Raw genomic sequence first — 60,759 nt, 5'->3', positions numbered from 1 at the left:
GATGAGCAGGGTGGAGAATGATGGAATCAACTAGGTTGGGAAAGACCTTTAAGATCAAGCCCAGCAATTACCATAGGACTGCCAAAGCCATCACTAAACAGTGTCACTGAGGGCCTTGTCTGCATGGATTCTGAACACTATCAGGGACAGTGATTCCACCACTTCCCTGGGCAGCCTGTTCCAATGCCTGATCACCCTCTCTGGGAAGAAATTTTTCCTAATATCCAATCTAAACCTCCCCTGGCGCAGCTTGAGGCTATTAACTCTTGTCCTATTGCTTGTTATTTGGGTGAAGAGATCAGCCAGCTCCTGGCTCCATCCTCCTTTCAGGTACTTGCAGACAGCAATAACGTTCCCTCTGAGCCTCCTCCAGACTGAACAACCCCAGTTCCCTCAGCCTCAGAAGACCTGTGCTCCAGGCCCTTCATCAGCTTTGTTGCTCACAGAAGGGAGATGTCTCACAGGGAGCTGTGACTAGACAGGGTAAGCACAAGTGGGCACCACGACAGGGAGACCATTGTGTAGCCCAGGGGCTTTTGAGGGAGATAGTTACTCTAAGCAAGGGTGCACAAAGGAGGCAGATGATAGTCTGCTGGGGTCTGCTGGAATGTGAGTGCACTCGCCTCCACCACCCAAACCCAGCAGCTTGGGTGGGGATAATGCTCATCTTGGAGGGGAGGCAGCTTTGGTGGGAGATGGGAGAGGCAGGCTGCCAGGGAACAAGCACGTGTCTGTGCACAGGCAAATATCAAACAAGTAAATCCATTTTTGAAAGGGGTCTGATCTGGAACATCTGAGAATGGCTGTTCAAGTAATGCCAGTGAGAGCTGCCCTGTCAATCTCAAGGGCAGGCAGATTTAGGTCAGCCCTCAACACACATGAGGATACGGTCCATATTTATAGACTAATTCCTTCTCAGCTAACTGCCCAGGCTGCTGAGCAGCAGGTGAAGGCCCATGTCATTAAGTCCCTTGTCATGAGCAACTCTTTCCTTGGTAACATCCAAACATCCCAAAAGACCTAAAATTCGAGATATGTTGTATTTTCTCCTTTTGAGATGACTTTCAGCATTGTTACAGTAAGCAGTCACACCTATCATCAGCCTCTGCACTACACAGGTCTTAAATAGGCTTTCCAAAACTAGTAATTATTTTTTTTTAGCACTAAGCTTTTGGTTAAAAGCTCTTAGGGTAATTTGTATGTTGTGCACTAGGGTCAAGCACCACTCTTGGTTTTGCTATTCCAATAAAATGGGCACTACAGACATTTTTTGTGGCTATTTCCCATTACCTACTAGGCAACTCTTAATGATACAGCATTAAGTCCAATTGACATGAGGCATATGGCAGGTTCCCTGCTGGTGTTTATTGCTCAGGCCTTTACTGTTTTCTCCCCCGTTGTTCTACTGGATTAACAAGGGTTGCTCTTAAAAACGCCAGCTTGTACCCAGCAAAACCAGCCTTTATGTTTTATGGTAATCATGGAAAATACACAGCTAAAAGCAAGGGGTGAAGTGAAAAGCTGGGAGTACGGAAAACACAAGATAGAGGAAATAACCTGAAAGTGCAAGGAAAATATTTTACTGGATTTCCCAAAGCACGTACGTGTCATCCATAACTTTACACAAAGAAGAGAAATAGTAAAAAAATACTTTGTATTATTTTAAAAACTCTAAATGAAATACCTGACAATATGTATGTATATATACATATCGGTACATCTCTACGAAACACTCCTCCTCATCTGGTTCTCAGAGAGCGAGCACAGAATGTCCGTCAGCGTAAGTAATTGTTTTCCATTTCTAATTTCCAGGCCGGAGAGTAAGAAACAGTAGAAATAAGGTTGACTTTTGAAAACACCATGAATCCATGCTCAAGGGAACAGTTAGGCCAGTCCTACCTATCCCTGCATCTACTGAGTCTCCATGATTGGCTGTGCAACCTGTGGTCAAATAATAACAATTACAAAGGCTGTTTTCAAACAACACATCTTAGGAAGAGCAGCTAGCTACAAAAAGACAATGTTTAGGAACAGTATTTGTAAAAGCCACAGTGCTCTCCTCTCTGGAGCAATCATTATAAAGCAGAGTATCATCTACCCGTACTTGGAAATGCTCCGCGCTGCAGCTGTGAGCACTGTGCCAAGCAGCAGAAAGCTGTATCTTCCCAGCTCTGACAGCTGCCAAGCCACAGACTTCTCAGTTTCTTTTGTGGAGGGCCATGCCCTTAGCAATGGCATTTCCAAGTGAGCACTTACTCGGCAGTGCACTCTTCAAGTGACTTCTGTGCAGAGCATGAGCCCCTGCACAGCGCCCAGAGCCTCCACTGCTGTCGGCGCTCAGGTACAGCTCTTCACTATGTTTTATGTCATCATGCTGTGATGTCAAACAGACCATTTATTCTGCAGCTATTTCTCATCCCTGAGCTTCAAAGCACTCTCACCCTTGTTTCCGACCAGATTTTTAATGAGCAATGCTACCCCAGAGACCTGAGCCATCTTTGCAGGAACTGACAGCACCTGGAACTTGGAATCACCATCTCTGTAACAGCCTAGTCAGTGAAGGTCTCCATATCCATGACACATGATCATGGCTTCCCAAAGCTGTAATGTGCCAAGCAAAGCCAAGGCAGGAAACAAAATCCTTGCAACCCTTGAGCTTACTCATAAAGATGGCTTCATTTAATTTTTTAGAAGTAATTATTTTTGGACCAGTGGTTTTTGAGCAGCTACTGCGGGGAAGACTGCAATGGCACAAAGCATGTTTGGTGCCAAGCAAACTGCTGCTGTGTGAACTCCTGAGCAGCTGACACAAGACTCAAGTCCTTTCTCTCGAGTTGTTGCAAGCAGGTTTCCATACAACTGCACTGTGTACAAAAAGATGGGAACTTCTTTCCTTTACTCACTCAGGAAGACCAGTAGCCATCCTTTAGGCCAACAGCCTACAGTCTGTCTGCATCAACACACTCATACTGAAGCCCACCATTTCCTCACAGTATTGATTTACTCAGACCACCAGAACACCACCTGTGACCATTTGCCCCCAGATTTACTGGTTATGCAAAAGCAAGTTTAGCTTTTGACTGCATCATAAACCACAGGCCAACATTTATGTGGGAATACCCTAACTTCAATTCCCAAGATCCGTTTCTTAACGAACAGTAAATATTAAGGCCTCAGTCAGCCAGTGGACTGGCAGTTACCACTCGAAGATCTCACCTCTCAGTACTACTGTATGGCCTGTTATGTCAGCCACAGCCAACCATCAGCCTCTGAGCCATCCAGCTGTTCTTTCTGCAGAAGGTCTCTGGGAATTAGTGCAATTGCAGCAGCAATCCTTTGCAGAGCAGCTCCTCTCTTTGCAAACGATGCTGGGAAGTGTGCAGGAGCACAGCACTGGCATCGCCCAAAAGCAGCATGTAATGTCCCAAAAGTCCCTTCCGAAAAGTCTACAGGCCCTTGCGTAGTCCCTGCGGGATGCTCCAGTGATCCAAGGATCTTGCTAGCTCCGCAGTTTGCAAAACTCAGTTCACCGTCTCACAGTGCTTCTCCTGAAAGCCTTCTGATGCTAGTTTGATTGTCTTTATTCTGTATAATATTGAATGGCCATGTGTCTGCAAGCATTCAGTGGCTTTTCCACTGGATATAAACCATAGAGTTAAGAGCCCCAGGCCCAGAACACAACAATGCAAACTGGAAGCTAAAGTTGAGAAAGGATTCTCAAACATGTAACGAGAGAGCTGGGGGAAGACGAGGGCAGAGAAGCTAGATAAATGCAAGTACTGTGGATATAACTGATATCATGCAGGTGTAAAACAGAAACCCATAAAAGTAATGGAGTAATGATAAGGCATGGTGTTACCAAAGAAAAATATATAATCAGGGCCTACATGTGAAAGATCTACATACAACAGTCCTAAATCCTGGTACAGATAAAGAAGCGCTAAGATTAATCGGGATGAAGGTTTTACACAGACTGCTCTCCAATGTCTATTTTCTTCATAAGCCATTTAAACAGAACTCTAGCACTGGGAAAATCCCCTGCCATAAGAACTCATTTCTGCACTCTTAAGAGTTAGCACACAGCATACATATGACCATAGCACTGCTTTGGACATTGACCATGACCCAGCATATGAATCCGTACCATAGGCAGTTAAAAATTACACGTGATTCATCCACCATCCCAAATTAAGTGTAGTATCCCCCTAGTCCACCTGAAAAATGGAAGAGGACTGACTCATGAGGGCAAGCCATGAGATAAAAATCAAGTTAATTAGTCTACGAGAAGTCAGAAGGTGATTTCTGAGAAACATCACTGAAGACATGCATCTTTGTGGCATTCCCTCTCTGGTAACAGGGCTTATCTGCTTCACATTAACTGTTCAGAGCTTGGCTCAGACGCATCTCGGGTGCAGGACGGAATCCCTGTGTGTATAAGGTTCAAGGGCAATATGTCAGAGATGCTGCCGGAGGTAGGCTGCTGCTTCCAAAAGCAAAACTGCTCTTAAAGTAAACCAAACCCCGTGACAATGACATCACAAAGAAAACACCCCAGCTGAACAATAAAACCCCAGTTGGTAACAGAGTAAGTCAAAAAATGGTACCTAATTGCTCCTGAACATCTTTTCCCCAAGATCACCAAAAGCAGCATTTTAAATATTGTCCTGTTTTCAAAACCTTTGTCTTATCACAGTTAGAGAGTCAGAAAAAAAATGAAAATAACTGGCCAGTGAAAGCTGAATTCCAATTCTTACTTTTTCACATGCATTTCTACCCTTTTAGAGTTTCCAGAATTTCCTAGAACACTGTCCACTCTTGATTCTGCTCCCAATTTATATCCTGTTTGCCAGGGAAGATGCTGACCGGGTCTGTATTTGTAAAATCTTTTACTAACATTAATGAGTTTAAACTCAGTGTGATTTTAGCGCCATTCTTCCCAGAGGTTTTCCTTCTCCACAGCTCGTGTATCAAAGGTACGGAACAACAAGACCCGTAATACTGAAGAATAAAAGCAACCAAAATACTGCAGAAGGTTAATGTCTCTACAACACACAGACTTGATCTGTGCATTCTGCCATCCTGAACTCTGTACTCACCAGGTCTATATAACTTAACACAAACACAGAGGAAAAGAAATAATCACAGCAAAGACTGTAACCTGAAAAATCACAGTGCAGAAGGCTCTGGAGGCCACATACAGGTCTTAAATCCCTGCTGGGCTGGACTAATCCAGCCGGAGAACTCAATGTAAAGGAAAGTGATTTCAGCATTGCACATTTATTTACGTTTTATGTAACATATTATGAGGTGCATTACACGTTTATTTGTGACCTGTGCTAGAAAATGCAGAAAAAAAAGATGCCCATTTAGGTTAATTATCACAAGGAGAGAGAGGAGTATGTTATTTGTCTCTCCTGTATATCAAGGCTAACAAGTAGCTTCCACTCTTGGTGACAGTTCCCTCATCTTGATGCATGTAGCCAAGGATAAATCAAGCTAAAAGGAAATGCCACAATATTCCTGAAAAAAGAAAATCAATGTGTGCTATAGGAGAGAAGCTATACATCTTAGAAAGGTAAATTTCCTAAACTGGAAGAACCAATATACTGAAGTCTCAACTGATATGAAACTGCTGCAGAAAGAGTATGTTCCACGGCAATGACACTTGAAATCGATCCCTGTGTAAATAAAAACACCCAGATAAAGAACATACATCAATAACACTCCTGCAAAAAATGCAGTGACCTCACCACCAACCCCAGATGTCAGCTGTGCGGATTTGTGAGTAACGTGTCTTTTTGAAGTCCTGTTTCACTAGGCATGGTAAAAAACTGTCCATGAACAAGAACACAGCTTCCATATTTCCTATTTACAGAACTTAGCACCAAAAAGGTCAGACACAGAGAAGAAATGTCTGAGTGGAGAGAAATTTTGCAATACTCCTTGAGAAAGACAATGTCTATGAGATTGCTCAGCTGTAACAGACACTGTTGAGGAACTTGCCTCCAAAACTCTGACTGCACCAGATGCTGCTGCATCACAGTACGTGGTGGAGAACAGCTCTTGAGAATTCTTTGGAGAACCATGGCTTTTCAAATGAAATTCAAGACTATGATTTAAATAGAGAATCCAAGAAACTCTCAAAGCAGAGTGCAAAGTGACAACATGATACAGTCAGCACTTTGGCATTCAGCAAAACATAAAATGTGCAAGTCAACTTCTAGATAGTCCTTTTCTTCAACATAGCAGCACATTGTAAGTCTAGCTTAGGAACAAGAGAAGGATGTATAACCACAGGATTGAGACAATCTCCTACAAACCAGTATTGGACGCACGTGACAAAAAAGGAGGAGATGGAGAAATATTTATCACTGAAGGTCATGGATTTCATCAGTTCCTCAAACTGACCCAAAGCCACACAGTCACTTCTGGTTTTACTGAGGTAAATATAGCTTTTTAGTCAGATTTTTATGCTGCTCCAAGTTCATTGCCAAGTAGCTGGTACAGTTGTGCACTGTTAGCATACTACTAGCAATGCTGCATACTCACCATGTTAGTGTCTCTCCACAACAGATTTGTAGACAAATTGCCTAAAGGGTATTTGAATATTCTTCTCAAGCAGCATCTGGAATGTATGTACTGCAATGGGGCTATAACAGACAGACTTCTAAGTACAAATGAGGAAGTTTATACCCAAGTTTATGTTAGGGCAGCATTACAGCAGATTCTTTCTGTCTCCTGGGAGAAGGGAAAGGAGATACCAATCATTATATTCCTAACAAAGGAATATGTAGGTTGTAAACACCTTGAAAATGGTATTCACATTCCTCCTTAGCTATGAAGTATCTACTGCAAAATGTGCAGTAATCATATAATACCTTGCGCAAACCTGTTTAAACCATTCCCATTAGAGCTTGAAGTACATTTCTTTGTGAGAGCTCTCAGTAGCATCTCTGATCAAGCTGAAGTTCTGAGATTTCTTAGCCAGAGTGAAGTTAGTGGGTTATTCTATCAGAAGTATCTTTAGTGCTTTGGTTTGGGTATTATGTTTCTTCATTCCAAGAGGAAAAGGCAAGACGTTCAATAAGAAACCCTGGAAGGCTTCAGAAGAATTATTTCTTGCTATAATATATTTAAAGACTCTACAATCCAAAAGCAGCTACTATCACCTTAAATCCCATTTTCCATTAGACATCAGCAGTTGTCAAGCTTTTTAGCAGGATATAAAAAGACTGTTTAATGTTGATGCCCCTCCTTAAGGCAGAAGATCTGGACTGGCATTTATGCAGCACGTAACTTCAATGCGGCACAAAACCTTGACTGTGGGCTGCAAGTGATACACTACACAGTAATGCAACGCTAATCCATGGAAAATTTTTCCACAGAAAAGTGGTCACACTTTCTTTCACAAAGTAGAAGTTAGAGGTTTAAAACTGTACCAGGCAACATGAAACTGCAAGAGAAAAAATAATTACAGTGGAAACAATGTCAAGCTTTTGTTTTTTTCCAGTACGATCCTAAGTGAAATCAAAACTTTAGTGCTCTATGGTTGTCATTACCTGAAAAATCTTGATTTCTGTGCCACTGTAATTGAAGACCACAATGAAATCTGCTATTGGACAAGTTAATCTGTCCACACCTTCTTCAAAGAAAAGAATTTGGCAACTTCAGCTCAAAGGAAATGGAAAATCAACACCTCAAAGAATAGCAGTGAATACTCATTGTTTACACAAGAGTTCTGAGCATCCACAAATGAACAGTTGAAACAGTGTAGGTGTCTGCTGGTAAAGCTGTGTTTTCTGTGATTCAAACAATAATACAATATTCTCCAAAAACAGAAGCTACATGTTCAAAGGCCAGTACATGGATCAGCAAGAGTGGTCAAAGGAAAGTTTTACTATCTGCATCAGACATACAAAAACAGACTAAAAAGGTAACTTTAAATGTTGCTTAAAATACCTTGGTGTTCACATACAGTGTTGTGCCAAATTGAAACCACTGTCTGTATTACCTACCTGTCACAACAAACATTTAGTTTTTTTACGTTTTAAGGCCATTTACACGCTGAAGCAGTGAAGAACTGCAGCTCTGTTCCCTTTCTGCGCTAATCCACAGAGAAATAAAATGTACTTTTAAATCACCCTTAACAGACATTTTCAAGATGAACTGCTTTCTAAATCTGCCTGCTCAACTGTACTTTTGACTTGCAGACAAAAATGCAAGGAGCACTGAAATTGTAATTTCTCTCCAAAGACAGCAACATGACAGGAATTGCTGAAGTGATAATAACATTGCGGTCTTCAAGTACTCCCCTGAGAGTACTAACTGTTCAAACACAGCAATTTCATATGTCATTGGCCACAGCAGACAGTTCAGATGCCATCCAAACAAAAAGCATCAGGGATCTCTTGCGTAAAGCTGGACACCCATTCATACATCTGTATCTTCACTAGTTAAGGAAACAAACTTTTTCTTTGAACACACGTACAAGGGAAGCAGTATGGAGAAATAGTTGAATGACAGACATGCCAGAGCATAAGGCCTAGGGAAAGGCCTCCCTCCCAGAGAGATTCCAAGAGTTCCACAAGTCAGAAAAATATTAGGAAAAGAAGAACCCAACCTGTGTTATTTCCACCCAGGCAGCTTTAAGGTTTTGCATATTCAAACTTTAAATCCTACAATTCAAAAGAGAACAGAGTCTCCTGACTAGAAACCTTACACAGAATGGAAAAAATAAGCAACTTCAAAATACTCTTGTCTATTCATTTTCAGTAACCTGCTGTACTCTTTTGGTAACAGTACTTGCGCTTACCTGGTTTACACAAAACCATGAATGAAAGAGCACACTCTGCTTCCAAACAGTATTAATCAGCTAGAAAGTGAAAATCTACTTGAATGAAGTATGGTCATTACCAATTTTCCAACCTACATGCATGAGGAAGAGTTAAGGCTCCAGGCTGCAGATCCAATACCATGCAAATCTGGAAGTGGTAGAAGAAGACATTGCAATTACTGGGACACTCCACAGGTAAGAAAAAACCCAGCTTCAGTGTGGAGAGAGTAACCTTGAGCAGAAATCGAAAGAGGCAGTCTGCATTCCTTTAGTTGGTTGGCGGATTCTGACTCACATCTGTAGTAACAGATGAGCAGAAGAGGGGAAAAAAAAACCCAAACCCCAACTTTGATTCAAGTTTTATGAGAGAATAAAGATGATTGCCCTAGAGACTCAAAATAGAGAATTGTGCCATTCATATTTTAAACTCTAGGAAATTTCTATTCTTTCTCCTCTAATTTCTACTATGAGAGGCATAATAAAAAGAAACCATCAGTATTTGGCTTCCTGAGGATTCAGACCATGTGAATGTTCCACAGGCAATTAAAACTTTCAGTACTGCTTCCCCTTTCCATCCCACGTATATGGAGTTAACAATACTCCAAGGGAGTTTGTTCCTGGGTTTCAGTTCAGTCAGCTCACATTTAGCTCACAGCTAGCTAGCTGTATGCTGGCAGAGAAATTAGGACCTTCATAGCAAAAAGCACAATTTGCCTCCAACCCAGATCAACATTTTCTTCAAGTCCTGAGGTATGGCCAGTACCATGTGGCCTTCCAAAATTTTGTGGCAACAATATTAACAACCAAAGACCACAACCTGCTAAAGGAAGTTGTGTTCAAAGGGCATGAAAAGATTCATCACAAAAGCTGCGTTAAATAAACGGTCAAAGAGTATTTTTTCGTCTGGGAACAACAAACCTGTATAGGTGGCAACAAGCTGCCGCACAGGCTGAATTACTTCATTCCTTTGAAAAAGATTCTCAGGGTGTTCCGATGATGTTGAAATCTCAAACTGAGAAAACCTGATTTTGGTTGGTGAGGTCATGTTGTTCTCTCTCATTTAAAACCACACTGATGACAGTATTCTTCCGCAGAAAGCATACTTTATAGTGTGATTTGCGAACCACGGTTCTTCATCAGTTTTAAAAACTCATCTGGATTAGATGTGGCCTTTCTTGGGATGGGTTACGATATTAGATTCAGAGTAATCTTACAACTGTACTTCTCCAATCTCTTAGAAAGAGTTAGCACAACTGCATGCATGGTGACAAATCGATCATTATCTGAGGGTGCTGGATGCATATTTTCCTGTTTAGCCTTCAATGAAAAGTGCATGTTCTTTCTGTTAAGCGCTGTGAAATACTCTACTGTCAATATCACTGGGCAGATGACGAGTAAGAACTAAATCAGAATCAAAACTTACTGGATTCTGTAGCAAAGGATTTTCCAGACAAGTAAAACTACTAATCACCAACCTGACTACAAACCAAGCACAGGGTTACCTAGCTATTCTCGGTCTTGTCAGCAGCAGTGATGAATTTTTCCTTTTTGCTCCATTTCTTCACTCACTGAAGGACTAGAGGATGTAGAATCTGTTATAGGTTGTAGTTTTGGCATAAGTTATTTTCTTTGAGAGGCACTTCCCATCAAGCAGATGAAGACTCACCTGCTAAACATTGAAACCAATCGAAACAAATAGCAAAGATTATGGCATGGTGTTTTTGTGCTACAGAAATGGAAACAAGTTCTGAACTTCAGTGAGCCAGGAAAACAACAACAGAATGCAAGCCCTTCGGCCTGTTCTGATCAAACAGCCAGCTACAGTATGGTTCTGTAACAGAAATTTTGCCCCAGACTTGAAGATTTATGCATTTTCAGTCTGTTCTCATCAGAGTAAAGCATAACTTCACGTGTATTCTCTGTTCATCTCTCTCTAATTCTACACGCACCACAGAACAAGCAGTGTGAACCCTGCGGGTACTGTTTGCTAAAATAACTTTCAAAAATTGTTAAAACCAGTAAACTATATGATTAGTTCTGTCACACATTTTCTATTTGCATGCTCCAGAAATATCATTTAGCCTGGAAAGGAAAATATTAGAAAAAGATCCGATTCTGTTGTATATCAAAAATACACAAAAAAACATTATTGGTTCTTAGAAGTCAAGAAACAGCATCAACTCATAACAATGACATGCCACAAGAACTCCAGCTTTGTTACAGACAACTGAGGATAGACTGAAACCCATTTTACACGTACCTGAGAGAGTAACTTCTCCAAAGTGAAGCTTGCCTGATTTCCACAGCAATACACAATACTGACTTTTTTGTTAACTAAGTGTCCTTTTGTCAACAATTCTCAGCCAGAATTCATTAAACATTTAAAAAGAAAGCATATATGCTACGTAATGTACTGTGTGTACAGTGAAAATGCATATTTATTACCTTCCATTTTTAAAACGCTGCATTCAGGGAGCTTGATTTCTTGTATTTAACACACTCAGGGCATAACACAAGAGCAGCTACTCCCCTCGTTTACTGAAAAGCTTTCAATCATGCACCAGACAAGGCTAAGAAACATCCAATAAATCAAAACATCAGAATGGCAAACAAAATCATCTGTTAGCACCATAGCTCTCCTCTAACAGCATGAACTACCACCACGCCAGAACGAACTGATTTACCAACCTAAACGCAAAACACAGTATAATCACTCAGCAGGGCAACAAGGAATAACAGAAGGAAATTCAGGACTTCATTTTCTTCCCTCATAAAGATCACGAGAAAAAATTCAAGTATGTTTGGATTTAAACACCTTGCCTGATTACAGCATTGTTTACACAGAGCATTTGCTTCAAAACCTGAGAGGACAAAAAGTTTTCATCAGAAAACCTGATGCTGTGCAGAAGTGATATACCAGCATCTATGAAGAGTCTGTACCACTATTAATAGCATAGACTGCTATTCATTTATCTTTTTTAGCTAAAGACATTTATTAAAGGAATAGAAAGGTATAACTTCTGGTCTTTGTTGCTTCTTTTAATGATGTTTCTCTATGAGACAGTAGACTCATGAATGGAATGAAATACCCTGATAGGGATCAATGCTGACTAAAAGACACAGTAAGATCAAAATGCATTTTCTAGACTGCCCTCCAGAAAACTCACTAGTACCTGTTTTTAAGTTGAGCATTAAATAAATGTTTCTCATACATTACTACCTTGAGTATTTCAGAGCCGTCCAATATAATTTATACTCATGTAGCAACGGAAATTTGATGTAATTGAGAAACTGGTATCCAAAAAATAATGATCATTCCAGCTCTCCAAGAAGAACAAGAAGGGTACGGATCCTAAAGGCCAGCAAAACCTGGGCCTTAACGGAGCTGTCTATGAGAAGGAAGAGCAGGTGATAAACCCAGAAGACCATGCACATTCCAGAACATGAGCAGAGCACTTCTTCCACGTGAGGACGATTCTGAGCACTGTCAACATGTGCACACAGACCACATGTAAAATGTCAAACAAAAGCCATGCTATATGGTCCACCAAGAACATCAAGTTTATAGTGAAATTTATTGTTCTGCTTCCTAATACAATAAGCTACAAGGTACATACAGTATAAAACGAGAACAGCCACAAAGCAAAGGTGATAAACATTCTGTGATGGTACAGTGAAGGTAATGTCTGTCTAACCCTTCCATTTTATTCCACAAACAGCAGCTAAAACTACTGGCCCTCCCCCTCCCTCCCCTCCAAAAATATTAAAAAGTAAACTGTCTCTCTCACTTAGGAGCAGTGGGATGCGCTGTTTTTTTTGAGGGCACTGGTTATCTGCCAATATCTCAAGAAAAACTGATGAAATTAAAGTAACGAAGACAAACTGTGAAGGTGGGAGTGACATGACCCATGCAAGATGCTCATGACACCTTGGTTCACCTCTCCTCAGAGCAAATGGCCTGTAAAGAAAGCAAAATTTTGTTACACCAAGTGGAACAGCAATGAATGTGGTCAGTGTTAAGATACAGCAAGGCAAATCTGAACTAGACAGGACAGGACTTGACTTAGGCACACAGCTAAACTACTCTTCTAATGAAAACATAATCTTCCTGCTATTAAGGTTTGGAGATTGATAGCTGACAATCCTTTTATGTTTAGGCGCTGTACAAGAGGGTGCAGATTGACATGGCCACAGCTGACATCTACTATAATCAATAATCTTGTCTGGGAGAACTCTAACAATGACATGAACTACAACCTCAGCTCTTAAAAAAACCCCTAAAACCCACCAAGGCTATGAACAAGCAAGAAGACTGAATACTTACCTTAAAGGCACAAAATTCATTTAACCATTTTTTCATATATACTTGGTGCGGTTGAGTGCTCTCTCAGCAAGATGACCGCTTTCATCTGTTATCTTCTCCCAATCTGTTTGTCCAACAACAAAACCAATGGCTCTTTTCCTGTCTGCATCTTTTTTTTCTTCTAGATCTGCCCACCGCACCTATGAAGAACAGACTATCAGTAGGACAATCTCTTAAGAAATCCTGAGACAAGACTAGGTTTTCCACTGCAGATAAGAGTACAAGAATTCTAATTTGTACTCATTTTCCTTCAAACAGTTAAGTATTGTTTTCCAGTGGGTAAAGGTGGAAACTACACCAGTAACATTATTGTTAATTGAGTATCCCAGGTGTTCCATGGAGTAGAAGAAAGGTACAGTGAATTAGTCTTTTTGATTTCAATACTATAATTCTGAGAGCTGAAGTGTAATTATTACAATTATTTCTTTGTTCAAAGCAATGCTTTCTGCAAGGAAGAATGACTGAAGATTCATTTAGCATTTGCATCTTCTGTACAACCTGTCTTTCAATTGCACAATGGAAACATCTAGAAGACAACCATAAAACTACGGAAGAACAGTGTTAAAAGAGCAACTCGGCAATGAATGAGGGACAGCTTTCTTCTCTATCTCCTACGATACATTTCTTTACACTAAACTTCTTTCTTTACACTAAACTCCTTCATTCATATGTTATTTCTCATTTTTTTAGAGCCGCAGCCATCTCCTCTGTGGCTCTTCATGATAATGCAGATCACTTGCATGCATTCTGTTCAAACACATGCGGCCACTCCTTCACCCACAAAGCCATGCACCAATGGGAGGGAATGCAACAAGGAGAAGCAGTGAGGAAGGTACGTATGATGAAGGGCTAAGGTGCAGACACTCAACTGGAACACACTGTTGCAGGACAAGAAAAAACAGTAAGTGCAGGAGATCTTCCTTGACATCCTGATTAGTCCCATGCCAATTTGTTACTTGTTATTTGTTACAGCCTTACCACCTTTCTGCCAGCACTCTCCTATTCTACAGCCTACCTGGATTTCTCCAGGCATTCCTGCTGATAAGCAATGTCTGCTTTCCTCCACCATTACTTCCTCTGCCTTAGCACCTCCGTTTTTCCCATGTGCACTGTCCAGTACTACCTATGTTTTCTATTACACATTACAGGACAATAAAAAAGCCCAAACATGGGCAGCGAACTTGAATTACTTCTAGTGGCAAAATGCTGCTCTATTTTAGAGGAAAAAAAATAAATAAAAAAAAATGTACTACCTTTTCCTATTATGTCTCTTTCATCTTCCTCTGTTTTTCCTTTTTTTTTTCACAATGATATTTGAAGACGTAATATTTTGTGTTCAGAACAGAAGTACATATAAAGTGGTTGAAGCCAACTTCTAACACGCCATCTCCCAAGCTTTGTGAAGGAGGTAACATCTACAAGACTTAATTACTTTAAAACCTACATAGCTGATACTTTCTTCAGTTGAAGAGCAACATACTGTGCCTACTTATTACAAAACACACAAAAACTTAATAAAAATCATCATTTTGTCTTAGAATCTGCTCTGTATATTACACCTTCATCACAAAACGTACAGCATATGAAGGACTCTACAGGTTGCTCTGAAGCAAAGTGTGTCATCTTCCCTAGCAAGAAATGGGATGTGATTCCATTCCCTCTCCATCTCAAATTATTTACAACTCCTCACTTCCTTGTAGTTAATCTGTTTACCTCTGGAAGACCTTACTCTCAAGAATATTCTCTTACAGAATCTAAGGCAGCAGCAAAACGAAAAGTGACTCAGTGAAACTGCCATATTGATATATCCTGAATGACCTGATAAAAACCCTTTTCCACAAAGACTGCTAAGTGATCATATACAGACAGTAAGTAATTTGAAATTTTATTACCCTTTTCTTTCCAGGTTCAGAAGCACGTGTATCATAGTCATCCGGAAGCTGTAGATAATCTTCCATTCTGCTGGCAATTGCTTCCCAATCACGTTTCCTTTTAGTGCCAGTCCGCAAACCATCCAGCTTGTCTGAGAACAAACACAGAGCCTCAGAGTTAAAGGAGATTTTTTTCTATTATTCACACAAACAAGACGAAAGTGGAACACTTTTCAAAAGAATGAGCAGCAGAACTTGTATATCCAGCTTGTCTTGACAGGTGGAATGATGAGAGTTGAAATAAACTAGAGAAGACTCAACACCATTTTCAAGTTTTATTGATATTTCACATTAAATGTGCGGCAGTAACACTCAGTCTCATTATTTGCATGAGAGAGAAAAGCTTGCTTCTGGATGTTCACACTGTACGGAGTCTGTCCTTACAGGTACAACATAGCCACCGATAGCTAGGAACCATAGATCCACCTTTCTGTATTTGAACACAATACTAAAGCTGTAGCAGTTTTCCCAAATTTGGGGTTTAATACTGTGTCAAACATGGCATACATGCAGTATCAGGGAACAAGTGACGATCATATGATTTAATGCTGTAACAAGTTTTTGAGATACTGGCTTTGCTAAACAAAAACCTCCTTGGAAACCTTGATTCTCCCCCCTCCCCTCTTTCTTATTCTCTCCACACAATGAAAAACACACTCAAAAAAAAAAAAATCATCCAGGACTGGAAAAAATAATCTTAGAATCTTTTGTTTCCTGGTGTAAGAGGTCAGTCATGAATAGCTGAGCAGTACATTTGTCCAACAGTCATCATTGTCTTCCTTTTCTCATTGAACCGATAAGGCATGAGGAGAAACAATTCCATTCCTAGGTTCTAAAATTTTGTTCCTCTTTGGACACTTATTTTCAGTGAAAAAACAACACCTTCTTGAAATTACGCGGCAAACTGCTTTTGGAAAGGAGATGAAGTATTCACTGTAAGATTACAAACAACAAAGCATGAAAATGAAAAACGGCTTTACAAGTCAGAGAAAATCCTAGGATTTCTGTCGATGTACCATTTTATAAGTCAACAATTTGAGTATATGTAGAAAGAATACTAAGCTTGGCAGTTACGTTCTGTAAACCATTACCACTGATGACAATTAACATTGCTCCAGAAGTCACTGATGTAATAATATTCCCCCACAAAAGGCCTCAGGAATAAAGCAAAGCAGTGTATTTTCTGAACAGAAGAGGATGCTCAAAGGTATGCATCTAAAAAAGCTCAATTCAGAGATGCGTTTTTCTACTTAATATGTGGGAAAAAAGAGTAACAACCTTGCCTGTGAGGCAACGACGATGTAGACATGCTAGCATAATTTAAATACCATAAACTAAGGAAGTAATTTCTCCCTCACACAACTCTAAAATTTTAAGACTCCACCCTTTGCCCCTTTTTCCTGTAACAGATACAGATTTTTTTTCTAAGAAGACATTTTAAACCGCTTCTGCCTTTTAAAAAACCCCAACATTTAAGAAAACTGTGCAGAATATTTGTATCTGTGATATGATATCTCATTACATGATTCAATTAAAGGCTTTCTGCTCTAAGCAAATCTGCCAAGTTTGAAGCTCAATCACTCAGAAAGACGGCACTCCTAGAAGATAAACTGATCATACAATATTCCTCTGTGACTCCAGCTTGTAATGTACATGCACTATTCCTCAGTATTACCCTCAGATCAATCGGCATAGATCACTCGGAGCATAAGGGTTTCCAGAAAAAGTAACATTGAAAAGATAGGCAACAAATGCATTGAGGAGCATTAACGAACACAGAGACCTGAAACTTCAGGAGCTCTCCATTGGCAAGTATCTGTACAACAGGGCAACATGCTATGATGCGTTCCCATCATCAAGAACTGCGCAACTCTCAAACGTCAATTCAGGAGTTCAGGAGGTATTCAGAGTACGATGTTCCCCTCTGCCCCTTTTTGTCACTGCTACACAGAACTTATTTTAAAATGTGATCTCCTTCCATGTTTAAAGATTGCCTTTCCAGAGGCATCTGCTTCCACCCATACTATTGTGGTTCAAGGTTTGTATGCCTTGCAGTAGACACACTACAGAAACATCAAAAGCCTACTACAAAGCATTATTTCAGAATAGTCTTTTCTGAAAATGAGACAAGGAAGGTGTCATTTTGTAACAATGGTGCTCATGAATATTTATGGCAGATAATTATTTAGTGTTAAGCCACCAAACATCATTTTACCATTTCAATTTTAAAACCAATGAAGCATCAGCGTTTCTGAAAACCAGCAGAATTTAACAACTCACCTTTGGAATTTTAATAATAAAGAATGTAACTGACTTAACGAGCTCCTTCAAAAACGAGAGGAATCAATCAGCTAAATTTTTTGCTCTTCTTGCACAAAAGTCACCAAGTTTTATGTGAAACATTATTTGCATTCCAGAGCAAATTTTACAATGGTATCAGAACTTGATCTATGCCACAGCTCATTTCTCCTATTCTGAAAGTTTGTAGAACTTGTCACTAAGCTGCACCTTGAAACAGAGTATTAGGCTAAGCACTTGGAATATAGTCAAATTTTTAAAATGCGAGTCCATTTCTGTAAATTTAAATACAAGAACTGATGTGCACTATGCCCTGAGACAGACCAGTGATTTACAGACCAGGTTTAGAATAAAAACATGTCTGTGCAGCCACAACACATAAGGAAACGATATACCACACACACACTCGGAGGAATGCATCACCCCTGCCAAAGAAAATCTGAACTAAAGCAAGAGCTCCGGGGTGTACAGTATGGTGACTACCGTAAGTCAGCATTGCAGCTGAAGAACTGAAAATTTGCAGACCTTTTCTGAAGCTTATTACAATCAGTAAGATCTTATTGTGCTTTCCTGTAACAACATCTACACAGAAAGAAAATAAAAAGGCAAAACAAGACTTAGAGTTGTTTTTGGATTCTGCACTTGTATCATCTCTGCAAATCTGTGCTCTCTGGAACTAAAGCAATAGACTTAATGGCAAGGCCAGTTCCCAAGAAATAACTCGACTCTGGAATAACAAATGCATACCACAGTTTACATGCCTTTCAGGAAATAATTGTAATTGGTCATCTACAACAAAGCCTTATTGTGAATTAAATATAATAATTCTTACTCACAAACTGCAAGTGCTTATAATGCATACCTTGAGCTAAAAGTTGCCTGCCCTTGCAGAGCAATTTTTTGAAGAAACAGCATTCATTACACAGGAACACACCTGGCTCTTTTAAAATGCATCTTCTGTCAGAATTTACTTTTAATCTATAGTTCTATATATTTATAAAAATTAATCTAGAGGGTAACTATAAAAATAAAATTGTGAACGACAGATTTAATAAAAAGACCTTATCAGGGCCTGTATCTGTGTCTTGGCAGCATGCTCACATCCAGTTGGTTAATGGATTTTGATTGTCAAAGGATTATTGCAACAGCCTTGCAAGTAACTTACTTTAGCAAAAATTCACTCTGCTGCTTGCTCCCCATTTTACATTTAAGTGGAAACCACATAAAAATCCTGCCTTTTATTATTATATGTGGTTTTCATATGGAAAAAAACGCAACACAGTTCTTTACTTATTAGCAGTATTTCATCATGAGAGAGGTAAATTTCGAAAGCTATCTGTAAATTTCTGCTGCAGTCACAGTCTCCCCATTGTTAGAAACTACACATAAAACTTAAAATCTTTTTAGAACACATCTGAATTCCTGTTATATTTGTACAGTGGATGGGATGACTTAAGGTTTACCATATGCAGTGCAACACATCTGTTCCTACTACTCAGTATTTAAAGGAGTCTATGTTATTTGGAATACAACACAATGTATCAGAGCAGTTTTCCAGTATTGTGATTTCATACAAAATTGGAGGGATGAGGGGTGTGTGAGGGGGAATCATTATAAACTTAAGAAATAATCTTAAGATATTAAAACAATCAACACTTAAAACAAGAATGCAGAGCAATCCTGAATTAATTCCTAGCTGTTTGATATACTGAATCATTGAGTACAAGGTTCCTCCAGTTGTAATGCAGGTGCCACAATGTCAATGTATCCCACAAATATTTAAATGACTTAAAAGAGAGCACAGCAGCAGAAGAGATGGTGCAATTACGCAGCTAACAGTAAAAGATGAAAGGCTGCTGTATGCAAGCCAGAACTTCTGATGATATTTCTATGGTGCAGTTATGATTTTGGTTATTGAAAGTAGTGATAGGCAGTGCTGTACCACACATGCAGAAACAAACCTCAAAATGTTAAGGCATGCTGCATCCTATTCAGATGTTTGTTACTTCTCATAGACAAGACAGAAAATAACAGTTTTAATCAGATTTAATTTTAATTGGGAAAATCTTCACTTGGAATCATTACTGTTCAGAGAAACAAACAAACAAACAAAACCCCAAACCTAACCTGATCATACTGACTAGAAACCCTTTTCCTTGTGTACACCTTCCACCACAGCCACGGTTCATGCACTTCTGCCTGAAAGCCACTTTCGACTTTGACAGAATCCTATAATAGCATAAGTGTTTAACACAACCAGCAACACTAATCAGAGCGAAAACTGCAGCAAAAATAGTGCCCTTGTGCTCCTGGGAAGTCCATTTTGCATCCTCCTAAGAAGAATTCTAGTACCTGGAACTGAAAAGCGTAACAAAGTTTAACTTTTCAATACCAAGACCTAATCATTCAGAACCAACTTCAAAGCACTAGTTTGTCCTCACACCCATCAATTTTGCAGAGTGAGAAACATCTTCAATACATGTCTTCAAGAGTAAAAAGTTGCTGACGACATTTAGGCTTGAAAAAAGGGATGCAGTATGGACAGGAATGCAGTGCAATGTAAGTTGACTTTGTATTTCATAATACAGAAGAGATGAACAAAGAATAGAAATACTACTTTTTTAAGACAAAGTACTTTCCTTGAAAAATGGAAGAACATTGAGTATATAAACCAGCAATGGTTAGAAAGTCATAATTCCTTTTCCTCTGGCAGAAGACAAATCCCTTTTCTGTATAGATGCTTTTTCATTTTCAAACGCATATATGAGATCAACACATTTATTTGTCTTTGATAAGGAGGCACAATAAAAAACAAAAATTCAGGTTTTGCAAACATCATCAGATACCAACTAGAAGAAACAGGAAAAAAATAAATACCCACCTAGCTTTGCCTCAGAAGTGTCCATCTCCCATTTGCTTTTCGGAATGTAACCCTAAATCATACACAGAGAGAAGCTCGGAGGATTAGAGAGAGACACACATGCACATCACTTTTGAACTGGAAACAGCATTATAATGGGACCTTAAGGTATTTCTTTCTGTAAGGCACAATTCTTGTTATCAGATGAAGGAAACAAATTACTCAGTATTTCAGAACTTCTGCATCCACTTCCCATTCAATGATTTTAGCAGCCCTTGCAAATCATTGAAAAAGTGCTGCCCTCTGCAAACAGAGAACTCTGGAATGAGTCTAACAGACACCAATGGCGCTGGGTGCACAGTTACTATATGATATTATCCCAGGTGGCAAAGTTACTGCAACACAACTTATCACGCATAAAGAATATTCAAAGCTCTACAAACGCAAATGAAAAGTTACCATGGTCACCAGTATTTAAGAATATATTCCCAGATCCACTACACACAAGCTTCACTGAATCCTTTTGAAGGGACATGCTGAATTCCTGTATCAGTGGTTAGCCCACAACTACACAATATATATTTTTTTAATTAGTTTAAATAAGAGTATCTGCTGAAACACTAAGATTTAATTATTATTTTCTATTTCAAAATAACCCTCTTAGTTCAGTGATTCTTTTAAAACACTTTTCCCCTACAAATAATGTCATCATGGTCTTTAGGCAGTTTATTCCTTGTCGATTAGCATAACGATATTAAACTTGGCAAAAAGGTATTTATTTAAGACAGGTTCTTGTTACGTTCCAATTTTATATCCTTGGACAAGTAAATCCTTACTGAGCAACCCCGTATAACTCATTTTAGCTGTTCAAATTTGGTATAAAAGAATGTTTCTCTACAATCACATAAAAAGCTCAGTGTAATGAAATGAAATTCTTGTCAGAATTTCATTATTTTGAGAATGTTTTATAATAGAGGGTAAAAAACTACTCTAGAAAATTTCAACAAGAAAACAAACAATCCACAGACCAGCTTTATTACACTAACTTCTTTTCTGCTCTATTTATTTGCCTCCACTGTGGTAAATAAACACGTGTGCTTGTTAATCCTAAATCAGAGTGTACTGTTCCAGACAGCCTCACTGCTTGAGATTATGTTCAGCATTACTTTTACAAAATCCTTGAAAGACCTTTTTTCTATCAAGCATATATCAGTGATTCGAGATTATCAATCTCTGTATTTTATTGGTTTTAATCAAGTTTGTAATTAATACAAAGATGGTTTGTGCTGTAATATTTCCTTGTAATAAATAAAAAACCTTCATGTATATATGTATATCTATACATTTAAACCAAGTTGCCCATTAAAATTTGCCCAGAAATTTTACACCACAGCTAGAAGCCTGTATTGAAGAAAGTTATGTGTGATACACTGGTGAGAACACTAAGTTAAATGCATCAATAATTCATACCATCAAGCACAGAAAAGCAAGAACTGTCTGAATGCTAGAAGCAACACCATGGGAGTTGATAATAGCAAGAAGAGTGACTTTGATGGTGTGAAATGGCCTACTGTGTGCTGAATCTGTAAAATTCTGGTCCTCAGATAGGATAAGAAAAAATTCAGACTTCATCCTTTGGTACAAGACTCCAATAAACAGGAAGTAACCAAAAATGCCTGAGATGAGCAAAGTCCTTTTTGTTGATTGAAATTTACTATTCCTCAGGAATGGCAGTTTAGAAAGCAGCTGAAATACCTGGTTGTGAGAACCAAGGTTTGACACATTCAACTCATCATGCATTGACCAGCTGCAGCTCCAGGACATACCAAGAATCCTTTGGAAGCCTTCCATAGCCTTTTAGATACATACCTAAAAACCATCAGCCTTCAGGGCAATTCTCTAACCATCATTTATCCAAGAAACCTAATCCCTCATCTTGGAAACACCTACTGACAAAGTCAGTGAACCTCGGCAGAGAAAGCATTCTTCTTCATAATTGTTGTCATATATTGTGACAGTTGAGGAGAGCTCTTCAGACATGTGAAAGGAAATAAGCTAAATTTATCTTTGCCCATTCTTCCCATCCCTCACTTAAGTGTAATTCCTCGATAATCTGGAAGACAGAACTACAGTGTACTGCAATTTATAAATGTTTGTAAGAGGCATACTGCTGCACTCCACTGAGAATCCTGTTTGTGGCATATATGCACAGATTAGTAAAAAATTCAGTTAGGAATAACATAATTTAACATTAAAGTTCTCCTAGAGATTTTTAAGGAACAAGTGACTGGAAATGTTTGCATTAAGATTGCACTGCTAAGAGTGGTAATGGGTTGGCATTTATAAAACTGAGATTCTCCCTCAGACACATTGACAAACATTTCATTAAAGATGGCTGATGTATTTCCTACCAGTTCACTTTCTTCCTCCTCTGTTGTATCCTTCTTGTCTTCTTCTTTCTGGTCTTCAATATTTGCATCAAAATCCTCCATCTCCACCTGTTCCGAAGCATAAGCACAGACTTACAAGGTGTTGTTTAAGTTCTAAGTATTAACTTTTTAGATTAATATCTAAAATAAATAATAGAATAACTAGAAAATTCCAAGTTCAAATAGAAGAGAGAGGAGAAAAAAAAAAAAAATTCATCTTGGAAAGTATGATGATGCAATATATATGAATATTGTCTCCATTTTGCCTTCCCTCAGAAGCAGGCTCCCTTCTAGCTACAGACTCTCAAACCGTGTGGGAAAATAGCAATTGTTAATTTTCTTCCTTCACATGCATTCTTTGTGCTGCCAGTATACGTAACAGTAAGATACTTCTGCTTCCCACACAGTCACATTTCAAAACCTGGAATCTCAGAAAAGAATCTTAAGCTTGCCATTTACACATTGTTGGAATGGCCCTCCAACATCCCTAACAAGACTTCACCTTTGATATATTTAAATATTACAGCAAAGAATAACAAGCAGAGTTTAGCATAATAAAGAAAATGGATGCTTTAAGATAATACATCTAACCCTGCCCAATTAATATAACACCTTCTGGGATCCACGTCTCTGATGGGGATTCATGTGTATACTGTGGAATACCTAAAACTCTTCAAGTATATACAGTTCTTCATACAGTTAGTAATACCTTGATGCGCAAAGTAAATCCCAAATCTGACCTTCTCTGAGTCTGCTTAAGAGCTGAGCCTTTTGCTGTTCTCTTAAATATTGCCATATTCCAACACATAGAATTTGGATATTCAAAAATAACCTGCTGTCATCATGACAAATTGCAAGAGTAAACTCTCTTCCTAGTTTAGCAGTTCATCAGTTTCTATGGCTATGGCACGAGCTGCTCTGACAGCTACTTGCAGCTATGGTACATTCATGGTAACATATGATTAACATGCTAATTTATTCCCAGAGCTCCTGAAACATCTGCCAAAGAAGAACGCAACAATACAGAAAAATGACACACCAAAGACGCACATCACAGCAAACTCCAAATGGAATTAAATGGCAGCATACTTCTACAGCAAGTGTCATCTTCTGCTACATGTTATTTCTTCATTCTCTGCTGCAGGTCCGTATTTCTCAAAGCAGGGACCAAGAGGAAGTCAAATCTATTCATTTACTTATTTTATCTAACTACTTCCTCAAATTACGATCCAATTAACCCAGTAACCTGAAAAAGGTACTTTCATCTGAGACAGAAAAGATCCTCTTTTAATTTGTACTAAACGGTTGCTAAGATTAAAGCAGCTTCAACTCTTGCTCAGACGCCTAATCCTGGGCTTCATAAAGGTGATAAAAAAAATAACATGTACCTTCATATTTAGGTAATTAATAGGAATAATGGAATACACTTGTCTGACACACAGATTCTGGCTTTCTACAAAGCCAAGTATAACTGTCTTGTTGCAATCGTACCTCACTGCTCTGTATTTTCTGTATGGTCACATCTACATAATTTATAATTTTAACAAGCACAGAGATTCTCACCTCTTCAATAGCAGCATCCTGCAATAGAGAACGAATGTCAAGACGCATCATATGACGCGGTGCTGCCTCCCAGTGATCAGACATCTAACAAGAAACAAACAAAACTGAAGCATCTCTAAAAATGTAACACGTTCAGTGGACAATTTGGTTTGTGATCATGAAAAAGATGTATCTGTACTTCAGTAATTTCAATCAATCCCATGAAATAACTATGAGATCTTCTTAGAGGAAAAGCCGAATCATTTACATAGTCTAAAGGAGGTCTGCAAACAACAGTGGGCCTGAAAGCACAACAAAACTTATCATTAATCCTGTAACTCCGTATGTATACAGTTACCCTGCTGATATCCTTTAGCTTGCGTCCATGAATATTCCTCTTGGAACATGTCTGGTTATCTGCACTCATTTCAGCTAAGTACACCTAGAGAGAGAAAACCAATATTAGCTCTTTTTTATTTACCTGGTGATATGCTCTGCAATTGTACATTCTAAGAGAGTTAAATTTGTAAATGCAGACTACAGAATTTTTCCTGAACGTGGGAGGGACTCTGCATTCAGAAGTTTAGAAATACCAGAATATGGGTGCTAGCAAGTTCAAATGCTTTTTAGGCTCCATTACCTCAAAACCCTTGGTTTTTGCAGCACTCCAGAACTGTTCAAAGTGTCGCACTCTATCATTGATAGCATCAAGGATTATGAAGGGGAAGAAGCCATCATCCAAGGTCTTTTTGAAAGTTTTAAACATGCTGGTACGATAGGTCTCTTCCATATCAGCTTCATATTCATATTCCATCACCTTTATCAAGGACAAAAACATTTAAGAAAGAGGACACCTATGTTCAACTGCTGAATGTCATAACCACCAAATACACTGGTATGAGAAAAATATCTTTCGGGTCAACTTTTCAGAATACTGCCCTTAGGTTACATTGAACTGTTCTGAAAAACAGGCCACCAACCTCTGCACCCATCCAGAGCCACATACTGTAATTCTTACTGCACCTGTGCTGTTCCAGAATGTCTTATTTCTTTGTCAAGATAAGCAAGCAAATTAAAAGTACCTTCTTTTTCACTTTTTTCCCTGTATCTGGGTCTCTCTCTTCTTTTTCCACTTCAGTAATAAAATAGTCATCCAGGCTGAGCACTCTTGGTGCAGGTCCTCCACACTCTACTTCTTTATCCTGGGAAGAAAGCAAAAAGAAAACATATTATTGTTGAAATACTCCATTACGCTACAGAGGATCTTCAAAACACTTTTGGCATACAGCAGTTCTCTGCTCTACGTTCAAAACAAGAAGAGAACAGTTTTCACCATGCTTGCTAATAGACGAGGGGCCTCACACGCCATATGAAGACATGTGCATGTGAAATTCCAGACAAACAGAAACAAAACAGCAGAGGAATCACACATAGAAAACAAGCAGCACTACACAGTGGGTGGTTGTTTACATACCCTGATGAGTTTTGCCACATGTGTCTTTCCACTGCCAGGCAACCCCCTCATTATGATTACAATCTGAAAAATAGATCATGTTAAGAAGATAGGATACTGTGCTACACTTAACATAATGTTTTTTGCAAAATCTTCCTTCTAGAAAAATATGTGCTCTGGGCTCACACTTTTGCATACGTATCTTGCCCTTCCTTATTTTATATGGTGTGTTGCAAAATCTCTGACTGTGTAAAGCCAAGTCTTTCCTCTGATACATCAAAATCCAAGTGAAGATCTCAGAAGAGTCTAATATATATTACTATCACTCACTAATAGGAACTTATTCTTAGCATTCCCAGGAAGTTTACATCTCCTGTGGATTCCTAACAGCTGTGCTACAACACCTAGGCATTTGCAAAAGAACCACAAGAATTCCTCAGGCTTCCTCAAATGTAAGCTTGTTCTCAACATACTACACCTATGCACATTTTATCTAAATACAGATCCAACAGGAACTGATTGCTGCTTTCAGAATGCATACTCACCCTCTCTGGCCTGCTATCCCGCCCTGGTGGCTTCAAAATATCATCTACATTTTTAGATTCTGGCTTTCTTTCTACTCGTGGAGCAGGTGGTGGCTGACGGGGTATTGATGGAGCAGAAATAGGAATCCTTTCCTCAGGATAGTTTCTACGATCACCTTCAAATTCCAGTGTTTGGACAGAAGAGTTTTCTTAGTTCAGTAAAATAAAAAAATTAAGATGTTCATACCCAGTTGAGCTGATTTAAGCAGACCTTCATTATTTTAGGATAAATTCACAGATTTGTACCCCAGATAATTCAAATGTCTAATCTTGAGCCTATTGCAACTGAAGCCATTTTTTAGCAGGATAGATAACTGTTGCATTCCTGATCTCACCACCACTGACAAACAAAACTACATGACACCACCCAGATAAATTTTCCTAAATTATATATTCTGACCAAAGAAATCGTGCCAATGAACTCATCATCTCCCAGTTAATCCTCACCTCTGCAAGTCTGTACTTAACGCTAATATTCTAGCACGGGTTCAAGATTGAGAAACTGTACCTCCAAACACGGAAGGCCCATGATCATATGCTGGACGATCTGTTTTTCGCTCATATGGTGGTCTTTCAAAACCACCCCGCCTGGAGGAGGGATGGTCTTTCTTGTCACGGTAAGACTGAGTCCTTGAAGCTGTAGTGGGAAGGACCCTGCCAAAAGAATATTTTGCATGTTTCTGAAATTTCTACTACAGATTCCACAGAGAAGTGAACATGCACCTCAAATGCAAAATGGACAGCCTGATACTCAATACAGCCTGAACTGTATTCATTTCAACAGTGTTCTGAAACCATGTACCTATCATCTCGAGGATGCCGGTCTTTTTCAAATCTCTCTCGTTCATAATCCACAGAACCACGGTCCCTGTGCAATTCCCGCTCTCTCTTGAAATCCCGATGATCTGTGTTGGAATTACCTTGACGCTCGAAATAAGGTTCACGATCTCTTTCTCTGTTGTAACGACCTGGGTGTTCTGAAAGGAGAAACCCATGGAAATCCAAACTACTAAAATATACTCTATTTTCTTCATAATTTCTACAGGAAAAGCAACAAACAAAAGTGCAAGAAAAGTCTATAGAAATATCTTATGTGAGGAACAGAACTGACTCACTCAGCCATCAAATCTCTTTTCCAAACTGTAACAGACAACTATACCATGCAATCCTATTTAAAACCACAAAATTGAGTTTTTAAAGTGGCTAGGACATTGACTACACTTCTCCTCTGAAATTCTTATGGGCCTCTGAAGAAAATAAAGTGGTTCTAATTTAAAAAAGAGCTACTTTGTTTGAAATATGTTTTTAGTGCCTTAAAACTTTTCTTAAGAACTGTCCAAGAGCCAAGTGCTCCATACCTTTTTGAAATGTTTGCCTCTCTGGTAGAGGTTCTGGACGCAGGGTTACCCTCTCCCCATATGGAATCTGTTCCACTTTACTGGTGGTTATATCTGGTTAAAAATAATAAAATAATTAGGATCTTAAAATACCCCTCTCCCATTTCCTTGCTGTTGTCATGAAAAGCAATCAGTCAATGGCATTAAAAGTGGCTGGAATAACTTATCAAAATTTCTTTTAATGGCTAATGCCAAAATAGCTATACATGAATACACACCACTATGGGTTTGGAAGTCTGAAGTGGATCTATCTGTAAGTATGTGTACCACTTCATCTTCAGAATGGAACTTCTGCTTTTTCAGATGAGTTCAGGTAGCATGCACAGCCAGAAAATTATAAATATTAAAATGCTCTGAAAGTTTAAAAAAACCTCACAGAAGTACTGTAATGTCAAGAATAGTAACTGTAAATTCCTAACAGTGATAATTTTCTAACATCTTTTAGTGAAACGTCTACTTAATAGATTCAATATGGCTTCAATTCATGTTCTGGTACCTTAGAGAGAGAAAGAAAACTGTTCAAACAGCAATCTACAGTTTAAGGACTTTGTTAAGACATTATTCCACTCCTGTTGACTAAGAATGAGGGAAATTAATAAGATTTAAAAACTAGTGTTGAATTTTAGCTTTGATAAGCTTAGTACTAAAAATCAGAGCCCTTTACTGTTCGTGTGTTAAATGTCTGTTTAGGGTGCACAACCTTCAGAAACACCAGGACTTTCTCTCACTCCCTGTCTAGAGGGTACCTCACACCAATTAAACAGTATATAAATAATGCAAACACAAGTCACATTCAGCTTTAAGTTACTAAATCATATCGAGAGCTGTAGCAATTCAAAATACCTTCTAGAACAGTTATTTCCATACTCAGCTACAAAGGGATTAAGGGAAAGTATCAGTATCAATCTAAATATAACACATTGATGTAATTGCATCAGTTGGCGTTTATATTAGAGGCAGATGTGAACTGAATGGCATATAGCCACATGAAATAACTCATTATCACAGCACTGAAGAAAACATTAAACTCAAGGCTGGAGGTTACAGACTCTTTAGAACTGCATTGCTTCGCATTAGATTGCTATGTATGCAACCTACAGGTCAACTGCAGAACATCTACAGCCTGGTGTGGCACATTCCTGTAGAAAGACACTAGGAGGACTATTAGCTCTCCGCTGCAGATCAAACAAATACACTCACCTCGCCCATGGCCATAATCCACAGTTTGCTGAATTACAGGTGCTTTAGGAACTGGTGGAATAACTGGAGGAAGGGACACTGGTACAGCTGACGCAACAGAGGTGTGAACAGCAGGTACTTTCATAGGTGAGGAGACAGGTGGAGGCATCATTGACTCCTGTTTACACAACTCGTACTCCATATTTGCTCCTTTATCCTCATTTGTGTCCCACAGTCCATGGAAAGAATCCTCATCCCAGCGTTCCTGTTCCATAGTAGAAGGTGATGGTTTTAAAGACTGACCATGACTTGGGGTTGTAGGTGGAGTAGAAACTGGAGCATGTGGCCTTGTCATAGGTGTAGCAGGCCTTGTCAGTGGGGCACTTGGTCTTGTCACAGGGGTGGGCTGTCTGAACAACACGGGAGGCTTTATAATTACAGCAGGAGAAGTTTTAATAGCTTGGGCTTCTATTGGTGCCTCTGAAGGTAGCTGAGAGGAGACCTAGATGCAGAAAGCACTTTTAATGTAGATCTGTAAACTAACCTTCCTTCATCCTCTGTAAGTCAGTAAGCACAACGGCAGTCGGTAATCAAATCATAAGCATTTCCTAGTACCTCCATCAAGGTGCTGCAGGTAGGAGGACAGTATTTCAAGAACTGGTGGCCTGAAGTAATTTGGTGTTTGTTCACTATGTGAAGGCTTAAATCTCATGTAGTTCCTACTTCAAAATAACCTTACCAATTTAAGCTCCAGTAGGCCTATCTCAGTTTAAAAGTTTCTGCAGTTTTATTCCCAAAGACTCCTGCTGTCTGCAGAGATTCCTACTGTCTGAGGGGAGGCTGAAAAGGTCTGAATGCAGGGAGCTTGGTGAGGCACAAGAGGATTAACAAAGCCAGCTTCTTTCTGGAAGTCACTGGAAAAAAATCTCAGATAGCAGAAAGACCTGGAACCCGTTAATGAAATCAAGATCAGATCACTGTAAGAAATGGGGAGGTCTTGTGCAGTGGAACAAACCAAACCAAACCCTTCATGTATGAAACATGAAACCCCACGTGCTGTGTCACAAAAAGTCTTTTTATCACCACAGCAGATGCCAAGTTACAAGCAGCCTTATTAGCAACATGCAACAAAACTTTCAGAATGGTTGTAGATACAAAGCTGAACTCTGTAATAGCAGTTCAAACTCATATGAAATGTGAAGGCAGAAATTCCAAGACAGATAAGAGGTGTTTGAAGAGCTCTAGGCAGATGGGTGAAGTAGTCTGAGATAGAAAATACAGAGTAAAGTGACTTCCTAAAGGCATCAGCGTACCTGTCCTTCCTGGTAGCAAATCTGTCCCATTATTTTACCTTATAGACACTGTAAACAAGGAAGAGGATATGGGCTAAAAGAAAACTTGCAGTGTCTCATTCACTACATAACACTTCTCTCAAGTGAGGGGGAAAACAAAGCTTGGTCTGGCTAAACGTCAGACTTGGAGGTCATAATGTCTAAATTTATTGGTATGGGACCAGCAACTTTGGAGTTAAGATGTGACAAAGAATAAAGCCAGCATCAACTCAGGTATCTCCTTCAAAATACATTTAACAAAATTGTTTATTTGTTCTAGGAGGGATTTATAAACCTGAGTTAACGTATAGAAATTCATCTGGTTTCTGACTGGGTATGAAATACCAAAAAACCCAAATGTAAGCAGCTGAGAAGAGTTCCCAGAACCAACCAGGAGATTAAGCAGCAGAGGAATAACTTGCATTGCAACAGGAGATGCAGTCATGGAAGTATGCAAATGCAAGCTTCCATGCACCTTATACTACAAAGGGTAATGGGAATTCCCAATAAAGACAGCAAACAGAAAGCTAATGCCCACTACCCTAAGGTATCTGTTTCTGATAGACCTATCCTCAAGTTTCTCTAACTTCAAAGACAAGAGAGCTCTTACAGTAGTAAAAGCAAAGCAAGATATCAGAACTTAGGCAAGGAACAGAAGAGTCTTCTCATGACCCTTATTTCTGTGTTTTGGAAGAGCTCACCTCTCCTTGCACATCATCCCATAGCAATCTAGGCTGGTGAACCTCATGTGCTACTGTCCCCAGTGGGTAATGCTGAGAAGACATCATGGACTGAAAGAGTAGAAAAGGCTTTGGAAAATCTAAAGAAACTAAGAAATTGCATTGCCTCAGCAGAAGATTGATGAGATTGTAAGGGCTGTTAGACATTCATCTCACAGAGAAGTCTGACCATCAGAGTGTAGAACTAATCTGACTTATACATTAATAGTAATTACTACCAGCATGTTATAAGTTAACATAAGATTAATTTACCTGAAAGGTACCTGGCCTTGTGCCTGTATTCTGTGATCTTGGAGAGTCCTGCGTGGAAATCTCAGGCTTAAATTCTTTCAACTTCTGTAGCTGTTCTTTTTGCTCTCTGCACATGAATTACAAGGAAGTGTTATCAGCCTGTAGCTTAAATGAAAAACTAAAGAAATCAACACTCATGGTGAAACCCACATATTACATACATTAGCATCAGGGGCCCAGTCCAAAGAAGAAAAGGGCACAGCAGGTTTTACATGGTCAACACTATGATTCAGAAATCACTGTTTCATATCCACCTCATCACAGAGGCTGTGTTTAGTGTATTAGCTGCACCATTTCTTGATCATAAGTTTCCTGAGAGACGCAGTTATGCTATTGTGCTTGGCCAGAACCGATCCACTTCGATAGTAAAGAGCAAAGCTGGTTTTTTAGCTTCTGCCAACACGTTCTGCAAACAAGAAGCCCACTGGAAATGTGTGCATAGTGGCTCAGTGATTTGTTTTGGTTCACACCTAACAGGATTGAGGCCAACAAAGTGTAATAGAGATTCCAATATTAAAAAACAAGCAAACAAACAAACAACAAAACAGTGATTTTAACTTCAGTTTCCTTGTTTGGTATATCAAAATGCTATTTAATACACAACCAATACGTAGTCTATGGACCAGCAGTGACCACTACGACACCTGGATTACAAAGTTGTATTCAATATGGTTTCCTTTCAGTTTTTGTTTGCATGTTTTTTATCTAGGTTTTTTTTATTGCTAACTCTTTGTTCATATTAATTGTGTGTATTAAAGTAGTTCCCAAAGAACAACTAAGAATGCTATCCCTCTGTACTAGGCACAACATCCTGACTTGCAATGCATCTGGTTCAGTGTCTAGTGCAAAGGGAACTCTGCTCACAGAAAGGGATCCCAGGTGTTGTGTTAATACAAAGAGTAAACTGAGGAATTGATAGCACTTGTCTTCTTCATACCTGGCTTAGAAAAAATACACCAGATGACAAATACAGAACAGCATACAGGTCAGAGTATACTGGTTTATACTCAGTAAAAGCAAAGTCAGATGAGGGCTTTATTTTAGGAGATGAAAGCAGTTATGCATCGCACTACTGGTATAACTCCTCATAAGCAAATGATTTGTGATTCTTCTAATAGTCTCCTTCAAGTTGTTGCTAGTCTTCAGACTGAGGTCATCTGCTTAAAAGAACCTGATGAGAAGTACCAATGTAATTAATTCTTAGATTATTCAAATAAAATAAGATACTCAAAATCCGTATCAGCAGTATCATGATTCTATTTCCCCTTTTTACTGACTTAGCAAGGGGTATATGTATCTACTTTCCTGGATAAGATGTTTTAGTTCCAGTGTTTCAATGCAAATTATTCACTTAGGTAGTGACTCCCAAACTATGGTCTTTAAGATAAGTCTGTAAGTCCCTAAGTCCACTGGCTTGCAGTCAGTCACATTAAAGAGCAAAACATGCTTGGCAACCTGAGGCAATGTGAAAGTCAGGAAGCTGAAAATGCTTCATCTGTTGACCCAAACTTTTGGCAATACTGCTTTATCACACAGATTTCACAGTTACTAACACCTGCTGAATTAATCTAACTGCACTGAAAGACCAAATTATTCAGAATAGAAGTTCTCCCATTTAAAAATTGTTTTCCTTGCATTTTGGCTTGCAACTAAGGCCTTCCACATGGGACAGACACTTAGCAGCAGTTTTATGAGTGAAAAATCAGCTCCAGGAAAAGTGCAAAAAGTCTCTGCACATTTCAACATTGTTTAATGCAAATGTAATAATGATAACCAAACGTTCCTTTTAATTGCCCATTATTTTAGCATAAGACCTTGTTTATTAAATTAAAGCCCTGCCTTTACTAGGCACCAATCCTTAGCTCTCTCTCAGTAACTCATGGATAAAATGAACCACATGAACCTCTGACTCTAAAATGTTTCCTCTTTTTCCCAGAATTTCCTCTGGAAAATCTCATTCATTGAAAACAAAAGAAACTCATCTCTCTTTTTTTTTTTTTTTCCTATGTGTGGATTGTTTTTTGTATTTGCTTGATGGCTTTTGTTGTGGCTTGTTTGTGGGTTTATTGGTTTGGTGTTTGTTTTTTTCTCCAAATACATTTAATGCACCTAAACCCATGCAGCAAATCATGTAAGTAACATTTGGATAGAGAGTACATGCTCCATTCGTTCTGATATTACTAAATTTACTGATCCTGGGAATGTTTCTGATTTTTAAGAGGATATTCTATTACTTATTCTGACATAAACACCAACTAAAGCCTTAGGGAGTCTGGTAGCTGCTTTCTAAAAGATGGTTTTGGTGTACTCTTGCATTCCTATCCTTCTGATTGTTATCACTGCTGTTATGATGATCCTCAGAACTAAGATCAACCAAACTTGATAAAACTGCTGATGATGCTGGATTTCAAACGAGGGACCATTATAAAAAGAAAAAACTCACATATGTTTTCATTAAAAAGTAAGCAGTATCCAAAAATTAAATAGGTCCCAGCGTGTGAATTAAGAATCACATTAATGCAGATCTTGACAGATAAGTATTAAAAGCAATTACCAGTGAGCTCATTTGACAGTAATAAAAAGGTTGAAAAGCAATTATCTACAAGCTCATTTGAGGATAACAAAAAGATCTGCCAAGTGAAGGGACAGGTTCTTCCCAGAAAGTAACAATCAGGGAATGCCATACTCACAGGGAAAGGCACAGCCATCTATGTAAGAAAAAAAACCCAGTCCATCCACAAAAGCTGTGATGGAGATACTTCAAATAACTTGTTCCACATGAGCTCCTACTACCTATCACGCTGTGGTAAAAAGAAATGAAGCCATTACAGTGTAAATAAAGGAATGAATTAGGAAAGAAGCACCATCTCCGCAGAATGGGATTCCCATATAAAGTGGCAGAACCAGGCAACTCACCGAAGCATTTTGAGCTCTTGAGCAGCCTTCAGAATTATCTCATGCTGTCTTTGGCTAAGGACCATCACTCCTCCCAAGGACTGGTCAGAGTCCAGGTTTGAATCTGCTCCCAGCATATCAGAGGAATGTGAAGGTGGAGGAAGGGATGAATCTGAGTGATCATCCAAAGACCGCAGTCTGTCTCCATCATCTGGATACCACCTATCTGACAGCCGTTCTCTCTCCCAATCAGTCCTTTCAGGAACGTAGTCTTGCTTCTCCCGCCATGTGTCGTATCTCTCCGGATATTCTCGAACTCTCAGCTCTCCCCTTTCTCGGAGGTCTCTGTCATAATGATCTCTGCTCCTGTCCTCTCTCCACCTATCTTCATGGTATCTGTCCAGGGGTGGAAGAGGTGGTAATGGTGGTAGAGGGGGGATATCCATGTCACGATTCCCCATTTCTCTGTCATCCATAGGTCTCATGTCCCAGTCTCTATCCCATTCTCTATCTACATCTTGTTCATACATATCTGAGGACCTTCCAGTCCTATCTAGATCTCTCTCTAGTTCCCTCTCTCTTGGCCTTTTCCAGTCATCCCACCATGAATCTCGTCTATCACGATCAGATGATAAAGGAGGTAGAGGTGGTAGAGGAGACAGCGGAGGCAATGAATGGTGGGACTGCAACCTGTCATCTCTATCATATGCATCTACAGAATCATCCTGATAATCAGAGTTGTGTTCTCTCCAGTATCGTTCTCTTTCCCAGTCATCCAATTGCTCATGCTCCAAAGAAGGGTCATCTTGACTATCTAAAGGAAATTCCTCCTGCATTCTGTCATCTTCATGACCCCAAGAACCCCCGAGTGTCTCATCTCGATGGTATGGAGGCAAATTGTCAGGGTCATCTCCTAGGTGAATGGGCTTACCCATATTGCCTGTTTCAGATCTTCCTGCTTCCCTCTCACGGCTACCTGCTCTCCTGATGGGACCCCTCTCATGGCTACCTATCTGCCTGCCTGGGCCCCTCTCATGGCTACCTGCCCGCCTCATTGGGACCCTCTCTCGGCTGCCCCCCCGCCTGACAGGTACCCTTTCTCTGCTACCGGCCCGCCTCATGGGCTCCCTCTCCCGGCTACCTGCACGCCGCATGGGCTCTCTCTCCCGGCTACCTGCCCGCCTGACCAAGCCTCTCTCCCGGCTACCTGCTCGTCCTCTGTCCCGGCTGCCTGGCCGCCCAGGTAGCTCTCTGTCTCGGCTAGAGAACACCCTCTCGTGGCTATCAGACCGTCCACTCAGGCCCCTCTCTCGGCTGCCAGACTGTCCATCGGGCATCCTCTCCCTGCTGCCTGACCGCCTATCTGGCATCCTTTCCCTGCTGCCTGCCCTCCTGAACATCCCCCTGCCACGGATGGATGCTTGCCTAGCTTGCCCTCTGCCTCTGTATACATATCCTCTGCCACGGCCATCATCCATCCTGCCCATTCCCCGGCCATGGCCATCATCCATCCTGCCCATTCCCCAACCACCGTCCATCCTTCCCATTCCTCGGCCACCATCCATCCTTCCCATTCCTCGTCCACCTCGTCCACGGCCCATTCCCCAGCCACGGCCATCCCCCTGCCCTCTGCCACGTCCATCATCCATTCTGCCCTGGCCCCTGCCTCTGTTTACTGGTCCCTTGCCTCTATCCTCATGCATAAATGGCCCTTTCCCCCGGTTTTCTGGTCCAGGTGGACCCTGGGTGCTATCTGAAGCAATCAGCTGGGCATCTGGTGAATCCAAATCTTGATTTCCTGTTACAGGGGTAACTGCACCACCTGTTCTTCCAATACCTGATTGCAAAGCTACAGGGTTACTAGAAAGGGATGGTGATTTCTGGTTTTGTATAGGTGGAGTAGGTGCTTTGGACTCTTCTGCTTGCTGGTTAGGATCATGTGAACTCCACGTCCACTTTTTAGGAGGGTCTGAAACAGTTTCTTTGACTTCAGGTTTGGATGGCTCCTGTTGAGTATTTGTCAGGTCCTCATCTGGCTCGATGGGACCTGCACTCTGTGCATCAGAAGTAGTCTGTGTTCTGCCTACAGTTTGCTGATTGCCAGCTACATCTGTAAAAGGTTCTTTGTTTTCTGACTGTGAATCTGTCTGTGACTGCTGCTGCTGCTGTCCCAAATGAGGCCTGGGCCCCAGCCACCGTGAACCACCAGGTCGGGAACCATGGCCATGTGATGAATTTGTTGAAGTATAAAATTGTGCTGCTGGTCCTCGTGGGATACTCCCCCATCTACTTGAAGACTGTCCATCTGTATTCTGTCTGTCAAAACGGGACCTGTATCCTTCTGAGCGCTGGGAGTCAAAACGAGGCCCTCTCTGTCTTGAGCCTTCAAATTTGTCATATCCTCTTCCTCGCGGTCCATCAAATCTATAGACAATATAATGGCAATTTTATTCAAATGGACATGTCAAATTAAAATCCCCTAAAAGAGAATTTCACACACATCCTTAAACCACTTCTAACTGATGAAATCTAGTGTGCCTTAGGATCAGTCCCTACTGAACCAGTGCAGAAGGACAGAGACATGTTCTTCAATTCAATATTGTCCACTGAAGACCAGTTTTAAGCTACTTGCAGATTAAGTAACCCTAAAAGGAAATTTGGCTTAAATCTCAGGACTGAAACTTGACTGACAAAGATGGCAAACTCATTTGAAAAAAGCTTTCAACTTTTGTTTAATGGAACAATCAACAGTTCTTGTTAAACTTTTGTTTTGATAGTATGCAAACAGCCTACCTACCTATGGTGATGAATGACATCTAGAAAAAACCTTTAAATACAGATCCTTTTAGAAAGGGCAACAAATTGTGATATCACCCAGTTCCATGAAAGATAATATGCTTAAACAAATCATACTCTTATTGTACCACTTTTAAAATTCCTTTTGAGAACACCTACAACTGTTATTGCTTGAATATTGGGAAATAGGTCAGGCAAACTAATGAAGAGCAATTCACCCAATAGCATTTAGCAAGGCTGATCTAGTGAAAAAAGAACAATCTTTAAGCATATGCTCAAATACTAACATACATGATAGACCAGAACTAATCAAATTACAGAAAATAGGAACCCCTGTCTGAGGTCAGGTTGCTTGGATAATTGAGATTCATAGTTCTGTGTCACTGGTCGGGGTCAGGAAGACCAAAACATGACTGGAGCTGGACTTTGCAAGGGTCACAGAGTGGTGAGAAGGGCTTCTATAAGTACATCAGCCAGAAAATGAAGGTCAATCAAAGAAAGCATGCCTCACCCTCGATGAACATGACTGGCAAACTGGTAACAACAGACAAGAAGGCTGAGGTATTCAACCAGTTCTTCTGCCTCAGTCTTCACTGGCAACCTCTCTTCCCCTACTCATGAATGGATGGACCACAAGACAGGGACTGGGGGAGCAAAGTCCCTCACACTGTAAGCGAAGATCAGGTCTGTGTCCATCTGAGGAATCTGAACATGCATATGTCTACAGGATCTGAGGGGATGCATCCCAGAGACCTGAGGGAATTGGCTGATGTAGTTGCCAAGCTGCTCACCATGATATCTGAAAAGTCATGGCACTCAGGTAAAGTCCCCAGTCAATGACTGGAAAAGGGGAAATATTGCACCCATTTTTAAAAATGGAAAAAAGGAAGACCTGAGAAACTACTGACCTATCAGTCTCACCTCTATGTCTGGGAAGATCCTCACAGAAGCTAAGCAGAGAGGTGATCTGAGACAACCAGCATGGCTTCACTAAGGGGAAGTCCTGCCTGGCCAACCTAGTGGCCTTCCATGACAGCATGATTACATCAGTGGACAAGGGAAGAGTTATGGATGTCATCTATCTGAACTTCTGTAAAGCCCTGAATACGGTCCACCATAACATCCTTCTCTTTAAATTGGAAAGATATGGATTTGATGGATAGGACTGTTTGGTGTATGAGGAACTGGCTGTATGGTTGCATTCATAGGGTAGCAGTGAATGGTTCAATGTTCAGATGGGGATTGGTGACAAGTCAGGGTCTGTATTAGGACCAGTACTGTTCAATAAATTCACTGATTACATGAGACAGTGGATTGAGTGCACCCTCAGGAAGTTTGCCAATGACACCAAGCTGAGTGGTGCAGTTGACATACCTGAAGGATGGGATGCCACCCAGAAAGACCTGGACAGGCTCGAGAAGTAGGTCCATGTGTACCTCATGAGGTACAACAAGGCCAAGTGCAAGGCAAGGCCAAATCCTGCACCTGAGCTGGGGCAACTCCTGGATCCATACAAGCTGGGGGATGAAGAAATTGAAAGCAGCCTTGCAGAGAAAGATTTGTGGATGCTGGTGGATCGAAAGAGGAATGTGAGCTAGCAGTGTGTGCTCATAACCCAGAAAGCCAATCCATACCATGGGCTACATCAGAAGTGTGACCAGCAAGCCAAGGGAGGCGATTCTCCCCCTCTACCAGATCTGTTCTGGCAAGACCCCACCTGGAGGACTGCATCCAGATCTGGAGTCCTCAGTACAGGAAAGATACAGACCTGTTTTAGCAAGTCCAGAGGAGGGCCATGAAGATGACAAGATGGATGGAGCACCTCTCCTACGAGAAGAGGCTGAGAGAGTTGGGATCAGTCAGTCTGGAGAAGAGAAAGCTCTGGAGAAACCTTGTTGCAGCTTTTCAATACTTAAAGCAGGGGGAGCTACAAGAAAACTGGGAACAGACTTCTTAGCATGTGTTCCTGAGATAGGACAAGGGGTAATGGTTTTAAGCTAAAAGAGGAGAGATTCATACTAGATAAAGGGAAGAAATTTTTTACTATCAGGGTGGTAAAATACTGGACCAGATTGCCCAGAGAGGTGGTAGATGTGCCACCCCTGGAAACAGTCAAGTCAGGTTGGGATGGGGCTCTGAGCAACCTCATCCAGATGAAGATGTCCCTACTCACTGCAAGGAGGGGTTGCACTAGATGACCTTTGAAAGACCCTTCCATCTCAAACTGTTCTATCATTCTATGGATATTCACTACCACTTAGTTGGCAAAGTGGTTGACTTGTTGCAGAATTTACTGCTTCAATGAGCAATTTACGAAACAGGATCATTTATACAACCTCAAATAATTTTAATAATCCTGATAAGTTATCACAGCAAACTCCCTTTTTGTGGGGTGGGAGCACGTCAAGATGAACAGGAAGAAAATAAAAAAAAAGAAAAAATTACCAAATGCAGTGGCAAGAATACTTACACTGGAAGGACCAACCTTTATAGGGAAGGTATAGCTAGAAGGTTGTGCCTAAAACACTTCATCCCCAAAACTCTGAAAATTAGTTTAAGTCAATTCTTCAGAATTTCTTGAGATAAGTTAATTGATGAAAAGAGGTAAAGGGTGTGTGTCTTTTTATAGGTCTAGTCATTACCTGGTACCTTTTAGCTGGGATGGCAGCATGCAACACACAACATTTTTACCTTATCCTAAATTCAGTTAAAAATTTATTAGGATTCTCTGTTCTACTAACTACACTGAGAAGAGACTGCAAACAGATTTTTGGGAAATCCTCGATAAAACCCTAGAATGGTCATGCAATCACAATGTAGGAATGCACAAAGGTTACAGTTTTAATTAAACAGCATAAGTACCAGAGCTCCTGTACATGCACTCTATAATTTTTTTTATTATCCATAGCCTATCATTGCACACCACTAACTAATGCACATAAAAAACATCCAATTAATCTTGAAAACAGTCTGATCAGAACTTTACATCCATCCATTCTCCAGGACCAGAAACAACATTTAAAAAATCCCCCAAAACATTAGAAGGTAGAAAATTATTCAAAGTTATATATATATATATAAAAATTACATTACTAGAAGTTAATGAATTATTATTCATGAATGATCACTTTGGAAGCAAAGAGAAGAGAAATAAACATGAAGGTATGATTGTAAAGACTAGTAGAGCATGCAAGGATAGAAACAATTGAAAACAACAACACTGATTCAGTAAGCATCACATCAACTTGTCTTGAACTAATGACGAGATTGAACAGATGTTTTTGCAACCTGATATGATATCAAGTATGAAAGAAAAACATTTCAAAATTAAGAACTTGGATTAAACCATATAGCAGGCATAAAACCATAAAACCCCCACAGAACACTGGCTTTCAGAGTAGCTTTACATTAAGGCAACAGGCCATCCATCTGATAAAATGCAGACTTTAGAACAAACTGAATCTTACCAAAAGATAAAGACAGCAACCTTAAAAACCAAGACCATCATGATGTAATGCAAAATTAAAATTGGCAAAGAATCCTAATGCTAGGATCTTAAGGTTCAAACCTTTACCTCTTTCCCTCTCTCTTGTTTATAGTTTTTTGAATGAGAAGTAATGCTACATGCTTAGAAACCCACTGATTTGCACTAAAGACCTCTCTTATCAAACAGCCTATGGAAAAGTGCACTAAATAGGACAATCACATAGCTGCAGAATTCTCACACTAGAAGTTAATGTACTAATGAACAACTTTGAATTTTCATTTCTTTCTGCAATAAATGTTGGTTTACAAAGAGTATTTTTTTATTGTTTCTAAAATATAAGTAGCACCTTAATTACCAGTAATTAGCTATGTTAGTATATTCAACTGAATGTATGTATGAATACTTTCCTGAATCCCTTTTGTAAGGCTTACATTAAAGTACTACCATATAAAAACAATGCTTTAACAGTTTTGCTTTAGATTTTCCTAAACTGTGTTCCAAATATCACAGACAAAATGCTGGAAATTTAGATCACTTTTCATATAGGATCATTCTTTCAAGTGCGAGTTATCACACTTTCTATTACTAGCAAAAAGTATTCTGCTCTAGATAATGCTCAAGTGAAAGGCATCGGTCCTTGCTTTAATAAGATGAATATAGAGCATGGTGTGTATGCATTAAAACCAAAACCTCCACCAACCAACCATACTTCATAGAACCTCAGGAAGAGTTGAGAGTAAGATATATGCTTATGCTTCATTTTTTAACACATCACTGAACGTTTTGTAGCCTGGAACATGTATAAGTCAACAAAACCACCCTTACCTAGGGCCTCTGGGGCCTTCAAAACGTGCTGATCTGGGAGGATCTGGAAGCAATCCACCTGATCGCACAGGTTTATCCTGCATGGTAGGTGCATGCGTTGAAGATGCTGAAGTGGCATTTGATTCCCCACATCCTTGCTCAGATGAAATAGAAACAGCTTGTTTATTAAGATGAGGTTGAGGCTTTCCGTGGTCTGAAGAGCCAAAGGATGAATTTACTTGAGAATGATAAGGTGAATAGACAGTTGAACTAGCCATTTTTGATGCATAGGTACCCGGGGTGGGAAGCAGAGCTGGCCTTGGTGTCTCAGTGGATTGACTGCTTTGAGAACTGGATCCAGAAGGGACAGCGGAATTAGATAACTGAGAAACAGAAGAGAGAGGTGGGGGGACCAGCGGAGGTGTAGTTGAAGGTAAAGTTGGAGGCATAATAGGAATGCCACCTTGACTGGTTTGTGAATATGGAACAAATGGAGGTGGCAGCGAAACATTTGCAGGATACTGATTCTTCAGATTTTGAAGTGAGCTCACTTTCTCTTGCAGATGGGACTGAGTGACCTTCATCTGTTCATCCCATGCCTTCCACTGTTTCTCATACTCTTGAAGCTGGTCTTTGTGAGGGTAGGTTTGAAGCTGATGCTGCCACTGTTGGTTCATTGATCGCTCCCAATCTTTATGAAGCTGCTGGAACTGTTTTTGCTGTGCCTCATAATGGCGCAGCTGCATATCCACTGACATTGTCTGCAACAGCAAGAAAAGAATAATTTTAGAATATCATCTTAGTTATTTTCAGAGCCACATATTTCGGTATCATTTGTAATCACAATTTCTGACCTGGGCAGAAGCTTGAAAAAGAACTAGACTGAAACAAAAGCTAACACCAGCTGTGATGTCTAATGTCATTGTGACAATTTATACATTTTATGACTAGAGGACATTTATATATAGAAGGCACTTTTTTTTTCTTTTTTTTTTTAAACAGGACAGCTGAAGAAAGCTATAATCAAAACATTCCAAGCTCTACTATTACTGGATGCTAACAGGAGTTAAAGCACAAATCAGTCTCCACACTTTCAGTATACACAATATGTGGCTATTTCTCAAGATTTCAGTTTCCGCTATTGATGCCCTCATAGTTGCTTCCACTGTCAGCAATTACTTTTCCCTAAGCCTTTGCCAGATGTTCTTATTTGCACAATGAAGCTTCTTTCAATGAGGTACCATCTTTCACTATGTTTAGATACAGGTCCTAATATCTACAGCTTAATCTTATCTGAGATTTTTAAGGTTCACACTTAATAGTTTTTGGGGTTTCTAAACAAGCAGATGCTTGTTTAAGCAGATGTTTTAGCAGATGCTACAAAGAAATGCTTAATGTACAAACTCTGTTAACCCAGAAAAAGCTGACTCAATTCTCTAATACAGTAACCAACTTCTAGTTGAAAGCTTAAAGTTGCAACACTGATATAATGATATACATAATGTGAGACAGTGATTTCCTTAATTACTTTAACTGCATATTTTTGGCATCTAAGTTTACTTCATCATAAATATTTATTTTTGTACTGCACAGTGCTGTAAAAGAGAAGCACTTCATGCAATCATCTGTTTACCTTTCCTTTCTTCTGGACTGTTTCTCCAGCAGTAAAACATTCAGAGCTGAGTAAATTCAATACAGTGTTCAGCTTTGCTCCTGCATCACCCAGGTATGTCAGAAAAACCTTATGACAAATGTAAAGTCTTGTATTTCTCGTCCTACTGAAACTTCATTACCATCTGCTAATTACTTTTTTATTCTGAAGCCAACTGACAGTAGGAAAAGGGGATATAGACTTCTATCCAAGCAGCAAAAGTAGATAGACAAATGAGCCAACCATGACAAATTGTTCAAATACTTGTTTCCCAGCAGACCACAAGTACTACGTCACCCAGGAAGTATACTAAACACCATCTCCTTAGTGTTTCACCTGTAAGTGTGGAGGCTGTTGCATGATCTGTTGATACTGCTGTACCATCTGCTGCAGCTGGGCATGCTTCTGCATTATTCTTTGATATTGAAATCCAACGCGCTGATGGGGTTGCTGCTGCCACTGAGCTGCTGCCGCTTGCAATTGCTGCAATCTCAAATCTTCCTCAGGGTCATCGGGAGGTTCAATATTGAGCTATGGAAAAAGACAAATGCTATAAATAAAGGAAAGCTCCTTCTGTCAGAAGAAAAGCACACTTGGTCACTACCCAGTTTACAAGAACTTTCTCACTGTTCATTATTTTATCACTCTGTATTTCAGATTTTTAGCCACCCACAGCTTCTGGAAGGCTGATTATTTCATTTATTCTTAATGTGATTAATCTAAAGGTTAGGTTGATGGCAATTAGGGTATTAATTCTTACAGAAACTACCTACAGGAAAGTGATTAACACAGATCTGTTATCTGTTGCTCACAACAAATACAACGAGACAACGGTGTTTTTTCATGATGAAGTAAAGTAACTCGAGTGCATTATTTTTGCCACTTGGTAGGAACCCACACACCGTAAGTTAAAGACGAGCACATGCTGCAGGGTCATCTGCTACCCTACAGTAATCTGTTCAAAACATGAATTATGACTTACATCCATTCTGTAATAACTGTTATTAGGCATGCTGACAAAAATATTCTGCACTTAGTTCTTAGCTTTCAGACAAACTATAACACATAGACAGGAGGAGAGTCAGAACTGACACACTGCCAGAAAGGAATTAAGAAACAGTGTCTTAAAGACAGCATTCATCATCTACCAAGTATTTGATTTTGCACTTAGGTATCACAAAATGTTTCTCACAAAGATGAGGACACTAGTGAAGGTGTGAGTGAGTCAAGCTTGGACTTGCTTGCTGCATGTGTGGGTGACTATGTAAGTCTACATACAAGGCGTGTATTTTTACTTTTTTAAATTGATGCAGCCTTAGCAAATGTTCTTTTAAGACTGCTGTACCATATTTAATTGTTGTTACATAGTATACATAAGGACTTTACGGTATTATTTTCCTGTTTCTTTATCTCATCTAGCACAACAAATGGAGCGGCATCACTTTATGAAGTCTACCTGAGTTTCAGTGGATGTAAGAGAAGACTCATCTTCTTTAGAAGCAGGAGGCAGGGATTCATTAAGCGGAGGAGGCTCAGACTGCTGAGTTGAAGCACTCATTTTCCCTTCTTCAGACTTTGCTCTCTGCTCAGATGCATCCTTCCCTACTGGACCTTTCATTTGCTGCTGTCCCTGAGCATGGGCCTTTGCCCTTTGCTGCAGGCTAAGCAAGTGCTGCTGGTACCAGTATTGCTGCTGTTCCTACAAAAGACAGAAAATTTCTAAGATGGCTTTCAGGGAAAAAACATGAAATTTAATTCATGCTAGTCAATGGAATTATACTCTAGAAAAGTTTTAGAATATGATTTGAAGGAAACTTCACTTCATCATCAACAGTATTACAATGGATGTCAGGAGACTGACTCAGAATTCAGAAACCACTACGTAAGGCATAGTATCCACAGGACAATTTATTTCCTACCTCAAAGTGCTTACAGCTAAGGAGAATAATAATGAAAAGCAGAAAGGTGGCCAATAATAACCCAAATTACTGACATATGGTAAGTAACATACTTACTATTTTTAGAGCTTCTTACTCCTAACAACTATAGGAGTGTTATATTATTAATATATAACTCCTACAACAATACATTAGTAATAGGATAACTCATATATTAATGCTATACATTATATTACTATTATATTATTATAGTAGTATAATAACTTCTATATTAACTAATATAGGAGTTATCTTGTTAACAACAATAGGTACTTATTATAAAACTAATAGATAAAATGAAGGGAAAATGTAGGGCAAGTATGAGTAAGGAAGCAATAAAGAGAAAAAGGAGGAAATGTACAAAAAAAAAGATGAAGAGGACCAAGAGAAAACACAGACATCAAGCAGAGTGACAACTACTGCTGAGAAATTGTGGTGGAGACATCTGAATAAAGGCCATGGAAAGGAGAAAGAACAACCAGAACCATCATATAGTAAGGATTATTTATCATCTGGATTCCCATTAATTTTGATTCATTCAGTAGCTGAAGAGGTAAATAAATATGGCTGCACTCAAAAAATTATCCATTTAAGAAGTGATTGAGCTTTCAGTTTTAAATATTTCAGGCTAGAATTTGGCCAGATGACAGTAGCTTCAAAGCAATGTAAGCTGCCAGCAATAGAAAAAACAAAAGACTAAAGTATCTCAACATATATAACAGAAGACTAAAGGTAAGTATTTAAACACTTAACTGGTCATGTATCTTAAGAGAACTTAATAGGAAACAACAGTTCCGTATCTCTTCCAATACAAGAAATATCAGGCATCAAATTGGACTAGCCTTGTGCTGCCAGAGACCATTGCAGGGGCTAAAACTTTGTGGATCCAAGACACACCTCCATAAACTCATAGAAGAAAAATTTACAGATTTTAAAAATAATGACACCAGCTGCAGCTAAGGGAGCTCCTATATTTTAGGGAAGTAAGTTTTTCTCTTAGCATCTGCTTTTAGTCACTGTCAAAGACAGAATGACAAAATACTGTACTTCTAGTCTGACTTAGTATAACCATTTCTGTGCTCTCATGTCAACTCCACCATCTCTGAGAATGGGCAACTGCTCTACATCTTTCATGTCGTCTGTTCTTCCCTTCCATCCAAGAAAAGACACCTATATAAAGCCCACTCAGATACACAAAAGAATCCAAAACATGCAGGTATTTTAAAACAGAAGTGTGACAACAACACAGTGGTAGGTGCTGTCTGACAAGATTTCTCAAAACTGAAGCACTCTGCCTATCTTAAAACAGGTTTAAAAGAAGTACAACCTTCCTCCAAAAGCCCACCTCACTGTCGTGGTGCACCCTTCCACCCAACCCCTCCTTTCCCATTCGCTGGGCTGTTCCACAATCTCAGGGATTCCCATCAGGCCTTGGCCTTTGTGTGATGAGTTTGGTGGTGAAGTGTCTCAGAAACTCTTGCATGGCTAAGAAGGGAGGCACTCATCATTCCAGGGACTCCTGTTCCCTGGCTAAGGTGGGAAGCAAGATCACGGATAATGAGTCATCCTCTGACAGCTTTACAACACTCCTTCCCTGACTGCAGGCTGAATGGAATGGTACCACTGCTACTGGATTTCTGCTTCTAGTAACTTCCAACTCAATTGTGGCCAGGATGGAAATTTACTAATGTTTAAAGACAATCATCCTGTGACCCTATAAATAGTGGTCCTAAGTGAGGCCCTGTGAGCAATCCCGCTGAGTGCAATGTCCCTCAGAGGTTGCAGACTCTGAAGTTTGCGACAGAGGCCAAAAGATGGAACCTGGGCTGAAGGCCCCCACTCCTTGAGACTCAACCCTCACCCACTGAGAAATGCTAATACATTAGATGTGAACATTTCACTGACTCAACTAGGATTTTAACAGGTATACCTTTATATGTCTTTACATAAGCATGTGCATGTATGTGTGTATAGACTGTTATACAGATTGTAGTAAATTCCATTGACTCACTTTATAACATCCACCTTGTAACTGCAAACTGCTTCTAAACAACACTTGTAAACCTTTAGATGTTGACTAAGTCTGAGACTAAGACTAGATCCAGCTGCACCTAAACTCCATCAGGAGTTTATAAAGGAAGGGGGTCTATTCTGAACCTCACGACTCAATGGGAGGGTCTCCCTTACCCTTTTCACCTTTGATCTCTACACAAATCTTTCGAGCTTGACTCTACTTTGGCTTTCCTTTATATATTCCATTAGACACAAACCACTGACCAAGCCCGAGACTAAGACTAGATACAGCCGCATGTAAGCTCCATCAGGAGTTCTGAAAGCAAGGTGGTTTATTCTGAACCTAAGCACCATGGAAGGGTCTCCCTTACCCTTAGTGCCTTCAGTCTCTATCAATCATCTTTAGCTCGATTTTACCTCGTCTTTTCTTTGTATGCTTCATCCATATAATAAGTAATACAGTGAACCTTGCCACTGAATTCTGTTAAATTGTGCCTTTATAAATCATATTAAAAATGCTCTTGCTAGTACCTTTGATGGTCATTCATTGAGTGACCCTAGACAACTCATTTCACAACACATGCTCAAGTGTGTAGCAATGTTTTCTATTGGTAGCAATCTATCAGACAATAAAACATGGAGCTGTATTTAAAATATACTTCTGCAAAACTGTAGCTTGGAGATGAGGTCAATGGAAGGAGAAGCCATGCTTCTTGGACATTGTGCTGCTCCTACAATAACTCCTGCCAAGAACCTTTAACGAGAATCTGACTCAGAAGAGATGTCATGGCTTTGGGTGGAAGATGTGCACCCACACTCCAGCACGGACAGTCTCAGAAACCTTCAACAACATGCTGTAGTAAGTGTAACTTCCAGCACCAGGGAGCAGCAGACATCCCCAGCTATGCAAAAGCTTAATCAATTATTCCTTTCAGAAGGCATTATAAGGTGATTTACCATGACAGTGCTGGATGCTATGCTTGGCAAGCTCTGCTCTGCTGCCACAAAATTGCTGCCTCCATGGATCTATGTTGTTTCCTCCTCATTCTATCTATTGGACAAAGGGCTAAAACTCAAAATATAACCAGAAGTTCACACAAAGAGCTATGGAAATACCCTGTCACCCATGTTTTTTTTTTGCAGCAGAAGTCAGTGACACAGGTATTTGTGGGTTCTATTTGAAAAGCATGAGAAAGTGGAAAGGTAGATTTCTGAGTGTAGGCAGAGTACAACAGAAGTGTTACTATAGAAAATGCCTGATGGCAAAAAGTTCAGTTGAGTGCCCATCTCCTCACAATGACTGTCATACTTTAAGTTTAGTTACAATCCCTAAGCCCAAGGAACACGCCAGCATCAACATATGCCTTTTTTCCACCTTTGGCTGACCAAAAGACTCAGCCTGTTATGTAGTACAGGGAATACTGAAACCAGCATCATAAGCTCCTGACCACAGGACATAACACCAAAAATGTTACTGTCCAGCCAATGCTACAAGACTACTTCAAAATTAATTTAGGTGACCCTACACAGTAACATAATGCCTATTTTGGGAGAAAACTTGGTTCTTTTTTGGTAAAGTTAGCAGAAGAATTCTTTAGGACCATATATAAAACAAAGGGGGACTTTAAAGAATGAATTAGTCTGCTAAACGTGAAATGATAAAGCAAAGGTAGCTTTAACAGATGTAGATAAGTGCATATTTAAGGGTACAGGTCCACTCATACATACTTGTTTACTACTGGCAATAAATTGCAGCATATGGTACCCAAATATCAGATGAAGCATTATTTAAACACTACAGGTATTTTAACAGGACTTGACAAAGATGCCTCTGATAGTACAAAAACACAAGAATCCAGCAATTTAATCCAACTGTACCGCCATGTATGAAGCTACTACACTATATTTGTAATATTATCAAGGCAAAGAGCAGTATCTTATTTTTAGACAGGAAAGGGAAACAATAAAACATGAACTCAAGGCAAATTGCACAGTATTTTCTGTTAAGAGAAAAACACTGATCTATTCGGCTGCAACCACTGTTACTGTGGGCTGAGAAGAGAAAGAATTGTTTTCAATTACCAGTTTAAACAAAGGCATAATAGGATCTTATAAATGACAAATTACAGTATTTCTCTACTTGGCTTTTAAGATCATTAGCAAGAAAGCATCACTATGCTTTGCTTTTCCTATTCCTATTGTGTAAGGACTTGTTGCTTCAAATCCTGTTCCACGTTACAGCCTAAAATAGCCAAAATGGTATCATTTATAACAAATTTATGACCAGCAATGTACCAGATTCCTTTTGAATTAATGCTGAATTGTGTATGAGAGTAAACAAACTACTCAAGACAGAAGCAGTTTGTATAAACACTCATAAACCAGACCATGGAAACTTCAGCAGTATTCTGCTTCTTTATGTGTGCACCACAATACTACATTACTTATGACTCTTCTGGAAAGAGAGTGGCTGAGAAGAAATTCAATGACATGAATGAAACTTCAGGCTACATAAGGCGAGAGGAGTTACAGTTCACTGCTCAATCTTGAGTTCAGTAGTTTAAGAAGTCAGCCAGCAGCCTTAGTACTAAATGAACATCACTTTCTACACTTGATTTTTTATGGTTCTGGCATTAAAAAATTGAGTAAGTCCCACCCCATCACTATAAGAGATCAACTAGCACTGTCCAAAACCTTTGTAAGATTAAATTAATGAACTGAAAGCACTACTTTGCTAGGCAGTGATCAGTTACATGGTGCAAACTTAAAAATGGTACATTCCCAAACCTATTCAGGTACTGGCATGAAGCTTTAATGGAGACAATTAAAAAGGTGTCCCAATAACTAAGAAATTTAAAGTGTCAGTGACTTCAACATAAAACGGGATTTTTGCAAACTTAGTTTCAAATCAGAATTCCCAGATCAATTTGCCAAAAATAGAGGTCTTTAAATAAAGTCAACTTAAAGCATGCACTTCAGCTTTGCTCTTGCAGCTGGATCTCTACAAGCCAATCCTAAAACCATGTAAGACTCAATGAATCTGAGTGACCTATACATGTAGCTAAGGGTCTCTTTGTGCATGCTTAACCTTAAGCAACGTGATTGTCCTTATCTTAATGCATATAAATGGTCACATCACATTCACCGGAACTGCTTGCATTTAGGAAGTGAAAAGCATGGGAACATTTTGCAGGCATTTTGGCTCTAGTGTACGTGTAAGAAGCACACAGCATTAGCAACAAGAATATTCTTCACCTCAAAAGCATTTCAGAGCATCTCCCTCCAAAGTCCCATACAATTTTATACCGGAAGATCGAGCACATGTAGGACAAAACATGTAAGTAAGGGGCAACTATGTACTATGACAGGAAAACTTTTACAGCTTTAACTGCATGTGGAAAGATTAAAATAGTCACAATTGTGCACTGATCAGACAGACAACTGAAAGACAATCCCATGAGAAAACTAAACGAAGAAATCACTGACAAGAGACACTGATCCTGCAACATGCCATAAGCAAACAGACTGTTGCATCTCACAATAGGCTAGATGAAGTCAACAAGAGGTTTGATGTAGGTTATCTACAGGCTGTGTTTTGGAAAACAATTCTCCAGGGACCAACAAACTACCCAAGAAAACTGAATTCCGACAGGAGTCAAGACTTTTCCCTTCTTTTCTAGGGAAAAGACCTTTCCCTAGACTCATTTGCTCTTGAAGAATCTTTCTTACATCCAAACGACCACCACCGGATTAAGAAGCATTTACGGAGCACCTGAACTGTGCCATTCCCGGACTTCCAAGGGTAAGCGTCCAAGCCCTTTAAGTATTACGCAAATACGGCGCGTTTATTAACTGTCCTTACTAGGACACATTTGCAGCACGCTGTACCCACCAGTGATTAATCGCACCGCTGCCCTGCCGACTCCCCGCTGCAAGTCGGGGCCGCAAGGGCGAGCGCGGCGGGAGTGATGCCTTACCTGGGGAGTCATGGTGGAGGGATCCGGATGCTCCGTGCCACCTGTCTCCTTGGCGGCCGCCGGCGCTGCCTCCGGCTGGGCGGGAGCGGGCAGAGGCAGGGACGTCTGGGGTGGGGGGAAATGGGCCGGCGGTGGCTTGGCCGGCGGAGGGATGGAGGGGACCTGGCCGGGCTGCCCCGTCTGAGATGGGGAGGCCTGGGAGGGGAGCAGGTAGGGCTGGGGGTGCGCCATGTATCCCTGGGAGGGAGGCGGCAGGTAGGACTGGGAGGCGGAGGACGGCGGGGGCTCCAGGTAGGAAGGAGGGGGCTCGGAGAAGGAGGGGGGCGGCTGGGAGGCCTGCGCCCGGGAGAGGTAGGGCTGGAGCGGCGGGGACTGGGCCGGGGGTGGCTGGGCAGGGGGCAGGTACGGCTCCGCCTGAGGGTGCGGCAGGTAGGTCTGGGAGGGGGGCAGGTAGGCCTGGGCGGCGGGCTGCGGGGACTGCGGCGGCGAGGACAGCTCCATGTCCATGGGCACCGGCGAGGAGGGCACCGGCTCGCCCCAGTCGCCGTGCCCGCCCGGCGCTTCCTGGACATCGCGCTCCCGGCCGGCAGCGGGCGGCTTGCGAGTCGACGGCGGCGGGTCGCGGTGGGCGAACTGCTTCTGGTAGCTGCGGACCGGAGGTGGCACGGGCGGCGGCGGCTGCTGCCAGTCGCTGAAGGAGCCGGGTAGCGGCGGCGGCGGCAGCCCCGGAGGGGGCGGCCCCGGCGGCGGCGGCGGCCCCAGCAGCACGGACTGCAGCTGCTTCTGGTGCATCTGCTGAAGCTGCTGCAGCTGCGCCAGGTGCTGCTCCTGCAGGCTCAGGAACCCCGAGGTACCGGCGGGCGGAGGCGGAGGGGCGGCGGCGGCAGGCGCGGGGCCCGGCGGCGGGTAGCTAGGCAGCGGCATCGGCGGGACGGTGGGAGGCGGCACGCTGGGAGGAGGGATGGGCAGCGGCGGGGGTGGGATGGAGGTAGGCGGCGGCGGGTAGTGCCCCGCCGCCCCGTACAAGCCCCAGGCCGGGTACATGGCGGGGCCGCGGCGGAGGGACCGGAGCGCGGCGCTTCCACAGGCCGCGGCGGCGGCGCGTGCGGCCCACGACGCCTGCGCGGAGAGGCGTACCGCCCTCCTGGACAGTAGAGCACCAGAGAGGAGACAGAGTGTCGAGCAGCGCCCCTGCCAGGGGGCTCGGCGCCTGCAGCGCGCCGCCTAGCGGACAGCTCTGTCCCTGCAGGAAGTTTTCTGTCACTGCCGGGAGGACTCGAACCGTGCGGCGGGGCGCAGGGACGGGAGGCGGGGGGGTGAGCCTAGCGCGACGCTCTCCGCCCGACCCGGTAGGCTCGCACGAGAGCAGGCAGACAACGCAGTGAGCGGACCCCGGGCAGGGGGTCCATTTTGTGTAGGGGAACGATTAGCTGGCGGGTGCCGCCAGGTCCTACCGCGGACCCGCAAAGCAAGGTTGCGGTGTACGGGTGATACGGGAGCGGCGGCATCCCGCAGGCCGTGGTGCTGCTGGGCAGCGCCGCCGCTGTCCTCGGTTACCCGGGCGGCGGTGGCGGCCATGTTTCCGCGCCTGCCCGCCTCTCCCGTCAGTGGTCGTGCCTCTGCCCGCGGGCAGCAGCGCTGGCCCGCAGCGGGGCCGCCCGTGGTGGCGGTGACCCGAAGCAGAGGTGGTTCATTGTGGGTGAGCGAAGGGTGGCAAACTGAGTGCAGCTGTAAGTCCAGCCGCGCTAGGCCTGGGGAAAGGCACACGAAGGGGCAACCTGGTTTAGTGGAAGGTAGCAAGGGGTTTGGAACTAGATAAGCCATTCTATGATTCTATGAAACCACCTCACACATTACAGAAGCAACTGCACTGAGGAGCAGGAAAGGTTAGGGTTTTTTTTCCTCTTGTGTTTCTCTCTTCCCACACTGAAGTGTAAGTTAAACATACAAATATGTTCTGTAGCCAGCCAGCAAAGATTGATGCAAAGTGCTTAATTCCCATTGCTGAATAAAGACACAACGTCTTGTGTGTGTGAATTCTCGTAGCTGGGCAGCAAAGCCTAGTGGCTGCTGTTTTGGTCAGCAGCTCACAGGCACTGGGGGTGTGCCACTGCTTGCCCTCATTACCAGATACAGAAAACCTCAGCAATTTTTGTCATGTTCAATCTCTAGTTCATGGCTGGTGAATCAAGCAGCCATGGCCGGTGGAGAAAGGCAGGTATTGAGGAAAAGTCCACAACCTTTTCAGTCAGGAGGAAAGTCAGAAAAACACCCACAAAAAGTTAGGTAGAGCAAAAGCTTGGTCCTCTCCATTGGAAAAGCTGGAGCTTGTGTTAATTTGTTGATGAATTCCAGGGAATCCACAGTGGTAGATTAAGCCATAAACATGTACGAAGAACCTTGAGTAGAGTGTGAACTCAAGTTATGAGATGCTAATCTTTAAGAAGAAAAAAATAATCCATAGAATTTTCCTTCAGTATCCTTTCCTTTCACCTAGAGGTGATTATTGATCTTTTTCTGTCTGGGGTGGTGCTCCCCTAAGATTTTTCTTGCAGTGAGTAAGACTTGCAGATAACATAAGTACTGTACTTTCCATCTCCCCCACATTGTACACGTACTTAACATTTGTATCTCTGAACTCTTTGGGTCAATTTATTCACTCACTAAGCTTTCAAAAGTCTGTTGTTCCAAAATTGGAAATTCCTGTTGCAAACATCCTTTGATTTACCCTTCTGATCACCTCCCTTGGAGTTCTTGTGTAATTGGTTTACTCAAGGTTACCTCCTGAAGGCAGGTCTCTCCCAGTATTCCTGCTGTTTGTTGTGGTTACTCAATATTGTGAAGAAACCCGTTATTCGCCATATGAAGAAACACGTGTACTCAATCATTTTCAGTAGCAAGTGTTTTCCAGCCTACATCAAGAAGGTCAACATGTAACTTCCAAGTAACTTCACAGATGCTGTTGCCAATACCTGCATCTGGTTAGGGCAGCAGCAGACTTGACTCCTGCCAGCCAAGATACTTTGTCTTTACTCAATGTTACTTTGTCCTAAAGCAATCCTGTCAAGTTCGTATTACGCCTTCTTATTCTTTTACAGGCTGTAACATTAATGTACATCATCATGCTGGGTTTAGTTGCTATTTTTAATAGCTCTTGCTATTTCTGCTGCTTCTAAATGCTATTCTACCACATTTCAGTTATCCCTTTACTAGTGTCACACCTTGGATCAGCAGCTTAAGATCCTTCACGTCATTTGGTGGTAACACTGCAGTGTCTAGGACTTTCTGGTGGCCCCCAGAAAGGAGCAGCAACTGTTTTCTCCCATTCTTTGCATAACTTCAGACCTCCTTTTGTGGCTTTTCTGATTGTTCTCTGTCTTCTGGAAATATGGAAACTGGCTACAGCAAGAGACAGGATGTTAGGGGGAGAGGCTGGATTCCCTAGAGTTACTGAGAAACATTGCAGGCATCTGTTTGATATCTAACTCGTGCGCAGGTTTAAAACAACTGCCAAAGTTAGGTCGGGAAGGAATTTTCTTCTGGTTTGGACTGGCAGAGTTCTGCATTCACAGGAACATGAAAACATTCTCGCTTACAAAAGTCTTTCCTGTCATAATGATCTTTTCTCCTTTAACACACTGTAAACTGGATCTGAGGTTGGGATGCCACGGTGTGTATGGAGTAAATATTTTCCTCTGAACCAAGTATCTGGTACACAGGTTCCCTGAGACTTTAGGGGCTGCAGTTGATTACTCAGGTGGTACTTTCCTGTTCTGACTAAGCTCTTTCAGTTAATAGCCACATCTTTCTTGCCTTGGAGACTACATTCAGTTAATAAAAATTTCGGAATGAGTTTGCTCACTGCCAACACTTTCTCCCTGATGCTCATCCTCCAACCCTCTTAAACACTTCTTCAGCAACTGCCTTATGCCTATTCCAGGTTCTTCCTCCTGTTACTAGAACAAGGCAGACTACAAGGAACATCAATTTAAGGAGTAAAAAACTTCACTAAATGGGCACATTTATTTTGAGTTTATACCACAGTTTATACCCTCTTCCTGGCTGGAGGTAGAGAAGATAAACTTCAGTTGTGAGAGCTTGGAAGGGGCTATGTTTTTAAAGTGCTAGTATGCTGTTATTTCAGGGATGAGTTGGGTTATTTCAGGGATGTTTAGTAGGTGAGCCTACAGCAAGCAAAAAGATAGTACAAGGGCTAAGTCTGATGTGTTCCCAAAGTTTCCTGCAATATCTGTAGCAGCAAAGTGCTAGGAAGGTTATTAGCATGTCAGGGCATTTCCCAAGGACAAGAAATGATTAACAGAGGAAGGGTTATCTTGCTTGTATGCTGTCCAGCATACAGCCAGCTGAGTTCAGCTATTCTCTGCATTCTATTAAAGTTTGAATATTTTCTTAATTACACCAAGAATATGAATTTTCAGTTTCCCTCCTTACTATACCTTTACCCCAGCATTTTGTCCAGGAAGCACACTTCAGTTTGTTGGTCCCTGGTGAGTCTCTTATTTCTTGTCTTTCAGTTTTCTCACCACACAGCAGAGATCAGAAGAGCAAATTATGTCACTAAAAATTAAATACTATTGGAGAAGATACGAGAATGCAGAGTTATGGCTTTAAAATATTTTCCCCTGCATTTCTCCACGTGGCTTAACTATCTCTTTTTCCTCCCTCCTCTGACCACTTCCTTCCCTGCAGCCTTTGCTGCAGGTCTGAGACTCCTGATCTGCAGCCATTGCTCCAATTTCCCCCACTGACTCTTCTCCCAGCCCACATTAATACCTTTCCCAGTTTGACACCTTCCTGTCACAGTTTGATGCCGTCCTCCTCTTCCCTGACACCTACCAAAAAGGGATAAGGCTTTTAGGTGGATAAGGAGCAATCAAACAAGAGAGATCTAACCCAACCCTACTGTCCTGTCACCAGACTGCATGTAAGCAAAAGGACTGACTGGGCTGCCAGCTAACCCAATACAGACACAGAAATCTGACTGAGCAGGACACTTAACCAAACTTCATTCATTGTACAGCTGAATAAAATCCCACCAATTCTGAATTAAAATCTTCTAGACCACTGGTCCAGAGCAGGCATGCCAACGGGTGCAGATTTGACGTCTCTTCTCCAGAAGAATACTTGTCCTGCTGCAGGTACAGCATTCTCAGCCAGACTTGCAACACCAATATTTAATTTGGAATGTAGAAATCACCTTTTCTATTGATGCCAGTGAAGAGGATGTGAGGCATATTCTGGGCACTGCCGTCCTCTGTTTTCCATATGCTTCTCCCAGCCATAGGTAATCAGTCCAAGTCAGAACAAGGATGAATAAAACCAGACTCTTCCAAGTAGCTTTTTCTTAGAAGACCAAGGACATGAAGTCAGCCCAATGTCACCCACAGTCCTATGAGTAGAGTCCCAGCAAAAAAGAAAGCAGGAGGCTTGGAATCAGAAGAAGCCTTATAATTGCTCAGAGCCCTGACTTTGATGGCTTGGGTGGACAGGTTAGAAGCGAGGAGCTCCATAATCATCTGGCATCCTCTCAATATTGTATCTGAGAAAGAAAGAGAGAAAACCTGTGAAGACAATCTACTCCATATTGCTCCCCTCCCCATGAAGCAATAGGCTTCCAGTTGGACTGAACAGCAAGCAGCTTTGTTGTATTTCCATCTGTAGCTCAGATCTGCAGGAAGTATTACTTCAAAAAGTGAAAAGCCTTCATAAGGTTGCTGTTACCCTTCACCTTACACTCAGAAATTGGGCATCTCAAAAACTCAACTGTCTCCAGGAAAAAAAAATTGCGGTTTTGTAAGATCTGACAGGATTTAAGAGCAACCGCTACAGAGAATAAAACTTCGGCCATTCCACTTACAATTCATGGCCACAGTGAATAAGGGCAAAGATGTCTTGAGGGAAAAAAATCTTCTGATCCATGTTCCAATTATGGATCATTTAGGACTGTACATACTCATTGCTAGCAATCAACCTCCTCCTTTCTGACATACCGCTGGCTCTGCATACCACTAGACTCATTGTCTCCACTGCTAACACAACTGTCTCTTTTCCATTATCTCTCCCATCTCATCTAAAGACTTTGGCCTTTTTATCCCCACATCCTGACCTCTCTCCTTACCATGCTACCAAACATATCTACCATAACATGAAACAATTTGGCACAGGTTCTTCTGGGCTGTGCGTTATGTAGAAAAAAATACTAGAACACTATATGACAAAGGTGAGTAAAGTATTCTTAGACAGTTTAGGTTTTATGAGTGCTTTGGAAGGAACAGGGAAATATTTTAAGCAAATGTATTTACAGCATATTTTGTTTGCATATGAAAAAAAAAGAAAAAAAAGTGAGCCAGTACTTGCAGATACTGGAAAAATCCATGGTATTGAAATTGCTGCACTAGTATCCTTCTGAGTTGGTTTGTTTTTAGCTAAGAAGCAAATTAAATCTTAGTTAAGGGTACAAAAAGCTACCAAACAGAATATGGAAGAAGAATGTTAGTTTATTTTTCCCAAACAACCTGTAGAATGCATTTGCCTGGTAGTCCTCCTGCTGCTTCTGGTAAGCAAAACTGACCTGTAAGAACACTGGCCTAAAGGAAGCTATAGTTTTCCAAATAAAAGCAACTGAACATGTAGGCTGCAATAAAAGTAGGTCTGTGACCAGCCTATTTCCAGCAGCAGCTGTAGTTCTACTTTTGTGCAAACACTAGGGCCTTGACTGTAAGACAGTGCAGGAAAGAAGTATGTGGTGGTAGAGTCCCCGCCAGGCAAGGACTACCCTTACCTGTGCCTGGAAATATACATTATTGGCACGCCTGGGATTTTCCGTATTCTCCGCTTGAGCTCTTTATCCACTGTGGCCACAATGTAGCACTTGTGCTGGGGGGAAAAAAAAAAAGAAAAGAAGTTAGATTCCACACCAGTGAACCTGCAGAAAGGAAGACATAGTGGAGCAAAAGATTCTATTCAGTGAGCTCATTTAACACAGGAGGGATACCAGTCCTGAGAGGCATTACTAGGACTTGTACAGAATTCCACAGCAGACTAATATCCTTCTGCTTATTGAAATAAGACTTGTAGAAACATCCAGAGCCTTCCAACCTGATAGCTTTCCTATCCCAAGGGCTTCTTGGTGCTGTCCTATACAATAAGAGTACTCAGAGAAGGCTCTAATTTGCTTCAAATAAAATTGTGCTAGGAACAGAAACTGCCCCTCAGTGAGATTTTAGTTACTTTGTGGGAAATTTAAGTCATCAGTAACTAGAAGGGTTTTAGTATGTTAGCACAGTATAGGAACTATCAGAAACAGAAATACCTGAGTGACCCTCTGTACCAAGCAGTCATCTGCATAGGTTCCTTTGTGCATACATGGCAAGCGTTCAAACCGAGGGTCCTTGGCAATTCTGTGGGGACATATAAGGCAGCATCACAGCAATCAGACCAGAGTGTACAGTAATACAGTATGGTGGAACAGGAACGCCACTTTCTACGATGTACAGCACATTATTCTCAAAACAAGGGCTGAGGGGATGGAGCAAATGGTACACAATTGAAATGAGGAGAAAAAAAAAAAAAAAAAGTAATTTGACTGGCTAATTATTATAGGTTAAGTATTTCTTAGTAGTTATCAGCTGGATTCAAGATCCCTACACTTTTAGGCTCTTGCCTAACAAAGTCATTTAAAACAAGTTGTCTGTGGGAAGAACTAGAAGTCCTTCCGATGTCTGATTGTTAGTACCACACATATAGGAACCTCCTCTCTGAAGGGAATAGCAGAGCTGTTAAGAGGGTGCATTCAGATACTTGACAACACAACAGGCCAAAATAAAAAGTAAGCAACAGTACATCTGACTGCTAGACCTGGAAAGCAAGAACTACATTGGATTAGTTTTGTGCAGATCACACAGTAACCTAGCTCTAGATTAACACATGCTACCTACTCCTACAGAGTAACATGAGAAGGGAATGAAAGGTTCCATAACACGTGCCACTTCTTTATCTGTTTTTAGGAAAAAAAAAATTAAAATAAAAAAAAATAATATACTTTTTACATCTCCCTGTTTTGAGAAACAGGAGGGAGTGATAATTTTGAAAGTCTTGGAGGGGGGAGATGTACAGGTCAATACGGTGCACCCACACCTAGCATTTCGGTTTTCTGAGTTTCTTTTAAACTAAAACTCAAGGTGTTGTACTGATCTCATACAGCCAGAGAAATAAAACCAAGCCTGGGACTCTGCAACAACCTAACCATCCTCTAATGCAAGAGCACTGTCATGGAAAGTGGTTTTTTATTGATATTAAAACATTAAGTTCTAGAAACGGAAAACACCTTGCACCTACCTTAATGCCACACGGTACTTCTGTCCTAACTTCTCAATTTCACCCATTACACAATCTGTGATACATGGAATACCTGCATGAAAAATACCCTGTATTAAAACCAAGCAGTGTTTCTTCACAGATGTCTACTTATTGCCCATGAGCCCAGGAACTATCACAGAACTCTGTAACATACTACTTACAGTTTTAAACTTATGAAAACTGATAAGGTTGCAAAGTGGTGAAGTGTAGAGCCATTGAATTTGACCATGCCATGGTAATTTTAGATTTTTAACTTATTAATGCTTTACCTTTGTTGAGATTAGCATTTAAGACCACCATCTGACTAAAACCAGAGCCAGTTCCAGGGTTACCATAGCCACAAACAAGGAGTTTGATAATCACAACACATATTTTTTTCAAGATTCCTGTTATTCTCAGCTAGTGGCATGAGGCTGATAAAGCGCATCATGAGCACAGTGTGAAACAACATGGCCCAGAAGAAGCTGCAAGTGATACAGACACTTACACTTGGCATAAAGACAGTCCATCATTGACTGCACTAGGTCCAGCTTGGCCTTGATGGAGAAGTTGATGAAGTTTGTGTCAACCAGGATGTGATAAGGTGGGCCCAACTGTGTATTATATTGGAAGAACAAGCAAGAGGGATGCTGTGGGCTGCCAGGAAGACAAATAATTGAAATCAGTTTATTACAGTTGACAAGATGTCCAATCCTACAACTTACACTGAATGAAGGGTAATGAGCAAAAAACAAAAGAAGGCAAGATGGGATGACGACCCACAAGTTGTCACACTGCCTCCCAAGCTTGATCCCTTGGTTTGGGACACCATTTCCTACTATAGCAACTTGGTTGAACACTGCAGCATGACCGGCCAGCCCGCCCTCCACACAGCGTCGGCAGCACTTACACCTCCCGCTCCTTGATGGCACTCGGGTCCTCTTTCTTCTTCACGCGGGCTTTTGCTCGCTCCTTCTCGTTACTGCAAGGAAACACAGGCACTCCTGGGGAGGGACGACACGGGAGGGCAGCCAGCGCCAGAGGGGCCTGGGCCGGAATTCCCTTTCTCCCTGCCGGGACACGGAGACAGCCAGCCTCGCATGGGATCGGGCCCCGCCGCAACCGCACTCACATGCGCTGGTCCCGGAGGCTGATCATGCGCTTCATGACCGCGTACTTCCGCGCCTTCTTCTGCTTCCCCTGCAACGAGACAGACAGGCAGACACGGTTAGCCGGGAAGAAGGCCCAACCCGGGACTCCGCACCCAGGACCTTGTTCACCATGCTGCCGCTGCTGCCGCCACCACCGCTACCCCGCTGCTTCCGGTGCCATCCCGTCACGTCACCGCGCTCCGCCCCGCCGAGATGCTCCGGGAGTGCCGTCACTTCCGGCCGCCGGCACCGGGCAGCGGGAGCCTGCGCCGGTCGCGCGCAAGAGCGGGCAGTGGTGGGGCTGCCGCCGGCGTCCTCGGTAACGGTGCTTCCTGTCCCGTCCGCGCCTCGGGGAGGGATGGGGCGGGCTTCGGCTCTGAGAGCGGGGCTCCCGGGCCGACGAAGCTGCAGCCGCAGCGCGACCGCCCCGCAGGATCGGGCGTCCCCCCTGGGGTGGCG

The 60,759-nt window shown here is 41.3% G+C and overlaps 2 protein-coding genes across 8 annotated transcripts; both read right to left on the bottom strand.

Moving 5' to 3' along the window:
- Nucleotides 1-12,389: 12,389 nt before the first annotated feature.
- Nucleotides 12,390-51,911, bottom strand: YLPM1 (YLP motif containing 1). Of its 7 annotated transcripts, XM_061367386.1 has the most exons (22): nucleotides 50,792-51,909; nucleotides 44,321-44,563; nucleotides 43,201-43,395; nucleotides 41,235-41,974; nucleotides 35,301-36,550; nucleotides 34,148-35,267; nucleotides 31,193-31,298; nucleotides 28,891-29,371; nucleotides 27,652-27,744; nucleotides 27,096-27,270; nucleotides 26,802-26,947; nucleotides 26,255-26,442; nucleotides 25,731-25,793; nucleotides 25,339-25,458; nucleotides 24,897-25,073; nucleotides 24,615-24,698; nucleotides 24,278-24,361; nucleotides 22,697-22,783; nucleotides 20,307-20,358; nucleotides 15,089-15,219; nucleotides 13,158-13,336; nucleotides 12,390-12,791 (listed from the first exon to the last, which is right to left on the bottom strand). In XM_061367386.1, the coding sequence occupies exons 1-21, from the start codon at nucleotides 51,833-51,835 to the stop codon at nucleotides 13,190-13,192; spliced, it is 6,726 nt and encodes a 2,241-aa protein (XP_061223370.1). In that variant the 5' UTR covers nucleotides 51,836-51,909; the 3' UTR covers nucleotides 12,390-12,791; nucleotides 13,158-13,189. The 7 variants fall into 7 exon arrangements, with proteins under 7 accessions (XP_061223370.1, XP_061223367.1, XP_061223369.1 ...); XM_061367383.1 differs by having other exon boundaries at nucleotides 34,148-36,550; XM_061367385.1 differs by having other exon boundaries at nucleotides 26,255-26,409; nucleotides 34,148-36,550.
- Nucleotides 51,912-55,794: 3,883 nt separating this feature from the next.
- On the bottom strand, nucleotides 55,795-60,527 carry FCF1 (FCF1 rRNA-processing protein). The gene is made up of 8 exons (XM_061367381.1): nucleotides 60,430-60,527; nucleotides 60,282-60,340; nucleotides 60,060-60,131; nucleotides 59,658-59,806; nucleotides 59,150-59,222; nucleotides 58,125-58,212; nucleotides 57,594-57,688; nucleotides 55,795-56,351 (listed from the first exon to the last, which is right to left on the bottom strand). The coding sequence occupies exons 1-8, from the start codon at nucleotides 60,430-60,432 to the stop codon at nucleotides 56,303-56,305; spliced, it is 588 nt and encodes a 195-aa protein (XP_061223365.1). The 5' UTR covers nucleotides 60,433-60,527; the 3' UTR covers nucleotides 55,795-56,302.
- Between the last annotated feature and the right edge of the window lie 232 nt (nucleotides 60,528-60,759).

This window comes from Neopsephotus bourkii, unplaced genomic scaffold, assembly GCF_033783945.1.
Source record: "Neopsephotus bourkii isolate Nb327-2 ecotype Australia unplaced genomic scaffold, CSIRO-AGI_Nbou_v1 NB_1376, whole genome shotgun sequence".
Classification (NCBI taxonomy): domain Eukaryota; kingdom Metazoa; phylum Chordata; class Aves; order Psittaciformes; family Psittacidae; genus Neopsephotus; species Neopsephotus bourkii.
This window is presented reverse-complemented; position numbering and strand designations above follow the sequence as displayed.

Coding starts and splice junctions, on each gene's coding strand:
- FCF1 (XM_061367381.1), bottom strand. Junction 58,213..59,149: donor AAGTACCGTGTGGCATTAAG/GTAGGTGCAAGG, acceptor ATGTCCCCACAG/AATTGCCAAGGACCCTCGGT. Junction 56,352..57,593: donor ATGTATATTTCCAGGCACAG/GTAAGGGTAGTC, acceptor TTTCTTTCTCAG/ATACAATATTGAGAGGATGC.
- YLPM1 (XM_061367383.1), bottom strand. CDS start 51,835: ATGTACCCGGCCTGGGGCTTGTACGGGGCGGCGGGGCACTACCCGCCG. Junction 41,975..43,200: donor AACAGCCTCCACACTTACAG/GTGAAACACTAA, acceptor TTGCTGTTGCAG/ACAATGTCAGTGGATATGCA. Junction 15,220..20,306: donor CACTTCTGAGGCAAAGCTAG/GTGGGTATTTAT, acceptor GTTTGTTCTCAG/ACAAGCTGGATGGTTTGCGG.